We start from the raw sequence: 72,089 nt of genomic DNA on the forward strand, positions 1-72,089 counted from the left end.
TTGGAACTATTTTTTTTTTTTTTTTTTGTATTACTGAGACTGTTCCAGATGAAATACAACCACTATAATTCAATGGTAAAAAAAATCCTAAACCGTCCCAGTGACAGTTGCAAAATCTAAATTAATAGCTATCTTTTTAACAACTAAATATGTGTTCCAATAGCCATTTCAAAGACCATTTCAATGTTTCCTATATGTGTTCCTCCCTTTCCATTTAATCTCACTATCTTCTTCCATTCTTCTTATTTTCTCTCTATTTGACGAGGATTATAAGATTGAAGAAGACCATAATTATGATTGAGAGTTCAGCGTTTTCTAAAAAATATTGTGTATTTTAGGCCCAACCGCACGGATTGTAGGTCATCATTGTATTTTATCGATAAAAAATTACAAATATTAGAAAATTACCGATAGTAATTTGTAAAAATAGTTGACCAGCTAATTTTGTGGACAATTTGCAAAATAAAAAATTGTTTTTAAGAATAAAAAATAATATTTTTCTGGCAAAATTGCATTTTTGGTCCCGTTAGATAAGGCCATTATCACTTCTAGTCCCACGCTTTTCATGGTCGACAGTTATGGTCCCCTGGTTTCCAGATTTTAACACTGTTGATCCTATAATCACCTTTCTTTTGTAATTTGTATTTACCCCTCATGCTTAGGAATAGGCCCAACATGCTTCCGAAATAAATTAAAACCCCATAAATTCATACCTTGTTTTGACCGCTTTGTTTCCGGGTACTCCAAGTCCTCGATTTTATGGACTTCTTCCAACCACACTACCGCAGCAGATGGTTCGCAGGAAATTGGCTCCTTCAGTAACAAAACAGCACAGCCCTATTTCGTTTCCTACCTTAGGGCGTGAAAGGGATTCCAACTTAATAGAATTTTGGATAACAAGCTGAACAAAAGCCTATCTTTTATTGAAGAAATATAGGAAATATTACATAGATATTATTCCTCCGTTGGAGGAAACAAGTATTTAGCCTCTCATGGTGTAGAGGACTTGACTTGTTGGGGAAACCCCCATAAACTGAAAATTTGAAATATTACAGAAAAATGACTCAGAAATCTAATGCTTTGAAGAGTAGGAGAAGTTTTCTGATGATCGCCTTCTGCTTCCTTGCATCTTTATTTATAGGCGTCCGCGGACTTCAAATTCGGACTCCAAACTTGTTTTTATGATGACGTCATTGCGTTCGTCATCGCCTTGTGATTTCCAGCTGTCTGTCATAATGGTTTGTCGGTCACATGATCTCCAGTTGGCTGCTTGGCTGACTGTTGGCTTTTATTATTTTCTGCCGACAGTCTTATCTTCTTGATTTTTTACATCGTTTAACTTTTACTTCTCTTGGTAAAAATTTTTCTCTTTCTCTTATCTTGGTCCGGTTCGGGTTTATTTTTCGTAACCCGAATCTTTGTCCCGAACAGGGACTTTTCTTGTTTCTCGCAGCAAGGGCACAAATGGTTATGCCATTGCCCAACATGCAACATATTGCACGTCTTCATCCTTGTGGCTTCGGTTGCCGGCAGCTTATTTTCTCAGATTAACATCCTCTTCTTTTCGAATAGGCTTTCAGCAAACTCCGTGCTTTTTCCTGTCATGGAATTTAACAGGAATGATCCATTCACTTTGTTTGAGAAAATCTTGAATGGATACTTGACTTTGTCCATCTCTGTGAGACAGACCCATAGTCCCCAAACTCTCCTGGTAGAGATACTATCTTCGCTAATGGCTGATACCAAGGGAGCTTCTCCTAAGGCAGCTTTGATTTTGTTGAAAGCTACCATATCTGGCCTCTGCAGCTTCATGAAATGGAATGCTGGATGAGACCCCTTTCCTGCAGTTTCTGGAGCTACTGAAACAAATTTTATCTCCAGAACATCGCCTCTTTTCAAGTGGGGGTTGCTTTGCCATGAATCAAAGACCGCCCCACTAATCCACTCCGGAAGTTTCGAGAGTTCCGGAAAACTCGGTGACATAGTATGAACTGAAGCAAGGGCTGCAAAATCATACCATTCTCTGACATCTTCTGGTTTAGACCCTTCTAACATCCAGACTCTGTTATATTTTCCGGACGTTTCGATAATGGTCTTGCCTGGATTGACTCCTTTGCGGGAAATTAATTTTTCCCACATACGCTGATAATCCTGCCAAGCAGAAGAAGATATTACTTCATTAGTATTAGCCTTAGAGGTGCCTGTCATTGGCCTAAGGCTAATCTCTCCCTCTTTAACCCCTGAGGTGCTGGGTTGACTTGAACCTACAGGAGTTTGCACTTCCTGTGATTCAATTGTTGTCGTTTCACCAAAGTCTGGTAATGGCCTTGTGCAATCGGTACTTGAATCCGACGCTACAGGTGTAGAGCCCTGTACTCTAAAGGCATGTTTTTGGTCATGCTCCCTCAACTCGTGAGTCATCCCCGAAGGTGACGCCTTCCGAATTGGTTCTCGTAGGTCGTTCCATAGCGAAGTGGATGCTAGTAGGGAACTTCTTATTGCGACCTGAACTATGTCTAGATCAGCTCTTTGGATTTGTCCGGCAACTTGGGCATTGACTGCTAGTTGTCCGAACTTTCTGTCAAGCTCCTCGAGGTTTTCCCGGAGGTGCCTCAGTCTCAGCATGATGGAGTTTGCTTGAGATGCCTCCATCTCTTGTCAGGAAATCTGCAAGAACATTTTCATGAGATTTTATGACGACAATATTATAACAATAATATTGGCATTCAGCTTGCCATCTGATAATACGAGTTTTCTCTATTTTTTATTCTAATTTATTCTTTAAGAAAGCCTTAACATTAGTATTATCAACTTTTAAAGTGAATTCTTTAGCAAGTAAAAATAAAGGCCATTTTTTGAAAGCCTTCCAAACCGCAAAGAATTCTTTCTCGTTTATGTGCCAAACTTTGGCTTGTTGTTCTGAGAACAACCCTCCGGTATATCTACAGGGTTCCTCCCCTGTAGTTGTCTTCTTCATGAGTACTGCTGCCCATCTGTAATCATTGGCATCTGTGTAGACTACCAATTGATCCCCGTCTTGCGGTATAGCAAGCTTTGGAAGGTTACTGCAAACTTGTTTTAGCTCACGAACCCTTTTGGTGTGGATTTCTTTCCATTTCCACTTTGAACTCTCCGTTTCTTTCAAGAGTGGTCGGAAATCCTTTCTGTATCTTGCAAGATCCTTAATGAAGATTCCTGCAAAATTAACAACTCCCAAGAAGCTTTGTAATTGCTTCTTGTCTTTGAGTACATCTCGGAAATTGCAGATTTTTTCCACAATATGGTCCTGCAACTCAATCCCTGCTTCGTCAATAAGGATTCCTAAAAATTCAATCTTATTGACTGCAATAGTGGCTTTCTTTTCAGAAAGTACTAAACCTTCTTTATAGCATGCATCGGAAAATATTTCATGATGTTTAATATGCTCTTTCATATTTTTGGATGCAATTAGTATGTCGTCAATATAGACAAACATGAACTCAAAATAATCTTTGAAAAGATTATCCATTTTTCTTTGAAATATCTGGGGTGCATTAGCTAAACACATTGGAAGCACATTCCAGATATATTGTTCCTGTGGTGTGGAAAACGCAGTAAATTTCTTTGATTCATTCTCCATCTTAATCTGATAAAACCCAGATTTGCAATCGAATTTAGAAAACACTTTTGCTCCTTTAATGCAATCAATTAAATGTTCTCTACTAGGAATGTAATAACCATCAAATTCTAATATCTTATTAATACCTTGATAGTTAATAACCAACCTGGGTTTACCTCTCTTGATCTCGCCATGGTTTCTTACCAAAAATCCAGGGCTACTGTAGGTAGAGATTCCAGGTTCAATGAGTCCAAGACTGATATGCTCTTTGATTATCATCTGCATATCCTTCTTATCCTCCATGTTCATCTGGATAGGCTTGTATCGAACATACTCGTATTTGCATTCGTCTTTGACCTTAAGAGTAGTTTCGATCTTGTTCCTATCCCACCAAGCCAGAGGATTTTCACTGAAATTCCTCTGAATAAGCCTCTTGACATTCTCAAGAGAAAGCCTGCTTTCTTCGCTGATGTCGAGTGCTTTCATTCCTAGTAGTGCTTCTTTAAGATTTAGGATTTCCTCCTCGGATTCCTTATAGGAGCTATCGCTGTCTATGAGTCCATGTTGCCTGAAAGACAAAAGGATCTTACCAAATTTCCTCTTATCCTGCATTTTTGGATGAGTTAATTTGGCATCAAAATCACCACGTTTGCTGCGAAAATTTATTGGCATTATCCTGTTGAATGCCTTTTCTCTTTGCAATACCTGTATCTCACTACCACAGTTAGTAGTAAAGATTAACAGATTCCTTTGATTATCCTGCATATATCTTGCAAATGTTTGAATGAAATTGTTACCTAGCAAGATATCGGCTCCTGTATCATGAAAGTAAATAGGAGGTGTTTTTACCCTAAACCAGGGTGATCCAAATGCTCCTCCAATCATGATCTTGGCTTCTCGTATTCCCTTATTGAGTATCAGGATTTTTTGTGAAAAATCCCTTCCGGCAATGACGGGTAAAGTTTCCCTTGCTTCCTTAGGAAAAACTCTAGGTTTTGCCGTGCAAATACCTGATCCTGAATCAATATAAGCTGCAAAATACTCCGTCTTATATTGATCATATAACATACCAACATATATGTACATAGAAAAAGGACTTGTCATTCAATCCTTATGGTGACACCATCAAGACTGAATTCCATTCCGTTACCTTTTCTTCCCTATGGTTTATGATCTTCGAGGAAACTTAACCCCAAAATCATACTCCCATTTTCTCTTCCTGCAACACCTGCAACTAAAATTTCATGACCTACTATTTCTATCATGCCTTCATATCTTCTAACAACAGGTTGCTGCAAATAATATAAGTCATCACAAAGGAAAAAATTCTCTTTCTTAGTGATGTCAAATATAACTTGTATTTCTTTTCATCCTTCAGGGCATCTAAGTTTTACGTTATCTACCCTAATCTCTTGAGGAGTTAAAGCTTTTAATAATTCTTTCTCCTTTCCTTTATAGCCTGTAATCCTATCTTCCGAAAAGGACATTCGACTACTGAAATCAGTTCTAGAGCTAAGTGTTTTATCTAAAACTGGGTGATCTTTTATGATGATATCAACACCACCTATTCTAGGTATCCTAATAGGATCTGGTGTCATGACCTTAGCGAACTCCTTGAAAATTCTAGGAATCTCAATATACTCTTTCCTAAGAAACAAATCTGAATGATGCGTATTGGAAAGGGCATATGCAATTCTATAAGTTATAGAATACGGTCTATTTCCTTCTCTCATTAGATCTTTTCTTTTAAAATCTTGATGAATGGTTAAGACTCTACTAAAATCTTGGTCTGCTAGGTTGTATGCAATCCTAGGATGAATGTCAAACATTAGTTTTCCTGCATACAAGTTACCTATCATTGTTCCAAGACAACCATCTCTTAAGTTATTGATTCTTCTATCCATTATTGATAAATGTATTTCTGAATCAATACCTTCCTTAAAAGTTGCTTTTATTACTACTTCAATAGTTCCTATGTGAATCCATTTCATAGTAAGTTCTTCTCTAAGCTTACTCAATTCTTCAAGAATTTCTTCTTTAGGAATTAACTGCATTTCCATCACATTACCAGTAAGTTCCATAGGTATAACAAACTCACCTGAACTTACTTTGTAGATTATGTGATGCTTCCTTTGGTTTAGTCCTATCTGGTTCAGTACTTTCCCAATTCCTCCAATCCTAAATCCATCATATGGGCTGAGGTTGGAATCTTGCCGAATGATTTTTTCCATGGTTTTGTTTGACACCGTCATTCTGAAAAAGAATCCTGATAGGCTTTCGGAGGTTTGAAGCCTATCTCCTTCATTGTAGTTATTCTGACTCGGTTGAAAATCCATCCGAATCAGTCTCTATTTCCTCCTCATAGACGCTTTCGTCTGAAGGAAGATCTTCGAATTGGTAGATGGGTACCAAGTCACCATAGTAAACGGCATCTAGGATGTCATCCGTGGCTTCAAATTTTCTTAATTCACCACGTTTCTGCGGACAATCGGGAGATATATGTCCTTTTGCTCCGCAAGTCCAGCAATTGCAATCTTTAAAACTTTCATTGGCTCGGGTATGGGCCCGTCTGAAAGTTCTTCTTGTAGGGGCACTTCCGGTGGATCTTGCATCTGTTCGTCTAGATCCTTGGGATGAAGCCCTTGTTGGTCCTGTTCTTTGTCCAGCTTTATATGTTCTGGCTTTGGACTTGGACCACCATGATCTCCGTCGGGAAAAGGTTCTTCTGGAACTCCTAGTGTAGGAGTCACTATTCTGCTTCTTCCTTTTCTTTGGCTCACTTGATTCTCCTATAATAGTTGGAAAATCATTGTTATCACAACAGAGAGGGGTTCGTTTAATTTTACCTCTCAGTCTTTTCATGTTCTTCTGGACGGATGCTTGATAACACCAATCCTTCAACTTGTCTTTAAGGAAAGACATTCTTCGCGCCACTGAATCCAGCTGTCCTTCAGGTACTTTGTATGATTGGATCAACATTTCCCTCCATGGACTGCATATTTTTGCGAAGAACATTAGAGCTGCTACTTCTGTTGCTACTCCACTTTGGAAGAAATACTTGCGGAACCAATAGATATATTCATCTACTGCGCAAATACTTCTTAATTCGATGCTGAAAAGAGCTTGTGCATCTTCCCTAGCTTTTTCTGCCCTACTTCCTTCGAAATATCCATCTCCGATGAAGTGTATCTTGATAAGCCTTCCTAGCCGGTCAGCTATCGCGCCTTTCAAATCTCCGGATGCTGGCTTTGGTATCTTCTGGGGTATTATCCCATCCGATTTTTACAGATCCCTCCAAGCTCAATTCTACAAGCTTTATGAAATTTTCTTTGTCGAGCTCCAGGGTAGTTGCTGCTATCTTGATTGCTGCAACCCATTCGTCTATCAATTTCTCGGTATTTTGAAAATCGATAATATCCAGATTTAGTATAGCGCCGTATGGATGTAAGGGCTGGAGCATGGTCCTTGCCCAAGGTGTATTCTCCGGCACTCTTTTTGGATTTCTTCCTGAATTTCCCTTTAATCTGGTTCCCACAAATGTTGGTGTGGCATTAGTGTGGAAATCCGCACTCTCCCTCATCGGTTGATCTTGTGGAGGATCATTAGAACATGTACTTCCTTCCGGTGGTGGTAGTGCTGGAGTGATCTCATTTGTTTGGATATTGACTAAATCCACAATCCCAAGTTGGGAAAAGGATTCCGCTAGTTCTTGTAGATCTGAAAGATCTGCTCTTGTTATCTCCATTATTTTATAGATCTGATAGATGCAATGATCAGATCTTCTCTTGACCTTGGCTTTGGAATCTCCGTAGCCTTCCCCTTCTGGTGTAGAAGAGGTACTGTTCCGAGGGCGTCCCTGATTCTCTCCTGTCTGGATCTAGAGGTCTCAGGGTTCTCTCGTTGGTTTTTCTTCAGATGTGTGATTTCGGCCTTCAAATCTGTGAGACCCTTGTGTAGATCGGGAAGGATCTTAAGGACCTTGTCCACCTTTTGGCTCAAAGATTCCATTTTCATAGGTATATGTATTAACCTATGTCCATAGTCTTGAACCGTCTTTTGTATCTCCCTCAGATCTTGGGAAATCTTTGATGTGTCTGGCTCGAGTTCTTTCCAATCAGTCATAATTTTTTTGAACTGAAATTATGTAGGAATTTACCCGTTCCGTTTCTCCTGGCTGGGATTCTACCATGGACTTCAGTGGAATGTAGACGTCTCACTGCATTTCCTGGTAGTACTTGTCGAACTTCGAAATTTCTCAGCCATTCTTGTTTTTCCTCTGGCGTGAGAAGCTTCGGGTCAATCCTCTTGGGACCATTGTCACATTTGTCAAAAATTTCCATGAGAAATTCTCTTCTTTGTATTTCCAGAGTCTGGAAATATTCCCTGTTTTCACAGTAACTCGAACTTTCGTTCGGTTCCATATTATCTTGAAAAGTTTCCTCCATTAGTGGATAATATCAAAATGTAATATAATCATATATTTCTTCAATAAACCTAGGCTCTGATACCATTTTGCAAGCTGGGTGTTCTTTTACAATTTCGAGATGAAATGGGACTAAATGTGTTAATTTCATAAAGTTAATGGACTAAAACTGTTGGCCCCAAAAAGCAAGGGACCGAAAGTGAGATCTACCTTATCCTATGGGACTAAATCTGTCATTTCCCCTATTTTTCTATTTAGGAACGGTCCAATATTCAAAGTACCATTCCAAATATCGTTCCAACTTTGAACAGACTTTAATAAATATGTTCCTAAATACATTACAATATCCTAAATAAAAAAGGAGAAAAAATCAAAATATAGGAACGGTCAATTTATTTTAACCGTTCCAAAATCAGTTCCAAAAAATTTAATTTTGCACCAAATGAAAAGTGGAGGGAAAATCAAACTTAGGAACGATTTTTAAATAATTAACCGTTCCTAAGTTGAATTTAAATAAAATCTTGCCTAAATGTATGAAATGTCCATTCCTAAAATGATCTTAGAAAAATGGTTCCAATACCGTTCCTGAATATGTCCATAGATTCCTCATTCACTTTTCAATTATGATATCTCAAATTCCGGGACTCTGATTAATTTCAAACTTAAACGTATAACAATACTTTTCATGTGTGAATATATCTAGTGGTCTGATCTAAAATCACATGTTCTCATGGATAGTTGCATTGCTTTTGACCTTGATGGTTGTGTATAAAATACGATAACTCAGTAGCCGTATAACCAAAATGTCCAAAACTTCATCGAATGTAGTATTTTATCGATTTAATAATATCCAATGGTCTTATAAGAATTTTAATGATCTGATTAGGCGATTCAAGACAATAGTATAAGATGCTATTTACATCTATGTAAGACTAACAATCTTATATATACAAATGTACTTGATCTTCTGAATATGTATCAATTTAATTCAAAGCATTACATGTTTTTAATGGCCTTAATTAATTTATGGTCTACTTTTTATGATCATTAACTTGTTTGGAATGATTTTTCTTATATTTTTTATTTTTCTGACTTTTTAGGGAGAATAGTTTTGGCACAAAATTAAGAACGGTTTTTTAAAAAATAGGAACGATTTTGTTAAAAATGCTCTAAAACAACGTCATGTTTGGACTAAACGACATCGTTTTTGTTTCTAGGAACGATCGTAGGAACACATCGACCAGCCGTTCCTAAATGAACCAAGAAAACTTGATCAATGCTCGTCAACTGAAACGACGTTGTTTTGGTTATTTGGAATGGTTTTTCAAAAAATACTCGTTCAAGAGCCCGTTCCAAAAGTCAATACATATACAACACTTAGCAAAATTTTATTTTCCTTCTATAATTTTTAAAAAGAATTCAAAAAATTTTCTTAATTATTTGAGATTTTCAAAAAAATTCTGTATTTTCTATTAATATTTCTAATAATTTTATGTGATTTTTTAAAATTTTAATACATTTCTGAAATTTTAAAAAAATCACAACTTTTTGTAATTTTAATAATTTTCTATAATTATTAAAAATTGTAATAATTTTTGGTAATTTTAAAAATATTTAATTTTTTTTAAAATTTAACAATTTTCTGTAATTTTAACAATTTTCATGATTTTCTATTTTTTAAAAAAAATTTGGTGATTTTTGAAAAAGTTTTGTAAAAAAATTACTTTTATGTAATTTCTGCAATTATAGAAATACATATCACATTGAAATTAATTATAATCTATTTTTTCTGAAATTATAATATTTTTCTGTAAGTCTTGTGTAATTTGTGTAATCTTTCAAAATTAATTGTATAGTTGAGTAATTTATGAAATTATTATGTAAATTTATGCAATTCTTGTGTGTATTGTATCATATTGCGAAATTTTTTTGTGAAACTTGTTGTAGAGATGTGCAATTTATTGTATAATTAGGCTTATTGATGTAATATTATTTTTTACATGACATTAGCACAATATTCCCAATAACATAATTTTTACATCATAATATAAATAATCACAAAATTTGACCAATATATAATTTCAATAATAACATTGTCATGGTCGTGGTAGTGGCCGCGGTCATGGCCCGCCACTTCCAGTAGCACCATCAGATAATTAGGTAAGGGAAGCAGTCCTTCGACCACCCCCACCACCTGACACGACCACACCATCCTCAGCCTCTCAGACTTCAGATGATGTTGGACAATACAGCAATCTGCACCGGTAGCTGATGACACAATACAACAGTCTGCCATACCAGTGGCTGCTCCACCACCACCACCACCAGCAGGCCCCCCCCCCATCAGCGCGCTAATACATCAACCTCGATGGCGCGAGGTAAATTTATTTATCAAATTCTTTTAGTATTATTTTATCTTGAAAATATCTAATTAACATGTCCTTTCACGTCTGACCACCGCTTCCACGAGCACATCAATGCAGTCATTTGGGGACACTTTCTCCACCCATGGCCATATCGGAGGCAGGTGCTGCTAGAGCACTAAAATTTCTGGTTCGAGAGTATGAAGGTAATCAAATTTAAATTTGATTTGGTATTATCTAATAATCTAAATTGTTTAATAAATTTTACTAATGTTTTGTTTAATTTTATTATTGTAGATGACCTACTAGTGAGACTGTGATGACGAGTCCATATTCCAAGTCTTACACACATGGGCCGAAATGTACATTCGAAATACATTTTCCGTCGCCAGGTCCAGCCTGGTCAAGCCACTCTGGTTGGCCAACGAGGTCTGGCTCCAGCTCCAGGCGTACTAGGCCAACAAGGACTTCTAGCAGGAGTCCACAAAGAATCAGGTGAATCGGACGGCGAACCCTACGGCGTCCTCGATTGTGTACCGAGGAAGGGGACGTTGATAAGTAAATAGTATTATTTTATAAATAAGATGCTAACTATTTTTTCTTCTACAGAAGGCGGAGTTCGGTCGGCTGCCCAAGTAGATACAGTTATTTGAAAGGTGCTATAAGGAAAAAAAAAGGAGGATGACGGCTAGAGCAGGCCGAGGGAAGCGGAGGTGGCGGCAAGTAGATTATTAATATTATTTTTTAAAAAAAAATTAATTTTTGGTTAAAGAACTAATAATTTTGTTTGTTTTGCTGGAGACATTTCAGAAGTTGATGGAGGATCGTCAGCCTCAGATACAAAAACCGCTCGCAAATACAAAAGAAAAAAAAAATTGTTCCTAAACCCGCCCCAAATTCCGCCTTTTTTTTTCTAGTGTAATGAAGTTTTGTTTAAGGAATTTTTAGTCTTTTCTAAAAATTTATTAATTTTTTTGCCAGATAAATGAAGGGTGTCGTCGTATTGCAGATTTTTTTTTGCAAGCATTTTAATGTTTTACAAATCTCAAGGAGGATAATGTAATTTCCTACCTAACAAGGATGTATTTGTAATTATACTAAATATCAAAAGGTGTGGATTTACTTCACCCTAATATATAAGATAATCCCTGCAATGGACAAAAAATAGCTAGGTTAGCAAAGAAAAAATAAAATATTACATTTAAGTAAAAAATATGTGATATCATAACATTTAACTCGTTTAATATTTTAAAATATTATAATTTGGTCCAAATGGCATTTTTGTCTCAAAATTGGTCAAATAATAGTCAAACATTTTATTAGGGATATTTTGGGTATAATATGTAATAAATTCACCGAAAACCTATCGGTGGAGTTAAATCTTAGATGGGACAAACCTCAAGGAGGGTAAATATAATTTTTGATTTAATAGAAATGTATTTGTAATTATGTCAAACTTAAAGGACTGTTGATGTAATTTACCCTTATTTTTCTTATTTATCACAAGTGTGCAGCTTATTTTATTGCAGAGACATTTTTTTTTATCTTTCATAACTGGGCAACTTATCTTTTTGCAAAATTTAGAGGAGAAACTTGTCATTTTATCGTGAGATGCATTCAAATTGTGACATAATAGGATATAATTCCCTTCAAAAAGTCTAGTGAGTTTCAAACCATGAAAAACCACCTTTGACCTTTCAAACGTGGGTTTTCATCCCTCACATAACAGTTTAAACAGGGTTAGGACTAAAAGTGCAAAAGTTTTTCTTTCTGGGGGATCAAAATTGCTGAACCCGTAATGTGTGGGACCAAAATTACAACAGTATCTATCTAGTGGGACCAAAATTGCAATTTTTCCCCCATTTATTCTCTTTATCTCTGACAGAAAAAAAAAAGAAGCAAAAGAGTTGCAATTCAGTCAAAAGTGCCAACTTAATTGATATTTAGAATTATAATTTATACAAAAGTTGTTAACATTCACACGTTTCTTAATTTGTCATCTGTCCAAACAGAGCACATCATGTACAAAACATCCACAACATTTGTAATGTGGCAAAACAAATCATCAAACAAGTATCTTTCTCGCTTTACAAAACGGCAACATATTCATGTTGGCTAGTCATGATAAAAATTCACATCCTACACAAAAACAAGTGCCCTGTTTTGTCTACTTCTTTCTCTTCCCCTTATCCTTGAGTTGTTCAGATTGCATTGCAGTGTTCAAGTTTGACAATGTGACATTGTTTACCATCCTTCGTAATGGTTGGTCCACTTGAATAAGGCACAAAAAGAACATGTAAATGCTAAAAGGTTAGATACAAAATAGAAATTGCAAATGATACATAACCACTTGAAAAATGCTTACTTGTTATTAGATACAAAACTTGGAGGATGGTGCATGTCTAGGACCACTAGGTGATTTAGAATTGACATTATGAAAACACCAAATTGAAACATTAATTGAAACAACAAATTGATGTCAAATTCCCATAGATCCTTTTATGGAAGGATACGTTGCCATCTAACAGCTAAGAACTACTAAGACTACAGAGGAAATCTCTATTCGCTCAGCTATGGTTAAAGTTAGCGTTTTATAAGTCTTAAACTTACGGAGCTTATTTCTTCAATTTCTCGATCAAACATTAATTAAGTATTCCTTTTTCAATACAACATAGTAAAATATAGCTATTATAAGAAATCTCCATTATGTCAGAACCGGTTCATCCATTTTAAAGAGTGGATTATTTGGATAGCATAGGTCATTTATAAAAAGATTTAGCTGAGCTTTGGTATCACCAAATTTTCATTAATCCAAGCTGGATTTTGCATGCTTGTAAAGCAGTCATGCCCAAGTTCAGTTCTTAATTGGCTAATTAGACATTCAAAAGGAATCAAAAACTTGATGTAATAATAGACAACAATGTCTCGAAATATCTATTTGTCTACATATCAGAAAACAGAAAAAAATCGCAATTGTTTTTTTTTATCATCTAATACTGCCTTTTTCCTAAGTCAAATACGGCTTCTCCGAAGAACATATTCTCTGATTTCTACTCTGTCTTTCTTTTTCACTTTTTCATTAGAACAATTGGTTGGCTAATGCATCCGATTCTCTAAAAACATGTTTCTGGGATGTAACTGTTTCATTCTTTAACTTCTTGTTCCCCTGCCCTTCTCTTTATTTTTCTTATTTAGTTACACTATTTTTCTTCATTTTCTCTTTGGGCGAGCAGCAGCAGCAAGATGGGATTTATAGTAAGGATGTTGGGGCCATGAAATTACCGCAAGAGTAATCATTCAAGACTAGAGACTTCCAATGCCATATTTCATGATTAGAATGTGAGACAATGCATTGTATAAAAACATAATTAATGAAAGGAATATGAATGCAAACATCTTAATGTACTTCTCCTGTGTTCTGCTTGTAACCTGCTTGTTTAAACTTGGTATCCATAGATCTTATCTATTAGATTGCATTCGCATCCTAATAATATTGTCATGAAATCCATTCTCCAAATGCTTACTTCAAATCCAAATCTCTCTATCCAAATACACCCTTAATGATTTTAGCCAAGGGGAAAAAGAGAACCGGCCATATGTTTGTGGCTTATGCAACAACAAACTAAAATTTTTGTCTAACCATTTAACCTTTTCCTGTCTCTGAAATATTAGATTGGAATCTTATCTGAACTAATAAGCCAAAGGTAGTTTGGTAAACCTGGGATCATAATCTAGTATGACTGAAGCATTAGCCCTTTCTCCATCCTTGGGAACTCGTTAAGAATTCTTTATGACATTCTTAGCCATAGTATTTGTGCATTCTAAGTGCAGCTGTGCTGCCTATGAAGCAAATATTTTATCTGCTTCCTAACTTGTGACTTGATTCTCTTTTATTAGTTATGACATGAAGACTTCATTGTGCAAACAGGCAAGTGCACCTAATTTATGTAATAATCTGAAGACCTGCTTTAAAATTTCGAAGACAAGAACTCTGTCAAAGACATAAAAAGGACTCCATCAAATCTAATTTTCCACAAAAACAGACATCAACTCAACAAAACAGCATATATAACTGATATCAACATTCAGAAACAACTAAAAACTAACACTAAGATGGACAGCAACAGTATGTTATACCTGTTCAAAAGCCAAAAGTCTCTTAAATCCTTCATTTGCTTCAGAGTAGATTGTGCAAGTCCCTCCTAATCAAATCAATCCTTTTAAGCTCCAGGCTAAGCTCTGCAGCTTTCACATCCCTCCACTTCTCTTCCAGCTCCTGTAACTTCTCTCTGCCAATCAAAAGGAATTTCTCCTTGATGAAGTTGGGATATCCATTTTCATTCAAAGACAATGCCACGAGTGGGTACGCAGAAGCAAACTCCTCTTTGTCAATCTTCCCCGTTTTTTTTTGGTTCTTCATTATCTCTTTGTCTGCATCATGCTCTTTCCCAGCCCGTTTTCTCTTCTTTTGGAATCTGCTTCTGTCTCCCTTTTGTGGTGTCTCCTTTTCTTTTTCAGCATGTTTGTCCCCAGCTTCGCATTTATCTTCTCCCCACAGTGTCTTCGACACATCAAACACAGCGGATTCATGGGCGTCCAACAAATCAAGCCAGTCCCCATTGGCGCGAGCTTTTTTAAAATTGTTCTCAAACTTGCCCTTGAGCCTACGAATCTCCTCAGACACCTGAGTTCTGGTAAACTGATGCTGGAGATTGTCCTTGATGAAGTTGTAAAACTCGGTCCACTTGTTGTTCCTCCCGTCAGCCCAGAAAACGGCGAGGCCTTTAAGCAGAGCTATTTCATCCTCTTCGGAGAATATCTTAGAGAAAGGGGTGTTCTTCACGCTAGGTTTTGCGGCAGGCATGATGATGAAATTGGACGAAGACGAAGATGGGGAAGAGCACTCCGACTCCTCTTTTCCAGATACGGGTCCTTCTTCTTCACGCGGTGGATTCAACTTGGTCTTCTTCGGAGGCACTGCTGCTGTGCTTTCCTCTTCTTCGCTTTTGGAGTCTGAGTCAGAATCGGTTTCTTCGTCTGCCTCGTGAGTAGTTTGTTGCTTATCTTCTTCGTCTTCTCCTTCTCCATCTCCACTGAAACTCAGACGCTGGGGCCTCATTTTCAGAAGAGAAGTGGGAGGAGTGGAGTAGTGGGGAGAGCTTTGTACTTCGATTCGTGCGATTGAGCGACAGAAAAAGGAACGGGTGGAAGGCGAGGGGTTGAGGAGAAGCAGAAGAGGCCAGCAAGGCAGCAAGAAACTGCTCAGTTCCCAACAAACTTTTTCCCTCCCAACTCTTTCCCTCCACGCTGAGCGACGGCCGAGTCCTTTTTTATAGTTTTTTGAAAATTTGGTTTTTTGAATTTTTTTATTATTAATTATGCATTTTTTTAATTTTTTATAAAATTTGATTTTTCTAAAAAATTTTAAGTTGTATAATTAATTAGATTTATTATGTGCATTGGATGCACAAATTTTCTACCGTCCGTTAATTGTAAATTACGAACCTATATTTTCTTCGTATAATTTATTTTGTGAATTGGATATCATGAATTGTTGTATTACATGAGATGTATACTTTGAAATGTATGGATGGATGATCATGAAGCCCAACTTATATGACCCACTAAGCCCGCAGTGAGTTTATGGTCAGTAAGGTGGTCCTATGTTACTACAAAATATTTTACCCATCAACATATAGATGGGCCTTGTAATTTTTTCGTGGGCCTCATCCTCCATGGACCTTCTTCTCCCTAGGCTTGCTTAAAAATAAAAACCTCACAAAAATTTCCTATACTACTCTCATTATATTTAAAAAGAAACCCCGACCAGAAATCGGGGGAAGTACATTAGGAGGAAGATAGCAAGTCTTATTATTGCAAGCCTAAAAACGAGAGGGAGAGAGAAGATAGTATTCCAACCAATAAACATACAAAAGGTCGTGGGCTTCGTGATCATCCACTAATACATTTCAAAGTATACATCTTATGTAATACAATAATTCATGATATCCAATATTAGAAAATAAATTATACAAAGAAAGCACATATTCTTAATTTCCAATTAAAAGATAATAGAAAATATGTGCATCCAATGCATATAATAAATCTAATTAGTTATGCAATTTTAATATTTTTGGAAAAATTCAATTTTATCAAAAAATGAAAAAGAACAACATAATTAATAATAAAGAAAATTTCAAGAAAATCAAATTTTTGAAAAACGGCGAAAAATAACCCACCATCGGTTGTCTGCCCTGCAGTGCGTGCTGACGTTGATGCCTGCGCGCCCGCCCTGTCTACTACGTTCGTAGTGTGCGTGTCGGCCCAGGCTATGCGCAGGCTCCCTTGCCTGGGTGCGGGCCTGGCCGTGTGAGCACTATGCACCAACAACAACAGTTCATGCTGCAATTTTCTTTCTTTTTTGTGTTTAATTTAAAATAGCAAAATAAAGCATAAACCCTAAAAAATTTTAAATTTTTCACATGCTTTAAACATCCATAAATGCAAAAAATGAATGAGCCAATTTCATCATATAACCAATAAACGAAAAGCGATAGAAACATGCTTCTAAAGCCGTAAAAAGCATGTTAACACATAACCATCGGCCCCTACATCGAACAGGTCTCTGATACCACTTGAAGGGATCTGTGGTACGGCCTGGGAAAGCTCTTGCGGGATTGACAAATAAAACGCATAATAGCAAAATTTTAAATGCAAAATTTAACGAATCCAAGGGGTGTACCCTTGAAGTTTTTGGGCGTTCGATTAATTATTGTTCAATGAACTTTTATTAGGCTTAATTTAATTTGATTAAATCAAGCCCGGTCCATACTTGAAGTACAACCCCATTTGACGGTAGTTGGAGCAAGTTAAGAAGCAGTTGAAACTCCTCACCATGATCAAGATAATGGAGTGGTTATTTCATCATGGTTGAACGTTATATGCATGTATGTATAGATTGTCTTGGTGGCAAACTTGGTGGTTATTGAATTTTGAATTCAATTGTATGTAATATACAAAACTACATACATATCATGCATAACCAACACCTAAGTCATGAAAATTTGCTCTCTTTTCTCTTCAAAAATTTCTCCATTTTGTTCTATATTGAATTGGATTCAATTTAGAACATAAGACATTCCAAAACCACTAATCAATAGTGTTATTTTGGAGTTGTTTTTCTTCTTGTTCTTTGTGCTATCTAACAATAGAAAAAGAACTATATCTAATTCTTAGTGTGGTTTGGACAAATTAGAGGGATTCTAATTTGGATCCTAAAGTGAACGGGAGAACGTAAATGAAACAACGCGCATAGCTGATCAACTATAAAAACAAAAGGTAAAGTTCCATGTTTTGTTTCTACGCTTTTTGTTTCATCCTATAGCCACTTGCCTAGCATGTTCATTTGCTCATTATTATGCTTTTGACAAACACCAAACGCCCGGGAATTTCAAAGGGAAAATCATTTTGATTCATTTTTAATAATTTTTTCATTTCACGCTTCTGCCGCGTTTACGGGTCATACCGATTCTTTCAGTGGTATTAGAGCCCGATTCGGTGTTGTGATTTAAGGATTAACATGTTATTATGAATTGAGCATGAACAACTTGTTTAATATGCTTTTGGAAAGCATGTTTTATGATTTTGTAGCATGATTATATGTTTAGAAAATACGTATTAATTTTGCTTTTAAATTATGAATATCTATGCATTTTTTGAAAATTGGATTTATGAATGATTTTATTTCATTTTTTAATTGTATAAATTCAAAAAAAAAATTAAAAAATGGAGTTGTATGGCAATGGCATGCGCGCGCCCGCTAGCGTGCGTGCCGGCTGGGGAGCGCGGGCAGCAGCAGACGGCCGTTTGTTGTCCAAACTGCTAGGCCTTTTGGTGTCGTTTTTCCCAAAAATTGAATTTTCATATTTTCTGCAATTTTTCTGAAATTATTTGTTCTGACTAATTTTAATTTTGGTTAACTTAAATTTTTCTAAAATTAAATTGTGCCTTATATTAATTTGGAAATGATTTTCAAGCAAACAAAAAAAAATATAAATTGGATGTTGATTGATATTCATTGTTTAATTGCGTTATTAGTACCTTATTTTCTGCATTTAACTATATTTTTGGTGTTAGATATTGGATATCTATTGTCAAATACATGAATTGTATTCATTTGTATAACATGTTTATATTTGATATAAATGTGTTAATTATTGTTTATTGGATAAACAATGGCGATGATCACGGAACCCATTGGCTGAATGCATGGTTTAATATTATGTTGGGTGAGGCCTGCGTGCCTCTTTGTTTTAATTCCTTTTTTCGCTTTTTGTCCTTGAAATAATAAGGCTTGCTTTTTTCCTCCTTTTGTACTCCCCCGACTTTTGATTGGGTTTTCAATTTAAATTATAATGAGTTTAGTTAGGAATGTGGGGTTTATTTATTTTGAATAAATATAAGCTTCCAAAGAGATGAAGGCCTAGGCCTATTGGACGGTGCTCGGCGGAACTCACGATGGAAGAACAAAGAGGAAGGCCCATTAGAATGATAATGGGTTACTATTTTGTAATAGTCAGGGTCATACGCTGGATTGACTATAGACTCACTGCAGGCTCAATGGGTCAAAATGTGGCTTGTGATCATCCAACAGGGCCGTGCTAGGCTTGTTTCTGCATGTGGTGTGTATTTTAATATTTGGAGTATGATGTGTTTGGAATGTATCTGTTTATACTCAATGATTAAAATTGATGCGTGCAAGATCTTATAATGATGAGGTCTCTGTTATAGCAAAACTTAACTCTCACTTGGATGGTCCAAGTTAAATATTAGGGCCATAATAAATTGAAATTCAAATGATTTGATTAAATCCAAGCCTTCCATCCACAACAATATGGTGTGGATGCTACTTTCACCCATTCGTGGTCTCATGAGTCGTGGCTAAAATAATATTTAATTCTTAAATACATATATATAATATTATATGTTAAATGTGAGAGAAGGGCAAAAATGTCAAAAAAAAGTATATTTTTATAGAAAAATCGCAGTCAAAGCGCGTGTGGCCCAATTTTTGTACGGAGGGGGTTTTTTGAACTTTATTTTATATCATAGGGGGTGTATTTGATACTTTAATTTTCATAGGGGGGTTTTTGAACATTCCTATTATCACAAGGGGGGTCTCTGGATTTTTCACATGTTCTATGTATTAAATTGATTGTATATGTGTTGTATGTTTTATGAATAAATTGGTTATAAGACAAAATTTTAATTATAGGAAAAAATAACCTTAAAAAAAAACTTAAAAGAAACTGCTTGATAAAAGCAGAGAAATGGAGAAGGTTGTACTCGTGGCATGGATATTAGTACTTAGCGTATGGACTACTCCGAAAGCCGGCCGTATGAGTCAGTTCAGGAAAAGAGAACTCATCTTCGCTTCTACGTTCATGACATTCCAAGTGGAAACAAACCAAGTGCAGTGCAGATAGCTGGTCCAAACACCACTAAAAAAGAGGACGGACCGACACCTTTTGGCTCCACTTTCGCCATTGATGATCTACTCACGGAAGGGCCTGAGATAACCTCAAAAAAGTCCTTGGCAACGCACGAGGAATATACGTTTCATCGAGCCAGGACAAGGACTTGACTTTGGTCTTGTATATTGATCTTGGTTTTACAAGTGGGAAGTTTAAAGGGAGTTCACTCAGTGTGTTTTCCAGGAATCCGATAACGGAGAATCATCGGGAACTGGCTGTGGTTGGAGGCAGAGGGCGGTTCAGGCTGGCCAGGGGGTTTGTTTTGGTCAAGACATATTCCTTGAACACCACTAATGGTGATGCTGTTCTTGAGTACACTGTGGAGGTTGTTCATCCTTGAGGGATTCGGTTTTATTGTATAATGCTGGAAGTTCATGGAAACATTTGTCTTCTTTTCTAACTAATCATGAATCAGGTTTTAAAAAAAAAGAAATTGATTGACCGGTTTGTATATGTAACGTCCATAGAATTTTTCACGTAATTGGGAGACTAATTGGTAATTATTAGAAATTTAAATTTAATTAGTAAATAAATTATAGATTGAATTTGGAATATAATAACACTTGAACGGATTAAATTGGAGTTTATTATAATATTTGAAAGTAAATTATACTAATTAGGAAATTAGGAAGGACACAATGGTAATTAAAAGTATAATATATATATAAAAAAAAAAAAAGAAAAAAAGGTGGGCAGTGGCATGTGCTGGCACCGCCTCACCAATTATTAAACATATATATATAAGTATGTGAATTGAAAGAGAAATTACATATTAACACACACACCCACATTTACACACACCGACGCACACACATTCGGAAAACAGAGGTACGGATTTTAGAGTTTAATCTTTAATAATTTAAATAATTATATTATTTAATTAGTTCATTTATTAAATGTTGATTATATTGAGCGGTGAACTATTTAATCGGAGTATTTTATAATTTTGGCTATTTAAATTAGTGTCAAATTAAATATCACAATTGCTATAAAAATGATATAGTTGGGCAATTAAATTATTTGATTTGTTAGATTTAATTATCCTTATAGTTAATCTATACAATTCATCGGAATGATTAACCAAATATGTAATTCTATGTATTGTTGCTTAATTAAATTGTATAGCAACGGTAAATTGACAGAAAATTCGTAAAAATACTTCGGAAGTTATATTTTAGAAATATTATGTTATTAAAGAGGAAAATGAGGTTTCAATGGTAATATAATTTACGAATGTTATTAAAAATGATACTTATGGATATATAAGGGGTTTGATTAAATGAATTCTTATGAATTTATTGATAAATTAAATATATATTTGAGGAGCTTAGAAAAGGTAGTTATTTGAAAGAAATGGAACAGGGGGTTGGACTTTAATATAAATTGAATATTAAAAGATTGATAGAAATGTACGAACATTATATAATAGGTTATTTAGAGTTTATGATATTCTATATATATGTTGATTATACGTATAACATTTTGTTATAGGACGTGACGACAAAGTAGAGGGTTGAGCAGTCCCTCGTGAGTCGAAGTATTTTGGGATTTAAGGTAAGTATAGCTAATTGGATTTATATATATATATGTGTGTGTGTGTAGTATTGTATATATTATATATATTGGTTTCTTGGATGCGATCATGGACTTGGCTTTATATTATTATACGTGGCTTTCGTATATTGATTGTTTACATAATTAGTTGTGGATTATTTGAATATCGGGGAAATTGTTACTATGTGGTATGTGATGGTAATGTAGAGATATGCGGGATATGATTATGTGATAATCATATAATTGATTGTTGATGAAATCTAATTGGGAGTTGTTATTGAGAAAGTGATTATTATAAGGAATAGAATGACGATTGTGAATGGAAATAAAAGATGATGCTTACCTAGTTGGAAACACAGTCAATGGTTTATGAAAATGTGATTGATATTGAGATATGAAAAATATGTGAATTAAGCTAGGTACCATGGCGCGTAGGGTACCGGGGTATTCCGGGGCAGCAGGGAATATCCTGTGCTTGTTAGCTACACACTGGGGTGGTGTGGGGGTACCATGTTTGTTGTGATGTCCTGTGCTATATTGCTACACAGCTGAAGTAAAAGAGTGTGGGGATATCAAACAACGGGTATCCTGTGCTGTATATGATATGATGATGGCCGGCGAAACCATTAACTGATGTATACCAATTAGAGTAAGTGGGGCCCTTAACTAATAAACGATAATGTTGAATATTGTGTCATAGATTGATTTATAATTGTGAATAGGTATTACTGCTTATATTTGTTGTTGCTATTGATAATGACTGTTAGTCGATGTGACTGCATGTACGTGAATCTTTGTTTGTGTATATATATATAAACTGATCAGCTATACTTATTGAGTAGGCAGCTCATTCCTTGCCACGTACTTTTCAGGAGATAGGTCACACTGACTAGCCACATTGACTTTGAGCGGTGCCGTCGTCTTTATTAGGTGGGTCAGCCGTGACTTCTAAAGCCAAAGTTTTTAATTATTGGGTTGTAAATATTCTGGTCTTTTGTCGGGATTTGTGTTTAAAAGTTGTGGTATGATTTTTCTTGAGGTTATGTACACGAGAACGTGTAGTGAGGGTAAATATTACTTTTGGTGGTATATATTATCTTTTGTGACATATAATATTATATTGATAAATTAGAATTTATTTTACTGATTGAAATAGAATTACTTATAGAATGAATTTTGATTAAAGAAAGGATGAAATAGAAATGATTAGATGTAGCGAGTAGGGGGTGCTACAGTATATGTGCACAATGGGAACTATATATTTTTAAATAATGATAGCCTTCACAACAATAATAAACTTTTTTACCATATTTTTATGCAATTCACAAAATATAGCCTAATGTAATTTCAGGACAAATTTGGACATTAATGCAAATTTTATGACTTTTACGAAATAACATCATTTTATCAATAATCAAATACAATTATGTGCTTTGAATGTTAATATTTTTTAAAATTGTAGATAATGACTATCAGTGCACGATCTGGAATTGTGTTTTGACCAAAGTGAGGAAGTTTGCTAAGGTTTGATGAACATGGGATTTGTATTTAAGAAGAAAAGTTCGTGTAGCTTGACTGAAGTCGTCTACAATAGTAAGAAAGTAACTACATCTAGTTAGAGTGGGTAAGTGATAAGATCCCTGTAGATCAATGTGTATAAGGTCTAGGATATGCTCAGAATGAATGTTGTTGGTGAAGGGGAGTCTGTGTTGCTTGGCCATAGGACAGGCACTGCAATATGTTTGAAAAATTTTTGGTTTCAAACAATCGAAACGATGTTTTGAAATATTACAATCAAATTTAGAAATTAAAAGCAATTAAAGCCACGTTGGAACAAATACATAAAGCAATTACAAATGCTATTTATGACAAGAAATTCAAATCGAAAAATTACAACGAGAATTGTATCGTAAAAATTCTCAGTCAAATTAAAGTCGTTAATTTAACCGAATCGCAAAATTACTGCTTGCCTTGAAGAAAATATACGCCCCGTATCAGAAGTGTATCGGGTTCAACGTAATTTCTCCCAGGATAAGACGGTTACAGTTCTTTCGATTTTAGCACTATACTGAAGAACACCTCGATCAAACACTCAGAAGCTCGTAATCAAAACTTTATAGCTCAAATTTTTAACAAAATATAGAATCCGAAGAGAGAGAGGGAGAGAAAACTCAAAGTGTGAGTTTGTTGTTTGTGGTGTGGTTGAAGAGACAAGCCTTTATATAGGCTTAAAAAATTCAGTAATTAAAAACAACAATGAAGACAAAATTAATGGCCATGAATCCCCATCCAGAACCGAAAGCTGATTTTGAACAAAAATTGTTGTTTCATCTCATCCAATTGCAATTTGAGGCTGATTTTGAAAAACTGTTTCATTACATTCAATATTGAATTGAATGCTTTTCAAGGCAAATGAAAATGGATGTTGGCAATAGAAATGTATCTTCAATTCTATGGGTTTCCACAAAAAAAAAAAAAAAAAAAATCCCAACAATCCCCCACAAACTCATAGATTTGAACTCAAGTTTCCATGACTTGCTTTCAACAATGGTACCTTTCGATTTGAACCACTGTCTAAGTTATCTGACGCTAGTTATCACCAGGTCAAATGGAACTAAGCCTTGAATTTAAGCCTGTGAGTGTGATAACGTCTGTCAGTAACAACAAGCCACCAGCTTTGTGTTGATCTTTAGGGTTGACACTTAGGCATGTGTCCTGATCCTGTTCATGAATGCTTTCAGGAATAACCCAATTCCTTAGTTGCGGTCAAACAACGACATTCACTTAGTTGGGCGTCTCCAGGGATGCACTGCTAGCATCTCGTCTTATAAAACTTGACCCCATTTAGAGATAAACTCTTACTATACTTGCAGTAGCAGCACCTTCCAAAATTTCAGGGGACGGACTCCAGATACAAAGTATCAGTCTGTTTGGTGCTCTGACATACCCTTACGACTTGTTGATACCACATTGAACCTTCTTTGTCGGATCTCCACTCAAAAGGTTGGGTTTCCGCCGTAGATACATCACTCATGGGTTTTTAGTCCCATCCCCAATCTGGACTTATAAACATGTGACAGATTCAATCCTTTCGTCAAAGGATCAGCCAAATTGTCCTTTGTTCCCACAAAGTCAATGCCAATTACTCTGTCTGACACTATGCCCTTATAGACTTCAGTCTAACTTGGATGTGTCGTTTGGTCTTTTGATTGTATTTATGACTCCTCACATTGATATTGTGGTTTGGATCACAATGTACAGCAATCGGTGGAAGAGGCTGACTTGTAATGGAAAGTTGTGATAACAACCCAAATAGCCATTCTACCTCGGTACCAGTCGTATCTAACGCACATAACTCGGCTTCAAACGTAGACCGGGTTACCAAAGTCTATTTTGCAGACTTTCAGGAGACTGCGCCCCCACCTAAGGTAAACACATATCCTGAACACCCATTACTCCGAAAGTTTTTGGCTATCTAGCTAGCATCATTATATCCCTCAAGAACAGCAGGGAATTTTTCATAATGTATAGCCAGTGACACGGTGCCCTTTAGGTACCGTAGTACTCTATTCAAAGCACTCCAATGGGTTTTGTCAAGACAACTAGTGTATCTAGCCAGCTTAGAGGTAGAAAAGGATATATCCGGTCTCGTGTCATTTGCCAGATACTGTAAGCTCCCAATAATTTGGGAATACGTTAGCTGTGCAACTGAAACACCACTTTCATTTTTTAATAAAGCTACAGAAGGATCATATGGTGTTTTAGCAATTCTACTGTTTTGATAATCAAATTTCTCAATTATCTTCTCAACATAATGAGATTGAGAAATGACTATTCCATCAGTTGAACGAGTCAACTTGATGCTAAGAATCACATTAGCCTCACCCATATCCTTCATTTCAAACTTATTTTTCAAAAATAACTTGATTTCGGTAATATTATTTAGACATGATCCTATTAACAGAATAATCTACATACAGGTATAGAATTATCATTTTATCTCCTTTAACCATGCAGTATATACATTTATCATTCTCATTTACAGTGAAGCCAAACGCAAGAATAGTTTTATCAAACTTTTCATGCCACTGTTTAGGTGCTTGTTTAAATCCATATAGAGACTTAAGAAGTTTACAAACTTTATGCTCGTTACCATGAGCTACAAAACCCTCAGGCTGATCCATGTAAATTTGTTCCTCGAGTTCACCATACAAGAAGGTTGTTTTCACATCCATCTGATGAATCGGGAGATTATACACCGAAGCAAGTGCTATAAACACCTGGATTTGTAGTCAATCGAGCTACCGGAGAATAGGTATCGAAATATTTTATTCCCTCCTTTTTTTTAAACCCTTTAGCCACCAATCTAACTTTAAACTTATCTATGGTCCCATCAGGCTTCAGTTTCATTTTAAAGATCCACTTACCCAATAGTAGTACACCTCGGAGGGAGATCGACTAGCACCCACGTTCCATTGGAAACAATGGAGTCCATCTCACTTTTGGCAACTTCTTTCCACTGCTTGGCTTCTTCAGAAGCCATAGCATCTTTGAAAGTTATCGGATCATCCTCGACGTCATAAGTGACAAAGTCACTTTCAAAATTCTTGACAATCCTAGCTCTTTTACTCCGTCTAGGTTCATCTGACTTCTCATGAGTCTGATTAGAACTACTAGGGCTAACCCCTACATTTGACATCTTTTCTACATGTTCAGGAATAGATGTGGAGGCAAGTGAATCATCAGGCGAAATATTTGAAGTTACTGCATCACGAAGTTCAACTATTGTGTTGACCTCAATGCTTGGAATTTCTGATTTAATAACCAGAAATATTAGGGTATAACTTGTCTCCACATAGCCCAAGAACACAGCATCAACCATCTTAGGACCCAATTTCTTTCGTTTGTGTTATGGGACTAGCACTTTTTCTAGGCACCCCCACACTCGAAAGTATTTGAGGCTTGTTTCCTACCTTTCCACAATTCGAAAGGAGTACTTGTATTGTGTTTCAGAGGGACTCTATTCAGAATATGGCAAGCCATATTCAAAGCCTCTCCCAAAAAATACTTTGGTAACCTAGAGGTTAGTAGGAGACTGTTAATCATGTCTTTTATGTTCTATTCTTTCGTTCAGCTATTCCATTAGACGAAGGGGAATATGGAGGAGTCTCTTCATAAACAATGCCAAAAGTTTGACAATATTCGTTGAACTTACTCGACTCATACTCTCCTCCTCTATCAGACCTTAGTCTTTTAAGTTTCTTACCAGTTTGGATTTCTGCTTCATTTTTAAATAAAATAAATTTATCTAAAACTCACAAATATCAGTATGAACTAAATCAAGTTTTTCGAATTCCTTTCAATTGACTGATAGGGTTTCCTAACTTATTTAGCTTCTACACAAACTTGGCATTTATTGTTTCATTCAATATTTTGACTAGGAATTAAATTCAAATTCATCATTTGTTTGATCGAATTTTGATTTAAATGACCTAACCTACTATACCACAGAGTAGAAGATTCCACATTCAATATAATAGAATCAGAAATATCAATTTTATTAATATCAACTCGAACTTTGAACAAGCCATCGTCTAAATAGCCTTTACCGACAAAAATACCAAATTGCTGAATTACAACTTTATTAAATTTAAAAACCAATTCATATCTCTCCCTAACTATTACAGAACTACTAATGATATTTCTTCTGACAGTGGGTACATGATGAACTCTTTTTAGCGATAGAATGCGCCCTGAAGGAACTTTCAAGTCCACGCTTCCCATCCCAAATACTTCAGATGTACTGGAGTTCCCCATGCTTACTGTCCTTCCACTGATGGCCTGATAAGACACAAAGAGAGATTTATCAACACAAACATGCACATTCGCTCCAGTGTCAATCAACCAATCATATGGTTCGTAAATAGTCAGGAGTTCGGGTTGTATAGATACATACCAGCGAGTTGCTCTTGAGGTGCTAGCACCGCTAGAACATCCCACAACCATATTGACAGCTGTCTGCCCAGTTTTGGCTTTTTTATTAGGACAAAGTTTGGCCCAGTGTCCAACCACAGGTTCCAGCATGGTTTGTTTGTTTTTGGTTTCTTATTTATGGAGGTCTTGCTTTTATTGATGGCTTTTGAGTTCGTGTTAATCTTATTCACTTTCTATTTCCCCACTATAAGATTGGCCCTTGGTTGATGTTCAACAGGCATCTTGTGCGTTTGATTTCTATGTTCTTCCTCAATGCTGATAGCAATCATAAGATCATCCAGAGACAATCTCCCTTTCTGATGCTTGAGTGTCACGCCAAAATTTTCCCAAGATTCGGGAAATTTGTCCACTATGGACATGACCAGAAACTTCTCGGGAAGCTTAATCTCAGCATCAGCCAGAGTATGCTCAAGATTGATAATCTCATGAGTCTGTTCAGCTACAGATCAGTCTTCAACCATTTGATACCTCATGAACTTGGAAACAGAATACTTTTTGAGCCCTTGCTCTTTAGTATTATATTTTCGGACCAACTCAACCCACAGAGACTTAGTAGTGTAAGAATCGAAAGAATAGACATCGTAGAGCGTATTTGACAAGGCTGACAAAATAGCTCCTCTGCCTATTTGATCCCTTTCTGTCCACTGCGCTGTCTCAGCAGTTCTGGGATTGGTATCAGTAGGTTCAGGTCTGGTCACCTGAATCATTGACAAGAGTCCTTTCGTCCTCAACCAAATTTTCATTCTCTGTTGCCAGCGTTTGAAAAACTGGCCCAAAAACTTGTCCGGTAAACCAGTCAATTCGACCTTGGGTGTGATCGAAATTGCAACAGAAATTGGCTCGGCCATCTTTAGTATTTTAGGAAAATAAAAGTAACGTTTTAAAAAATGAGTTTGAAAATAGCGTTTTCCAAAATAGTTCCAACAACAAAATTCGATTTTTCAAAACCTGTATATTTTCTTCAAGATTATTGAAAAAATATTTGGTTTCAAGCAATCGAAACGATATTTTGAAATGTTACAATCGAATTTAGAAATCGAAAGCAATTAAAGCCACGTTGGAATAAATAACATAAAGCAATTTGAAACGCTATTTATGACAAGAAATTTAAACTGAAAACTTACAACGAGAATTGTATCGTAACGATTCTCAATACAATTGAAGTCGTTAATTTAATCGAATCACAGAATTACTGCTTGCCTTGAAGAAAATATACGCCCCGTATCAGAAGTGCACCGGGTTCAACGTAATTTCTCCCAGGATAAGACGGTTATAGTTCATTCGATTTCAGCAATATACCGAAGAACACCTCAATCAAACACTCAAAAGCTTGTAATCAAAACTTTATAGCTCAAATCTTTAACAAAATATAGAAGCCGAAAGAGAGAGAGGGAGAGAAAACTCAAAGTGTGAGTTTGTTGTTTGTGGTGTGTTCCAAATGGTGAAGAGACAAGCCTTTATGTAGGCTTCAAACATTCAGCAATTAAAAACATCAATGAAGACAAAATTAATGGCCATGAGTCCCCATCCAAAACCGAAAGATGATTTTGAACAAAAATTGTTGTTTCATCTCATCCAATTGCAATTTGAGGCTGATTTTGAAAAACTGTTTCATTACATTAAATATTGAATTGGATGCTTTTCAAGGCAAATGAAAATGGATGTTGGCAATAGAAATGTATCTTCAATTCTATGGGTTTCCACAAAAAAAAAAAAAAAATCCCAACACAATCAACATCGTGTACAGGACCAATTTCTTTTATTTCTGGAACATGCTTGAGTACAAGAATGAATGTGATGGGTATCTGCTGCAATATGCTAGGAAATGACAAAAACACCCTTCATTAAGGGTATTAATGTCCTTTCTCTAGAGGATCCGTGCCTCGTCTGTCGGGCGGGTCGTAGAGGACCCGACCCGATCCGAATAACAGCCTTGAAGACCCGGACAATCACAGTCGTCCGATCTGGATGCGAGCCAGTAGGATAAGGCAACGTGGCCCAGTGAACAGTATCCAGTTGTGCTCTATAAATGGACCCGAAATGCCGTAATTAAAGGTAACAGTTCTGCATTTATTGAGATCGAACTTTGTGATCGCTTACTTTTCTCTCGATCAACCTAACTTGAGCGTCGGAGGGTCATTGTCGGGGACGTGCCCAATGAGCTCATTGTTCTTGTCTTATTCTCAAGGAACCCAAAATCTGATCTTGGAGGAGTTAGCTATCTGTGACGAGTTCGTATATAGGGATCGGTGAATTGGTGTCGGATCAGTTGGCGTCGTCTGTGGGAACATCTAAGAAGTATCATCATGGAAGGTTCATCGAGGAGAAACGCCGGGGAAGAAGAGACGCCTAGGAAAGGAGGACCTATGATACAAATAACAAAAGATGAATTGCAAAGAATGATAGAAGAAGCGAGTCGGAATACTATTGTATAATATGAGAGAAGAACTGCGACCCTAGTAGTCAAAGAAACTGCTAGGAGGCAACTATTCAAAAATACTGAGCCCCGTAGAGAGTCGAGGGAGCATAGTGAGCAGGAACGCCGGAGTAAACGACCGGCTTCATCGGAAGCTGGACCCAGCAGTCATATTCGAACAAAGAGAAGAGAGCCTGTGATATCGCGGGCAGAGGTCGAGAGCATGGGAAGACAGATAGAGAGCTTGAACAAACAAATCGATGAGTTGAAGAAACGAGGAGAGATAGTCTCACACAACAAGAATTCCCCTTTCAGTAATGACATTTTGGTTCAAACGGTCGAACCGGGTTTTAGAGTACCTGATTTGCAGAGGTACGACGGAATGAAGGATTCGCAGGAGCATGTGGCTGCATTTGAAATGGTGATGAACTTATACAGACAACCGGGTCCTATCATGGCAAAATTGTTCGCAACTACGCTCACGGGAAAGGCACAAGAATGGTTCACAAATTTGCCCCGGGGAAGCATTGAATCTTATGAACAGCTGGTACAAAAGTTCAATTTTCATTTTGCGAGCAAAAAGAAACAGAAGAGGTCGGCAACCCATCTGTTCAACATCCGACAGAGGGAAGAGGAGTCCTTGAAGAACTTCATGGGGAGGTTCAATAATGAGACGTTGGAGGTGCAAGAATTGAGGATTGACATGATCGTAAGTATTTTCATTCACGGGTTGAGGAAAGGTCCCTTCACATCTGCGCTCGCACGCGACCCTTTGGGGGATGTTGAGCAGTTAATGGCTTTAGCTCAGAAGTACATAGACGAGGAAGAGGTGAACGCGATGATGGATTCTGAACGAAGAGAGCGCGAACACACGTACAGGTAACCGAGGTATGCCAGAGAAGGGGGAAGCAGGATAAAAAATGATAAACCCAAGGAACCAAAATACCAACCCAAATACAACAACTACACTCCGTTGGCTATGTCGCGAGAGAAAACCTTGATGATGGTCGAAAATGCAGACGTTCTGAAATGGCCAAGGCACACCAGGTATGCCCCCTCTAAAAAATTTTCTAACAAATATTGCAGATTTCATCGTGAGAGGGGGCACAACACGGAGGAATGTTTCCAACCTACGGACGAGATTGAGAGGTTGGTTAGACAGGGATACTTCCAGGATCGAATTCCCCAAAACTGCAAGATTAGTAAGGAGACGAGGAGGAGTAGGTCGAGAAGCCGGGATCGAAATCCTGGCCCTTCAAAAATGAAAAAAGTCCCACCTAGCGGGAACAATGCACCAACCAAAGGGGTGATCTACACCATTGTAGGGGGCTCGAGTTCGGGTGATTCGAGCAGGACCAGGAAGAGATGTTCTAGAACCATGAGCTCGGGCAGAGGAAGAGAGTTCGTGCTAAAAGTTGAAGAGGAAGAAGCCATTTCCTTTGACAGCTCAGACAAGCCAGAAGAAAGCGGAGATATGAATGATCCAATGGTCATCCGGTTGGACATAACAAATTTCACTATTCACAAGGTGTTGGTAGACAATGGCAGTTCCGCGGACATCATCTTCGAAAGCGTGGTTGACAAGATGGGTCTAGAGAATGCTCGGTTGGAACCGGTGAAGACTCCACTGGTCAGTTTTGGGGGGAGCGAAGTAACCTCTTTTGGAACGATCAAGCTGCCCGTGTGCATGGGAGATGAGCCTAAGAGAAAAACCTTGATGGTTAAATTTCTGGTAGTAGATACTCCGTTCTCTTACAACGTTATCCTGGGTAGACCGAGCCTGAATTCATTCCGAGCAGTCATTTCCACTTATCACATGAAGATGAAGTTCCCCATAGAGCACGGGATTGGAGAGGTGTCATGCGACCGAAAGGAGGCTAAAAAATGCTACAAGTTATCACTGAAAGGGGAGTCCGAACAGAAGAAAAGGAAGATCAAGGAAGATGCTGAACCTCGACCCTATGAGGCAGAACACTTGAAGCCCAGCGGTGAATATAAGGTTGTGCAGCTCGTGCCTGAAGAACCCGACAAAACTACCAGAATTGGGGCGAACATGGATAGAGAGATGGCCATGATAGATTTTTTGAGAAAGAACATAGACGTGTTCGCGTGGAATCCTTCGAATTTTACAGGGATCGACCCAGAGGTCATTGTGCATCGTTTGAACATCGACCTGGGGGCCCGACCTGTACAATAGAAGAAGAGGTCGTTTGGGAATGATAAGAAGGAAATCATCAGACAGGAGGTCGAGAAATTGCTTAAAGCCGGGTATGTGTCTGAAATTCAGTATACGAATTGACTTTCTAACGTGGTGCTTGTCCCCAAATCATCGGGGAAATGGCGCATGTGTGTTGATTTCACAGATCTGAATAAAGCCTGTCCAAAGGACCCATACCCCCTACCGAGGATCGATATGTGGTAGACTCAATAGCCAGGTTTGAAATGTTTTCCATGATGGACGCCTATCAGGGGTATCATCAAATCCACATGGCCGAGGATGACAGAGATAAGACCTCATTCATCACTGACAAGGGGATCTATTGCTACAACATTATGTCATTCGGTCTGAAAAATGCGGGCGCAACATATCAACGACTGGTTAACAAGATGTTTGGTGACCTGCTGGGAAAAACAATGGAAGTATACGTTGATGATATGCTGGTCAAAAGCAGGAGATCGCAGGATCACCTTGAGGACCTCGCACAAGCGTTCAGTATAATGAGGTCGTACGGAATGAAACTGAATGCAGACAAGTGCACCTTTGGAGTAGGAGGCGGAAAATTTCTAGGGTACATGGTTAGCGAACGAGCAATTGAGGCGAACCCGAAAAAGATCCAAGCCATAATGAACTTGTGATCACCAACTACGATCAAAGAGGTGCATAAGCTAACTGGAAAGATCGCATCATTGAGCAGGTTTATTTCTCGATCGGCAGATAGAAGCCTACCTTTCTTCAAGATTTTCAGGAAATCAAAAAACTTCGCATGGACTGAGGAATGCGAGAAAGCGCTACAAGAGTTAAAGGAGTATCTGACAAAACCCCACCTACTAGCAAATCCAAAGGAAGGAGAAACCCTGTTCTTGTACTTAGGCATATCGGAGAATGCAGTCAGTTCGGTTTTGGTGCGGGAAGAAGCCGGTAATCAGAATCCAATATATTATGTTAGCAAGATGCTCCAAGGCACTGAATCGAAGTATTCAGAGATAGAAAAGTTAGCGCTCGCCTTAGTAGTAACGGCTCGAAAGTTGCGAGCTTACTTTCAATCGCACAAAGTGGTGGTATTGACAAATTACCCCCTAAAACATGTGATGTCGCGACTCGAGGCCTCAGGCCGATTGATCAAATGGGCTGTCAAATTGGGACAGTATGACGTTGACTATCAGCCCAGGACTACACAGAAAGCACAGGTGCTGGCAGACTTTGTGACGGAGCTATCTAGCGACTTGAAATCACCTCTAGCTGCTGAAGAGCAGGGCTCGAAATGGATGTTGCATGTGGATGGTTCCTCAAATGCCAACAATGGAGGAGCGGGCATATTGATTCAAGGGCCCAAGGGAGTAGAGATCGAGGTGGCAGCTCGCTTGTCTTATCCTGTAACCAATAATGAGGCAAAATATGAAGCACTCATCTTGGGATTAGAACTTGCATATGAAGCCGAGGCCAGAGACCTGGAGGTTTTCACAGATTCTCAATTAATTGCATTGCAAATTGAAGGAACGTACGAAACTAGGGAAAGGATGATGACATCTTACAAGGAGATCGTACAAAAATTAATGAGCAAATTTAACAAATGTTCTATTTTACAGGTGCCTAGAATAGAAAACGACAAAGCGGATGCCTTATCCAAATTTGGGGCCGCAATGGATGGGATTAGAGATCGCGAAATAACAGCGTTGGTGCATGAGCGATCAGCCCTAGCGAGCAGAATGGAGGTGCAAGTAGTCTCCGAAGCCGAGTCGTGGAAGGATGAAATCATTAAATACTTGGAGAACAACATCTTGCCTACCGATCCCGTCGCGGCGAAAAGAGTGAAATTTCGAGCTACACGATTCACTATGTTGTCGGGGCAACTGTACAAGCGAACACTGGATGGGCCTCTCCTGAAATGCTTAGACGAGGAGAGAGCCTTGTACTTGATGCGCGAAATCCATGAAGGGAGCTGTGGGAACCATTCAGGTGTGAGATTGCTGGCTCAGAAGATCATACGACAGGGGTATTTCTGGCCCATATTGGTCATAGATTCCAAGGAGCTGGTGAAGAAGTGCGAAAGCTGACAGAAATATGCATCTCTGATACACCAACCAGCGACCTCAATAGAGCCGATCAAAATAGCTTGTCCGTTCGACCAGTGGGGAATAGACATCGTGGGACCTTTCCCCCTACACAAGCTCAAAAGAAATTCATCATTGTAGCGGTTGAATACTTCTCTAAGTGGGTCGAAGCGGAGGCCGTGGCCAAGATATCCGAGAGAGAAGTCATTAACTTCATTTGGAAGAACATCATCTGCAGGTTCGGAAAACCCAGAATTTTAATTTCTGATAATGGCACCCAATTTCAGGGAAGAAAGATTACAGAATAGTGCAAGGAGCTCAAGATCGAACAGCACTTCACGGCGGTCGCGAATCCGCAGGCCAATGGGCAGACGGAGATGACTAACAAAACGATCCTGCAACACTTGAAAACACGACTAGAAAATAAAGGATCATGGGTAGACGAACTGGCAGGAGTTCTATGGGCTTACCGCACAACTCCGCGAACTGCTACAGGCGAGACCCCATTTTTCCTAGTATACAGGACGGATGCTATAATTCCTGCGGAGGTAGGAGAGGAGTCCCAACGGATCGCATCTTACGACCCTAGTTCTAACCAAGGTGAGCAGAATTTCGACCTTACAGTGATCGAAGAGAAGAGAGATGCGGCATACGCCCGAATCTTGCACCACAAGGGGTTAATGATGAAAAATCATGATCGAAGGGTTTGACCAAGGCAACTACAAGTGGGAGATCTCGTGTTAAATAAAGTGGAGGCCTCCAAACAAGTTGGAAAATTGGAACCGCCATGGGAGGGGCCATACAAAGTGATCGAGATCAGGAAAAAAGGTACGTACAAGTTGCAAGATATGCAGAGACGAAACTTGCCGCGACCATGGAATATCCAGAACTTGAAAAAGTTCTATGCGTGAAGGGAGATTGCATTTATGGAGCCTGTGAAAGGCCGTCAACTAGCTGGAGAGCACTTATCATGGAGCCTGTGAAAGGCCATCAACTGCGGAGAGATAGCATTTAAGGAGCCTATGAAAGGCCATCAACTGCGGAGAGGTCGCATTTAAGGAGCTTGTGAAAGGTCATCAACTGCGGAGAGATCGCATTTCTGATGCCTGTGAAAGGCCAATCAACCGTCCAAAGACACCTAAAGAAGCCTGTGAAAGGCCATCAACTGCGGAGAGGTCGCATTTCTGGTGCCTATGAAAGGCCAATCAACCGTCCGAGGACACCTAAAGGAGCCTATGAAAGCCACCAAATACGAAGATCGCATTAATGGAGTCAGTTTGAAAGTTCACATCCAAGGTTAGGAAGGTCGCATTTTTTGTATTAGAATCAGTCATTAATACATATGATAATATCTGAAAGAACTTGTACATAGTGTAATCCCTTTTTGTAATCCCTTTTGAGAAATTCCAAGAAGCCAATTTGTCTTTTCGTGTTACATTGATTCAAAAATTATGCTTATCTTATGCTTGGTATTACCTATTGTCGAATTCTTCAAAACGCCACACGCCAACTAAAAAAGAGGCGTTCAACAAACTGCAATATGAAAAAGACGCAGCCTGCAGTGCGATCTGAAAAAGATGTACTTCACACGCCAACTGAAAAAGAGGCGTTCAACAAACTGCGATTTGAAAAAGATGCACTTCACACGCCAACTGAAAAAGAGGCGTTCAACAAACTGCGATTTGAAAAAGACGCAGCCTGCAGTGCGATCTGAAAAAGAGGCGTTCAACAAGAACACACACTATCTGAGAAAAAAGAGCACCCGAGGAAGAACGATGAGAAGTAAAAGGCATCAATACACGAGCTGTCAAAAGATCTATTCTTTGATTAATGAAGCATCATGTACAGGACAACATAAAAAAATCATGCCCTTCAAAACCAGCCGTAAAAAAATTACAAGTATGTCATTGACAAGTGTATCAATAAGAATTGTCTAAATGAACCAAACCCCTAATTACATCAGTCGTCGGCTTCTAGCTCCTCCCTCAAAGCTGCAAACTTATCCTCCTCAAGATCGGGTTCATCAGGATAGGGTTGAAGGTCGCCATCGAGCGTGATATCCATTTGACTGCGGTTAAAAGACTCTTGAAATCCACCAAGTTTCTCAATTTGAGCCTCACACGTCTTATAGCCTTTGGTGAAAGAGTCAACAGACTTGATCTCAACAGTAGTCTTGAAAGTGTCCGTCTTCAAGAAGTCGCGGACAACAGCCATACGGGAGCTCGCTAAAATCTGGTGATGCTCTTCCAGTGAAATGCGACCGGCCTGGCCTTCATCAAATCCCTTCTTATGGCCCTCGACCAGCCTGACCTCCTTGCCAGCCTCAAAACCTTCTTTCCGACCTTCTGATAGGGCGACCTCCTTGTCCTTGTTAGCAGCTGCAAGCTCACCCTTCCAAAACCCGGAGTTTCTCGAGCAAAGTCTGCATCTCCTCCACAAGAGCTCAATCCGTTCTATCCCTATCAGCCAGTTGTGCTTGGAGCTCCTTCACCTTCCTATCGGACAAAATGTGGTTTTTGCGATAGGTCGTGCATTTCATGGATAGGCTTCGGAAGAACGTCAATACCTGCAATATTGATCAAAATTGTTTAGAGTCGAATACCAAATCTGCAGTAAAAAATATGAGATTACTTGTAGCTGAGCATGAAACCCATATTCCCCGACCCTGACGGGATTGTTTGCTACTAAGGAGCTCTGATCATGGAGAGAGGTGAAAGAGTCGTACAGCTCGAAGGACTCCCCTTCTGTGTTTGAGAAAAGGACAGAACTAGAAGAGTTGTTCCCCCTCGGAGCCATCCAATCACCCTTCTGTTCAGACGGATGGGGTTGATCGCCTCTCAGTGCCTCCCTGGTCTCTTCCCAGCAAGAGGCAAGTTGTTCTAACCGCAGAAACCTTTCGTGCTCATCTGCCTGTTCGGCCTTAACTACAGCTTCCTTGGCCATCCTGCTCAATGATTTGGATCGATGGGACTTTGAGGGTTTTGAAGACCCAGAAGGTTCTGTTGGCTCTTTATCTCTCGCCTCATCCCCATGCCCGTGCTTGTGCGAAGCCCGCTTCTGTTTTTTCTTTTCTCCACTATCACGGTCGTGCTTCTCAGGTTCACCCCCCTGATCGCCACTCAGATCGTCGAGATTCAGTTCTTTGTCAGAAGAGTTGTATCCGTGCAGAGGAAGAGGGGGGGTCTTCTCGCTGTTGACCTGAATAGGATGATGGTCAGCAGGGCTCGCAGGCACATGGGCTCGCGAAGGGGCTTGTATAGGTGAGCTCAAAGGGGGATCTACAGGAGGTGCGACCTGCTTCCCCTTGGCCTTCATCTTATTTTCGGCCGCCTTCAACCGTAGAGCGTAACGAGAGCTCATGATTATACTATCTGCAAAACAGAGGTATGTAAGAGAACTCAAACAGAATGATAAGGTGATGCGTCGTACGAGAAAAAGAGATCACCTAAAGACTCTTCGACGTGGAGGGGCGTTGGAGATAGCCCAGACAGTCGCAAAACCTTCTCAGTGAGAAGCTTCTTGGGGTCGTACTTATAAGAGGTTAAACTATTTATTTGATCGCCCTCCAGCCCCCCTCCACTTGTCTTGGGAACAGGTTTATATTTACTCCATTCCATTTTAAAAGGCCAAATACGGGTTGGTGGTCGAACAATTGTAACCAGGCCCCTAAGTTCGATTGTAAAGTACTCAAATATCTACAGTCAGGCTTGGTAGAAAGGTAGAAGAAACCCCTATCACCTGATCGTTTGGAAGTGGTGAAAGAGTATAAACTCCAGAAGTTATCAAAACTGGGTTCAACACCCAAATATTGTATTATTACAACAAAAAGAACAATATGAGTAATATAGTTGGGAGAAATCTGCATAGGGCTTATCTCCAGTTTATTCAAAATTGCGGATAGAGGAGGAGCTAAAGGGAACCTCAACCCGGCGTCAAGATGTTTGATAGAAAAGGCACAGAAACCAGGGGGAGGACGGTGCATGCGATCGAAAGCCCTACGAATGATAATCTCGTACTCAGGGGGTATGTAATATTTTTCCCTAATCTTGCAAATAGGGGTTCTGACACTACTGACTACAGCTTCCCAAGGATTCCTAGCGAGCCTATCTTGGAATTTTTCAAGGGTAGAAGGCCCAGCTTGTTTATCAAGAGTTTTGAAAATCTAGAACTTTTTGTTCCTTTTTGGAGAGGTAGAAAAGGAACCATGAGCAGACCCAGAAGGGGTCGCAGACGACCCGGAGCCAGAGCTCGAACCAGAATTTGAACTAAAGCTGGAAGACATCGTACCTTAGAACAGGATGGCTCTGGAAGCTGCAGATCGAGCGCGAACTCGAAGTTATAAGCACTGGTCGCTAAAGCTTATGTGTGGGGCGGGGGAAAATGTTTGAATGAATCGTGTATTTATAGGTTCACTTTTCTGGGGAAGCGCGCCACAGACAAGGTCACCGGATGATGCCACGTGTCCGCCAGAAGTGCGAGATTGATGGATGCGACCATTCTACTTCTTCAAAAGCAATAAATTGCACTTTGAATAACTGAGGGACTAATGATGGGTATCTGCTGCAATATGCTAGGAAATGACAAAAGCACCCTTCATTAAGGGTATTAATGTCCTTTCGCTAGAGGATCCGCACCTCTTCTGTCGGGCGGGTCACAGAGGACCCGACCCGATCCGAATAACAGCCTTGAAGACCTGGACAATCACAGCCGTCCGATCTGGATGCGAGCCAATAGGATAAGGCCACGTGGCCCAGTCAACAGTATCCAGTTGTGCTCTATAAATAGACCCGAAACGCCGTAATTAAAGGTAACTGTTCTGCATCTATTGAGATCGAACTTTGTGATCGCTTACTCTTCTCTCGATCAACCTAACTTGAGCGTCGTAGGGTCATTGTCGGGGACGTGCCTAACGAGCTCATTGTTCTTGTCTTATTCTCATAGAACCCAAAATCTGATCTTGTAGGAGTTAGCTATCTGTGATGAGTTCGTATATAGGGATCGCTGAATTCGAGCTGGATCAGAATGGATGTCCCAACCTTCTGTGCCATAACATTCTATTACAAATTTGAGATGTAAAGCAAGTATTTTTTTAGCTTGATGTATGAATCAATGATAGTGGAATCGAATGAAGATTTGTCTAAGAAATACAAAATTGCCCAATTGTGTTCCTACGGCTAGAGCCCTTTTAGTCTTCTGATTCTAAAAAATGCAATGAGGTGAACAAAACAACACTTCAATAGATGAGGATAAACAAAGCTTAGGAACTGATAACAAATTAAACTTTAAAGGAAGGTACTAACAACACGACATTGAGTGCACAGTCTGTGTGACTGATTGAGTAGTACTGTCAAGCAAATGAACTAAGGTAGGGTGAAGCAAAGGTGAAAGATTATCAAGAATGCAAGTGGTAGCACACATGTGATTGGTTGCCCTCATATCTACAATCCAAGAGGATAAAATTTCAGCTCCATATCTAGCAACATTCGCCAGGTTTCCTTGTAGCTGATCAACCTGCATATTGCTCTTCATTAATCTGATTAACTCTTGTAACATATCCTCCTTATTATCATACTGGAGCACCCTTCTTAGGTCCAACTTCTGCTGCAAATCCTCTGACTGATCTTGCATATCGTTTTCTCTTGTCCATGTAGCTTAAAACATGTGTCCCTATTATGGCCTGTTTTATCACAATGCGTGCAACATTGTGTTCTTTCGTTAGCAACATATTTCTTCCTGTCAAATTTGGCTCCTCCTTGCACATACCGTTGTATTTTGAATGGTATCAGTTAGTTCCATGTCCACCTGTTTTTGTTTCTCAACACTCTATATCATTGCCGGCGTGGCTGCCGACTAGCTTGGGTCATCGTCTTCAAGCTTCAAGCTGTTGTTGCTGCTGCCACAATCGCGATAACTCACGACACAGTCGACCCCGAAATATTTCGCGATAGGCATATGGAATAGCAACACATAGGAAAATAACACTGGTGGATGGGCAAGGGAGGGAGTGGCCAGTTAAAATAACAGACAGGAATCTTGGCATCTTTGCTATGACTGCTGGATGGAGAAACTTTCTGATAGGCTACTAGGTGCTAATTGAAAGCACGATTTTGTTCGAGTTCATCCAGGGATCTGGCAATGCGATCAAAGTCCGAGTCCGAGAGAAGAGCAATCCTATCATGCAACTGAACTCATATATAGATGTTAGGAAGGTTTCGTAACTCAATGCAGTTAGTTCATTTTTTTTTTAATTATGCAGTGCTTTTATTTTTTTTATTTTTCAATCTCATAATTTAACAATTCATTCATAATAATAGTTTTTTGATAAATTACATCAACATCCTCTAAAATTTGACATAATTATAAATACATTTCTGTTAGATGAAAAACTACATTTACCCTCCTTGAGCTTTATTCTGTCTTCCATTTAACTCCACCTATAGGGTTCTGGTGAAATTATCACATGTTATTCTCAAAATACCCCTGATAAAAAAATTGACTATGATTTGACCAACTTTTTAGACGAAAATGCCCTTTGGACCTAATTATAATATTTTAAAATATTGAGGGGGTTAAATATTATGACGTCACATACTTTGTACTTAAATACAATATTTTAAGTTTTTTGCTAAAATAGCCATTTTTGTCCATTAAATATTGCGGGGATTATATTATATATTAGGTGAATTACATTCACACCCTTGAAGTTTAGTATAATTATAAATACATCCGTGTTAGATAGGTTATTACATTTACCCTCCTAGTACTATAAAAAAAAAAGACGAAATTTGGCACGGACAAGCAAATCGTTCCAATATGGAACGAGCTTTGGAACACATAAAGAACGGATATTAATAGATGACGTCATGATCCATATTTTTTAGGTTATAATTTTGGAACGGCCAAACCGTTCCAAAATGTGTTCCAAGAAAACAATTACAAGATCCGTTCTAAAGACCATTCCAACATAGTAACGGTTAATGGTTGGAACTGTGTTTAGAACACAATATTAGAATTAGGGACGGTCTCGCAACAGCCATTCCTATATGTGTGAAAATAGATATCCAAAAGATAACAGTTAGAAAATGTATTTCAAAATAAGATACAATTTAGAACAGTTTTAGTACACACTTAATTAATTATGCGAAAAAACCGTTTCAAGTTATGAGTTTTACTTAAGCAATAATGTGTTTCAAATACCATTCAAAAACCCCCTACAAATTGGAACTGTTTTTTTTTTTGTATTACTGAGACTGTTCCAAATGAAATACAACCACTATAATTCAATGGTAAAAAAAATCCTAAACCGTCCCAGTGACAGTTGCAAAATCTAAATTAATAGCTTTCTTTTTAAAAGCTAAATATGTGTTCCAGTAGCCATTTCAAAGACCATTTCAATGTTTCCTATATGTGTTCCTCTCTTTCCATTTAATCTCACTATCTTCTTCCATTCTTCTTATTTTCTCTCTATTTGACGAGGATTATAGGATTGAAGAAGACAATAATTATGATTGACAGTTCAGCATTTTTTAAAAAATATTGTGTATTTTAGATCCAACCGCATAGATTGTAGGTCATCATTGTATTTTACCGATAAAAAATTACAAATATTAGAAAATTACCGATAGTAATTTGTAAAAATAGTTGATCAGCTAATTTTGTGGACAATTTGCAAAATAAAAAATTATTTTTAAGAATAAAAAATAATATTTTTCTATTTAGGAACGGTCCAAAATTCAAATTCCAAATATCGTTCCAACTTTGAACAGACTTTAATAAATATGTTCCTAAATACATTACAATATCCTAAATAAAAAAGGAGGAAAAATCAAAATATAGGAACGGTCAATTTATTTTAACCGTTCCAAAATCAGTTCCAAAAAATTTAATTTTGCACCAAATGAAAAGTGGAGGAAAAATCAAATTTAGGGACGATTTTTAAATAATTGACCGTTCCTAAGTTGAATTTAAATAAAATCTTGCCTAAATGTATGAAATGTCCATTCCTAAAATGATCTTAGAAAAATGGTTCCAATACCGTTCCTGAATATGTCCATAGATTCCTCATTCACTTTTCAATTATGATATCTCAAATTCCGGGACTCTGATTAATTCCAAACTTAAACGTATAACAATACTTTTCATGTGTGAATATATCTAGTGATCTGATCTAAAATCACATGTTCTCATGGACAGTTGCATTGCTTTTGGCCTTGATGGTTGTGTATAAAATACGATAACTCAGTAGCCGTATAACCAAAATGTCCAAAACTTCATCGAATGTAGTATTTTGTCGATTTAATAATATCCAATGGTCTTATAAGAATTTTAATGATCTGATTAGGCGATTCAAGACAATAGTATAAGATGCTATTTACATCTATGTAAGACTAACAATCTTATATATACAAATGTACTTGATCTTCTGAATATGTATCAATTTAATTCAAAGCATTACATGTTTTTAATGGCCTTAATTAATTTATGGTCTACTTTTTATGATCATTAACTTGTTTGGGATGATTTTTCTTATATTTTTTATTCTTCTGACTTTTTAGGAAAAATAATTTTGGCACAAAATTAAGAATGGTTTTTTCAAAAATAGGAACGATTTTGTTAAAAATGCTCTAAAACAACGTCATGTTTGGACTAAACGACATCGTTTTTGTTTCTAGGAACGATTGTAGGAACACATCGACCAACCGTTCCTAAATGAACCAAGAACACTTGACCAATGCTCATCAACTGAAACGACGTTGTTTTGGTTATTTGGAATGGTTTTTCAAAAAATACTCGTTCAAGAGCCCGTTCCAAAAGTAAATACATATACAACACTTAGCAAAATTTTATTTTCCTTCTATATTTTTTAAAAAGAATTCAAAAATTTTTCTTAATTATTTGAGATTTTCAAAAATTTTCTGTAATTTCTATTAATATTTTAATAATTTTATGTAATTTTTTAAAATTTTAATACATTTCTGAAATTTTAAAAAAATCACAACTTTTTGTAATTTTAATAATTTTCTATAATTATTAAAAATTGTAATAATTTTAGGTAATTTTAAAAATATTTAATTTTTTTTAAAATTTAACAATTTTCTGTAATTTTAACAATTTTCATGATTTTCTATTTTTTAAAAAAAATTTTGTGATTTTTGAAAAAGTTTTGTAAAAAAATTACTTTGATGTAATTTCTGCAATTATAGAAATGCATATCACATTGAAATTAATTATAATCTATTTTTGCTGAAATTATAATATTTTTGCGTAACGTTCCAAAACTAATTGTAATTTATGAAATTATTATGTAAATTTATGCAATTCTTATGTGTATTGTATCATATTGCAAAATTTTTTTGTGAAACTTGTTGTAGAGATGTGCAATTTATTGTATAATTAGGTTAATTGATGTAATATTATTTTTTACATGACATTAGCCCAATATTCCCAATAACATAATTTTTACATCATAATATAAATAATCAAAAAATTTGACCAATATATAATTTCAATAATAACATTATTTAAATAATAATGTAAAAATAATAACAAAAATTAGACCATTATTCCCAATTATAACATTTTTATATCATAATGTAAATAATCACAAAAATAGACCAATATACAAATCCCAATAATAACATTATTTAAATAAGAATATAAATAATCACAAAAAATAGACCAATATTCTCAATAATAATATTTTTACATAATAATATTAATAATCCCAAAAATTAAACCAATATTTGCAATAATAATATTATTTACATAACAATGTCAATAGTCACAAAAATTAGGCTAATATTCCCAATATTAACATTATTTACCTAACAATGTCAATAATCACAAAATTAAAAAATATTCCCAATAATAAAAACTTTACATAATAATGTCAATAATCACAAAAATTAGACTAATATTCGCAATAATAATATTATTTACATAACAATGTCAATAATCACAAAAATTAAGCTAATATTTAATATTCCCAATATTAACATTATTTACTTAACAATGTCAATATCACAAAATTAGAAAATATTACCAATAATAATATTTTTATATAATTATGTCAATAATAACAAAATTAAGCAATAATCCCAATAATAATATTATTTATAAAATAATGTCAACAATAACAAAATTAAGGTAATATTTCAAATTAAAATACAATAATATAATCATTAGAACTAGAACAAATTGAGGACAATATTTTCAAGAATTAATAATTATTTAAAAATATTTAATTCCTTTGTAACACTCGTACAAACACATCATGCATGCCTTTAAGCTTGTTTAGCCCATCAAGTGAATTTTGTTTGTAGAACTAGTTAGGTTTATCCATCTTCATCTGTCAACTAAAGACAATGTTTATAGAGAAAAAAATAGATAAACTTAAGTTGTACTATAGTGAAAAGTCCATGTGATAGACTAAACAAGCTTAAAGTAATGCTTGGCCGTTTGTATATGTGCACAAGAGAATTATGTTTTTAAATAATTAATGAGTACAATAATCATAACTTCATGATAGTATTTTCGATGTGTAAGAATTAGTATATTATTTTTTATTTACATATTAATATCAATAATCACAAAAATTTAAACTAATAATTCTCAATAATTTGTTTAGATCATGTCTAGTGGTACGCCTCGGTGCCACGTGGTCGAGGACATGGTCGTGGTAGTGGCCGCGGTCGTGACCCGCCACTTCCAGTAGCACCATCAGATGCTTAGGTTAGGGAAGCAGTCCTTTGACTACCCCTACCACCTGACACGACCACACCGTCCTCAGCCTCTCAAATTTCAGATGATGTTGGACAATACAACAATCTGCACCGGTAGCTGACGACACGATACAACAGTCTGCCACACCAGTGGCTGCTCCACCACCACCACCACCAGCAGGCCCCCCCCTCATCAGCGCGCTAATACATCAGCCTCGATGACGCGAGGTAAATTTATTTATCAAATTCTTTTAGTATTATTTTATCATGAAAATATCTAATTAACATGTCCTTTCACGTCTGACCACCGCTTCCACGAGCACATCAATGCAGTCATTTGGGGACACTTTCTCCACCCATGGCCATATCTGAGGCAGGTGCTGCTAGAGCACTAAAATTTCTGGTTTGAGAGTATGAAGGTAATCAAATTTAAATTTGATTTGGTATTATCTAATAATCTAAATTGTTTAATAAATTTTACTAATGTTTTGTTTAATTTTATTATTGTAGATGACATACTAGTGAGACTGTGATGATGAGTCCATATTCCAAGTCTTACACACATGGGCCGAAATGTATATCCGAATACATTTTCCGTCGCCAGGTCCAGCCTGGTCAAGCCACTCTAGTTGGCCAACGAGGTCTGGATCCAGCTCCAGGCGTACTGGGCTTACAAGGACTTCCAGTAGGAGTCCACAAAGAATAAGGTGAATCGGACGATGAACCCTACGGCGTCCTTGATTGTGTACCGAGGGAGGGGACATTGATAAGTAAATAATATTATTTTATAAATAAGATGCTAACTATTTTTTCTTCTACAGAAGGCGGAGTTCGGTCGGCCGCCCAAGTAGATATAGTTATTTGAAAGGTGCTATAAGGAAAAAAAAAGGAGGATGACGGCTAGAGCAGGCTGAGGGAAGCGGAGGTGGCGGCAAGTAGATTATTAATATTATTTTTAAAAAAAAATTAATTTTTGGTTAAAGAACTAATAATTTTGTTTGTTGTGCTGGAGACATTTCAAAAGTTGATGGAGGATCGTCAGCCTCAGGCCACGGTTGAGACCATGATGCCCCGGCCGAATTGGAGGCTTTGGTGGCAGTGACAGAGCAGCAGATGTGGCTGGCTACAGTCGGGGCAAGAACAAGGGCCAAGTATTTTGGCCTTGGTTTTGAGGCCCACGTCTACAGCTGGACCTTCACATCACCATTGCCACCCCTGCCGACACTGCCATTGCCACCACCACCGCCAAACTCGGCTATGAAGGACCGCATCGGCCGTCTCGAGACGATGATGGCAATGATGAGGGAGATGCGGGCCTCCTCCTCGACCGCAGCACCACTTCCGACACAACCCCCGGCCTCAAACTAGGACGATATGGATGTCACTAACTACGTAATTAGGTAATTTTTCATATTAATAAAATAATTTTCCTTGATTGTTCATGTTTCATAATGTTTATTACATTCAATTATTTCATATTTATTAAATTAATTAAATTCATAAATATAATTACTTAAAATGTATTAAATTAATTTAATTGTATATTTAAATTTATTCAAATATAAATTTATTTATTTATTAAATTTTTTATTAAATATATGAATAAATTATAAAATATAAATAAATTAAAAAAATTGAAATGACTTTAGTAATAGTAAGAAAATATTACAAATCTAAGTAAATGATCGTCCCAAATACCATTACTAAAACAGTTCTAAACATGTGTTCCTACCTGCATTGACTATTCCAAATACCATTGCTATAACCATTTGAAACAAGTGTTCCTAAATAGTGGTTGACCATTCTTAATACCATTGCTACTTCAGTTTTAAGTATGTGTTCCAAACTAAAACAGACTGTTCCTAATACCAATATTACAATAATTTTATATACGTGCTCCTAAATAAGACTGACCGTTTCTAAAACCGTTACAGAAGACTGTTCCAAACAAAAATATACCCGTGCCTAAAACTATTGCAAAGATCGACAAAAAAATCATTCAAAGATCGTTCCTATATTTATCACCAATACAAAAAAAAAAAAAAAAACAGTTTTAAAATTCAAGCACGAGGATTCCAAAAATCATTGCAAAAGTAATCCAACAGAAATACAGTAACTGTTCCAAATTTCGTCAAAACCGTTCCAATTAAAAAAATAACTTTTTTGATAAATTTAATACTAGGAACGATTTTTCATATAATATATAAGATAATCCTTGCAATGGACAAAAAATAGCTAGGTTAGCAAAGAAAAAATAAAATATTACATTTAAGTAAAAAATATGTGAGATCATAACATTTAACTCCCTTAATATTTTAAAATATTACAATTTGGTCCAAAGGGCATTTTTGTCTCAAAATTGGTCAAATAATAGTCAAACATTTTATTAGGGATATTTTGGGTACAATATGTGATAAATTCACCGAAAACCTATCGGTGGAGTTAAATGTTAGATGGGACAAACCTCAAGGAGGGTAAATATAATTTTTTATTTAATAGAAATGTATTTGTAATTATGTCAAACTTAAGGGACTTTTGATGTAATTTACCCTTATTTTTTTTATTTATCACAAGTGTGCAGCTTATTTTATTGCAGAGACATTTTGTTTTATCTTTCATAACTGGGCAGCTTATCTTTTTGCAAAATTTAGTGGAAAAACTTGTCATTTTATCTTGAGATGCATTCAAATTGTGACATAATAGGATATAATTCCCTTAAAAAAGTCTAGTGAGTTTCAAACCATGAAAAACCACCTTTGACCTTTCAAAAGTGGGTTTTCATCCCTCACATAACAGTTTAAACAGGGTTAGGATTAAAAGTGCAAAAGGTTTTCTTTCTGGGGGATCAAAATTGTTGAGCCCGTAATGTGTGGGACCAAAATTACAACAGTGTCTATCTAGTGGGACCAAAATTGCAATTTTTCCCGCATTTATTCTCTTTATCTCTGACAGAAACAAAAAAAGAAGCAAAAAAGAGTTGCAATTCAATCAAAAGTGCCAACTTAATTGATATTTAGAATTATAATTTATACAAAAGTTGTTAACATTCACACGTTTCTTAATTTGTCATCTGTCCAGACAGAGCACATCATGTACAAAAAATCCACAACATTTGTAATGTGGCAAAACAAATCATCAAACAAGTATCTTTCTCGCTTTACAAAAAGGCAACATATTCATGTTGGCTAGTCATGATAAAAATTCACATCCTACACAAAAACAAGTGCCCTGTTTTGTCTACTTCTTTCTCTTCCCCTTATCCTTGAGTTGTTCAGATTGCATTGCAGTGTTCAAGTTTGACAATGTGACATAGTTTACCATCCTTCATAATGGTTGGTCCACTTGAATAAGGCACAAAAAGAACATGTAAATGCTAAAGGGTTAGATACAAAATAGAAATTGCATATGATACATAACCACTGGAAAAATGCATGTGTAGGACCACTAGGTGATTTAGAATTGACGTTATGAAAACACCAAATTGAAACATTAATTGAAACAACAAATTGATGTCAAATTCCCATAGATCCTTTTATGGAAGGATACGTTGCCATCTAACAGCTAAGAACTACTAAGACTACAGAGGAAATCTCTATTCGCTCAACTATGGTTAAAGTTCGCGTTTTTTAAGTCTTAAACTCATGGAGCTTATTTCTTCCATTTTAAAGAGTGGATTATTTGGATAGCATAGGTCATTTATAAAAAGATTTAGCTGAGCTTTGGGATCACCAAATTTTCATTAATCCAAGCTGGATTTTGCATGCTTGTAAAGCAGTCATGCTCAAGTTCAGTTCTTAATTGGCTAATTAGACATTCAAAAGGAATCAAAAACTTGATGTAATAATAGACAACAATGTCTCGAAATATCTATTTGTCTACATATCAGAAAACAGAAAAAAATCGCACTTGTTCTTTTTGTTCATCTAATACTGCCTTTTTCCTAAGTCAAATACGGCTTCTCCGAAGAACATATTCTCTGATTTGTACTCTGTCTTTCTTTTTCACTTTTTCGTTAGAACAGTTGGTTGGCTAATGCATCTGATTCTCTGAAAATATGTTTCTGGGATGTAACTGTTTCATTCTTTAACTTCTTGTTCCCCTGCCCTTCTCTTTATTTTTCTTATTTACTTACACTATTTTTCTTCATTTTCTCTTTGGGCCAGCAGCAGCAGCAAGATGGGATTTATAGTAAGGATGTCGGGGCCATGAAATTACCGCAAGAGTAATCATTCAAGACTAGAGACTTCCAATGCCATATTTCATGATTAGAATGTGAGACAATGCATTGTATAAAAACATAATTAATGAAAGGAATATGAATGCAAACATCTTAATGTACTTCTCCTGTGTTCTGCTTGTAACCTGCTTGTTTAAACTTGGTATCCATAGATCTTATCTATTAGATTGCATTCGCATCCTAATAATATTGTCATGAAATCCATTCTCCAAATCCTTACTTCAAATCCAAATCTCTCTGTCCAAATACACCCTTAATGATTTTAGCCAAGGGGAAAAAGAGAACCGGCCATATGTTTGTGGCTTATGCAACAACAAACTAAACTTTTTGTCTAACCATTTAACCTTTTACTGTCTCTGAAATATTAGATTGGAATCTTATCTGAACTAATAAGCCAAAGGTAGTTTGGTAAACCTGGGATCATAATCTAGTATGACTGAAGCATTAGCCCTTTCTCCATCCTTGGGAACTCGTTAAGAATTCTTTATGACATTCTGAGCCATAGTATTTGTGCATTCTAAGTGCAGTTGCTGCTGCCTATGAGGCAAATATTTTATCTGCTTCCTAACTTGTGACTTGATTCTCTTTTATTAGTTATGACATGAAGACTTCATTGTGCAAACAGGCAAGTGCACCTAATTTATGTAATAATCTGAAGACCTGCTTTAAAATTTCGAAGACAAGAACTCTGTCAAAGACATAAAAAGGACTCCATCAAATCTAATTTTCCACAAAAACAGACATCAACTCAACAAAACAGCATATATAACTGATATCAACATTCAGAAACAACAAAAAACTAACACTAAGATGGACAGCAACAGTGTGTTATACCTGTTCAAAAGCCAAAAAGTCTCTTAAATCCTTCATTTGCTTCAGAGTAGATTGTGCAAGTCCCTCCTAATCAAATCAATCCTTTTAAGCTCCAGGCTAAGCTCTGCAGCTTTCACATCCCTCCACTTCTCTTCCAGCTCCTGTAACTTCTCTCTGCCAATCAAAAGGAATTTCTCCTTGATGAAGTTGGGATATCCATTTTCATTCAAAGACAATGCCACGAGTGGGTACGCAGAAGCAAACTCCTCTTTGTCAATCTTCCCCGTTTTTTTTTGGTTCTTCATTATCTCTTTGTCTGCATCATGCTCTTTCCCAGCCCGTTTTCTCTTCTTTTGGAATCTGCTTCTGTCTCCCTTTTGTGGTGTCTCCTTTTCTTTTTCAGCATGTTTGTCCCCAGCTTCGCATTTATCTTCTCCCCACAGTGTCTTCGACACATCAAACACAGCGGATTCATGGGCGTCCAACAAATCAAGCCAGTCCCCATTGGCGCGAGCTTTTTTAAAATTGTTCTCAAACTTGCCCTTGAGCCTACGAATCTCCTCAGACACCTGAGTTCTGGTAAACTGATGCTGGAGATTGTCCTTGATGAAGTTGTAAAACTCGGTCCACTTGTTGTTCCTCCCGTCAGCCCAGAAAACGGCGAGGCCTTTAAGCAGAGCTATTTCATCCTCTTCGGAGAATATCTTAGAGAAAGGGGTGTTCTTCACGCTAGGTTTTGCGGCAGGCATGATGATGAAATTGGACGAAGACGAAGATGGGGAAGAGCACTCCGACTCCTCTTTTCCAGATACGGGTCCTTCTTCTTCACGCGGTGGATTCAACTTGGTCTTCTTCGGAGGCACTGCTGCTGTGCTTTCCTCTTCTTCGCTTTTGGAGTCTGAGTCAGAATCGGTTTCTTCGTCTGCCTCGTGAGTAGTTTGTTGCTTATCTTCTTCGTCTTCTCCTTCTCCATCTCCACTGAAACTCAGACGCTGGGGCCTCATTTTCAGAAGAGAAGTGGGAGGAGTGGAGTAGTGGGGAGAGCTTTGTACTTCGATTCGTGCGATTGAGCGACAGAAAAAGGAACGGGTGGAAGGCGAGGGGTTGAGGAGAAGCAGAAGAGGCCAGCAAGGCAGCAAGAAACTGCTCAGTTCCCAACAAACTTTTTCCCTCCCAACTCTTTCCCTCCAGGCTGAGCGACGGCCGAGTCCTTTTTTATAGTTTTTTGAAAATTTGGTTTTTTGAATTTTTTTATTATTAATTATGCATTTTTTTAATTTTTTATAAAATTTGATTTTTCTAAAAACTTTTAAGTTGTATAATTAATTAGATTTATTATGTGCATTGGATGCACATATTTTCTACCGTCCGTTAATTGTAAATTACGAACCTATATTTTCTTCGTATAATTTATTTTGTGAATTGGATATCATGAATTGTTGTATTACATGAGATGTATACTTTGAAATGTATGGATGGATGATCATGAAGCCCAACTTATATGACCCACTAAGCCCGCAGTGAGTTTATGGTCAGTAAGGTGGTCCTATGTTACTACAAAATATTTTACCCATCAACATATAGATGGGCCTTGTAATTTTTTCGTGGGCCTCATCCTCCATGGACCTTCTTCTCCCTAGGCTTGCTTAAAAATAAAAACCTCACAAAAATTTCCTATACTACTCTCATTATATTTAAAAAGAAACCCCGACCAGAAATCGGGGGAAGTACATTAGGAGGAAGATAGCAAGTCTTATTATTGCAAGCCTAAAAACGAGAGGGAGAGAGAAGATAGCATTCCAACCAATAAACATACAAAAGGTCGTGGGCTTCGTGATCATCCACTAATACATTTCAAAGTATACATCTTATGTAATACAATAATTCATGATATCCAATATTAGAAAATAAATTATACAAAGAAAGCACATATTCGTAATTTGCAATTAAAAGATAATAGAAAATATGTGCATCCAATGCATATAATAAATCTAATTAGTTATGCAATTTTAATATTTTTGGAAAAATTCAATTTTATCAAAAAATGAAAAAGAACAACATAATTAATAATAAAGAAAATTTCAAGAAAATCAAATTTTTGAAAAACTGCGAAAAATAACCCACCATCGGTTGTCTGCCCTGCAGTGCGTGCTGACGTTGATGCCTGCGCGCCCGCCCTATCTACTACGTTCGTAGTGTGCGTGTCGGCCCAGGCTATGCGCAGGCTCCCTTGCCTGGGCGCGGGCCTGGCCGTGTGAGCACTGTGCACCAACAACAACAGTTCATGCTGCAATTTTCTTTCTTTTTTGTGTTTAATTTAAAATAGCAAAATAAAGCATAAACCCTAAAAAATTTTAAATTTTTCACATGCTTTAAACATCCATAAATGCAAAAAATGAATGAGCCATTTTCATCATATAACCAATAAACGAAAAGCGATAGAAACATGCTTCTAAAGCCGTAAAAAGCACGTTAACACATAACCATCGGCCCCTACATCGAACAGGTCTCTGATACCACTTGAAGGGATCTGTGGTACGGCCCGGGAAAGCTCTTGCGGGATTGACAAATAAAACGCATAATAGCAAAATTTTAAATGCAAAATTTAACGAATCCAAGGGGTGTACCCTTGGAGTTTTTGGGCGTTCGATTAATTATTGTTCAATGGACTTTTATTAGGCTTAATTTAATTTGATTAAATCAAGCCCGGTCCATACTTGAAGTACAACCCCATTTGACGGTAGTTGGAGCAAGTTAAGAAGGAGTTGAAACTCCTCACCATGATCAAGATAATGGAGTGGTTATTTCATCATGGTTGAACGTTATATGCATGTATGTATAGATTGTCTTGGTGGCAAACTTGGTGGTTATTGAATTTTGAATTCAATTGTATGTAATATACAAAACTACATACATATCATGCATAACCAACACCTAAGTCATGAAAATTTGCTCTCTTTTCTCTTCAAAAATTTCTGTTCAACTAAAGTGAACGGGAGAACGTAAATGAAACAACGCACGTTGCTGTTCAACTATAAAAACAAAAGGTAAAGTTCCATGTCTTGTTTCTACGCTTTTTGTTTCATCCTATAGCCACTTGCCTAGCATGTTCATTTGTTCATTATTATGCTTTTGACAAACACCAAACGCCCGGGAATTTCAAAGGGAAAACCATTTTGATTCATTTTTAATAATTTTTTCATTTCACTCTTCTGCCGCGTTTACGGGTCATACCGATTCTTTCAGTGGTATTAGAGCCCGATTCGGTGTTGTGATTTTAGGATTAACATGTTACTAATAATTGAGCATGAACAACTTGTTTAATATGCTTTTGGAAAGCATGTTTTATGATTTTGTAGTATGATTATATGTTTAGAAAATACGTATTAATTTTGCTTTTAAATTATGAATATCTATGCATTTTTTGAAAATTGGATTTATGAATGATTTTATTTCAGTTTTTAATTGTATCAATTCAAAAAAAAAATTAAAAAATGGAGTTGTATGGCAGTGGCGTGCGCGCGCCCGCTAGCGTGCGAGCCGGCTGGGCAGTGCGCGGGCAGCAGCAGACGGCCGTTTGCTGTCGAAACCGCTAGGCCTTTTGGTGTCGTTTTTTCCAAAAATTGAATTTTCATGTTTTCTACAATTTTTCTGAAATTATTTGTTCTGACTAATTTTAATTTTGGTTAAATTAAATTGTGCCTTAAATTAATTTGAAATAATTTCCAAGAAAACAAAAAAAATATAAATTGGATGTTGATTGATATTCATTTTTTAATTGCGTTATTAGTACCTTATTTTCTGCATTTAACTATGTTTTTGGTGTTAGATATTGGATATCTATTGTCAAATACATGGATTGTATTCATTTGTATAACATGTTTATATTTGATATAAATGTGTTAATTATTGTTTGTTGGATAAACAATGGGGATGATCACGGAGCCCATTGGCCGAATGCATGATTTAATATTATGTTGGGTGAGGCCTGCGTGCCTCTTTGTTTTAATTCATTTTTTCGCTTTTTGTCCTTGAAATAATAAGGCTTGCTTTTTTCCTCCTTTTGTACTCCCCCGACTTTTGATTGGGTTTTCAATTTCAATTATAATGAGTTTAGTTAGGAATGTGGGGTTTATTTATTTTGAATAAATATAAGCTTCCAAAGAGATGGAACTCACGACGGAAGAAGAACAAAGAGGAAGGCCCATTAGATGATAATGTGTTACTATTTTGTAATAGTCAGGGTCATACGCTACATTGACTATAGACTCACTGCGCGCTCAGTGGGTTAAAATGTGGCTTGTGATCATCCAACAGGGCCGTGCTAGGCTTGTTTCTGCATGTGGTGTGTATTTTAATATTTGGAGTATGATGTGTTTGGAATGTATCTGTTTATACTCAATGATTAAAATTGATGCGTGCAAGATCTTATAATGATGAGGTCTCTGTTATAGCAAAACTTAACTCTCACTTGGATGGTCTAAGTTAAATATTAGGGCCACAATGGATTGAAATTCAAATGATTTGATTAAATCCTAGCCTTCCATCCACAACAATATGTTGTGGATGCTACTTCACCCATTCGTGGTCTCACGAGTCGTGACACATTTGGAATGAAAAGAAAGCTACACTATTGTTGTGAACTAATGGAATATACTCCTATTTTCCTGTCTCACTAGTCGTGGGGGCCGGCAGATGAGATATTCGTTTGGTTGATGGGTTGGGCCTAACGCTAAGTAGCGTGATTTGCTTGGAGTCCTTGAGATCACGTGAAGACGTGAGGCAAAATAACTTGGGTATCTCATTGGATGAGAATGATATAGGTTACCTCCTACAAAGCCTTTTCTTGTGTGAATCGTAAAAGAGGGACATGGAGAATTGCGTTTGTGGTTTTGACGGCACGATTAACCCATGCAGTTTAACACTATAAGATGACAGTTACATCAAAATAATACTAACATTTATGAATATATAAATTTATTCCGTACTGTGTATACATCAATGTCAAATAAATTTTTTTATTTTTTTAATGTATTTAAATTATATTGTTCCACTACAATGATATGTTTCCACAACATTAATTATTTAGAGTAATCTTTGTAACATCTACACAAAACTATGTCGTATCCATAGTTTGTATTACTCTTTGTAATGATTTTTTACACGGCTACCATACACTACATTATTTATATCAACATTTTTAACGGCTTTTTACATGGCTATATTATTGTAATTCCTTTTGTAATGATCTTTTAATTTTTGTATCTCTCTTAGTAACGATTTTTATAACGGCCTTGGCCGTTCCACTCCTCTTTCTTCTTATCGATTTTTTTCTCTCTCTCTTTGTCTGCAATTCGCCAGCCCCCTGGCCCACCTCCGCCCTCCGCCTGCCACCTCCAACCATCAGGTAAATTACAAGGGCCTCCCCTGAGATTTGACATAATTACAAACACCCTCTCATTGTTTGATAAATTACAGATACCCCCTAATGTTTGTGAATTGACGTAATTTCTGGATGGAGGTATGAAATTATTAATTCTGTCCTTATTGTATTTTTTAAAAAAAATAAAAATAAAAATTCATAAAAAGAATCAGACAAAGTGGATGAAAAATTTTGAAATATTATAAAAAAATATCATCCACTTAATCCATAAAATAATTCTTTTTTAAGAAAAAAATAAATAAAATTACAATTCTTAATCCACATGGACGTTTTGGTTGGTTCACTATAAAAATAGACAATATTTAATGAATTGGACTATTTGTTAGACGCTTCTTAAAATTATGGGCTCTTTATATTTTTTCAAATAATGAGAAGATATTCATAATTATGTTAAACTTTAAAAGATTGTTGTAACTTACTCTTAATATTGTATCAAATAGTAATTTTTTTTCCTTAGTAACAAAACAGGGAAGAATCATTATCATTAATTTGACCAAAAATCTCCTATGTTTTTTCTAAAATGAATTTTCGTAGATTTCGGCTGTCCGAATAATGATTCGTCAAAATCTAGTTAAGAAATGGAAATCAAAATGAATCATTATCCTTTTGGAACATTACACACATTCTGGCTTGGCATTTTTGTACAGCTTTATTTGCAAGTATTGTGCGATCCACGACGTGGTGGGATAACAAAAATCCTTTTTGACTCGCCATAATTTTTCTTCGACACCTGTTCGGGTATTTTGTTGTAAGGGAGTAGTACTCCATGTTTATTGTTGCTCTATTTGTAAGGGAGTAGTACTCCATGTTTATTGTTGCTCTATTTGTAAGGGAGTAGTACTCCTTGTTTATTGTTTTACTAGAAATTCTAGGGAGGTAGCTCTCCTCGCTGTAATTATTTTGTGAATTTTAATATAGAAGGACTGGGGACTCTGAAAAGCTCCCCCCACCTCTAGGTAGTTTTTGTTAAAAAAAAAAAAATGGAAATCAAAAGAGTACAATCTCCTAATTTTTTTAATTTATTTGAATATTTGTTTAATTTAGTTTAATGTTTGTTGTTATTTTTGTTGATAAATGTGTTAAATTTTACAAAAAATTTTAAAAAAATTACATTTCATTACATTTAAAAAAGTTTATGTAAATTTATTAAATTTCAGAAATTTTGGAAGCTTTTCTGAAATTTTTTCCGAATTTCTGAAAATTTAAATAATTTTTCCAAGTTTTTAAAATAACTAAAATTATTTTTAAATTCTATAAAATAAGATTTTTTTTAAATTTCTGCAATTTTTAAAAATTTTGGAAATTTTTTAAAATTACTGAAAATTTTTAAATTCTATAATTTAAAAATAAAATCCAGATTTTTTAAAATTTCTGAAATATTTTTGAATTTCTATAATTTTATTAAAATTTCAGAAATCTTTCAAGCTCTTCTAAAATTTTTCCGAATTTCTGAAAATTTAAATAACTTTTTCCAATTTTTTAAAATAACTGAATTTTTTTTATAATTCTATAATTTTATTAAAAAAAAAGAAATTTTTTTATATTTTAGAATCTTTTTTGAATTTCTGAAATTTTTTAAAATTACTGATTTTTTTTTAAAAAAAAGAAATCCAATTTTTTTAAGATTTCAGAAATATTTTTGAATTTTTGGAATTTTAAAAATATATATGGAATTTTTTAAAATTACAGAATTTCTTTTTAAAAATATATAGGAAAAAATAACCTTAAAAAAAACTTAAAAGAAACTGCTTGATAAAAGCAGAGAAATGGAGAAGGTTGTACTCGTGGCATGGATATTAGTACTTAGCGTATGGACTACAAAGAGAGAGAGGGAGAGAAAACTCAAAGTGTGAGTTTGTTGTTTGTGGTGTGGTTGAAGAGACAAGCCTTTATATAGGCATAAAATATTCAGTAATTAAAAACAACAATGAAGATAAAATTAATGGCCATGAATCCCCATCCGAAACCGAAAGCTGATTTTGAACAAAAATTATTGTTTCATCTCATCCAATTGCAATTTGATGCTGATTTTGAAAAACTGTTTCATTACATTCAATATTGAATTGAATGCTTTTCAAGGAAAATGAAAATGGATGTTGGCAATAGAAATGTATTTTCAATTCTATGGGTTTCCACAAAAAAAAAAAATCCCAACAATCCCCCACAAACTCATAGATTTGTACTCAAGTTTCCATAACTTGCTTTCAACAATGGTACCTTTCGATTTGAACCACTGTCTAAGTTATCTGACGCCAGTTATCACCAGGTCAAATGGAACTAAGCCTTGAATTTAAGCCTGTGAGTGTGATAACGTCGGTCAGTAACAACCAAGCCACCAGCTTTGTGTTGATCTTTAGGGTTGACACTTAGGCATGTGTCCTGGTCCTGTTCATAAATGCTTTCAGGAATAACCCAATTCCTTAGTTGCGGCCAAACAACGACATTCACTTAGTTGGACGTCTCCAGGGATGCACTGCTAGCATCTCGTCTTATAAAACTTGACCCCATTCAGAGATAAACTCTTACTATACTTGCAGTAGCAGCACCTTCCAGAATTTCAGGGGACGGACTCCAGATATATAGTATCAGTCTGTTTGGTGCTCTGACATACCCTTACGACTTGTTGATACCACATTGAACTTTCTTTGTAGGATCTCCACTCAAAAGGTTGGGTTTCCGTCGTAAACATGTGACAGATTCAATCCTTTCGTCAAAGGATCAGCCAAATTGTCCTTTGTTCCCACAAAGTCAATGCCAATTACTCTGTCTGACACTATGCCCTTATAGACTTCAGTCTAACTTGGATGTGTCGTTTGGTCTTTTGATTGTATTTACGACTCCTCACATTGATATTGTGGTTTGGCTATCACAATGTACAACAATCGGTGGAAGATGCTGACTTACAATGGAAAGTTGTGTTAACAACCCAAATAGCCATTCTGCCTCGGTACTAGTCGTATCTAACGCACATAACTCGGCTTCAAACGTAGACCGGGTTACCAAAGTCTATTTTGCAGACTTCCAGGAGACTGCGCCCCCACCTAAGGTAAACACATATCCTGAACACCTATTACTCCCAAAGTTTTTGGCTATCCAGCTAGCATCATTATATCACTCAAGAATAGCAGGGAATTTTTCATAATGTATAGCTAGTGATACCGTGCCCTTTAGGTACCGTAGTACTCTATCCAAAGCACTCCAATGGGTTTTGTCAAGACAACTAGTGTATCTAACCAGCTTAGAGATAGAAAATGATATATCCGGTCTCGTGCCATTTGCCAGATACTGTAAGCTCCCAATAATTTGGGAATACGTTAGCTATGCAAGTGAAACACCACTTTCATTTTTTAATAAAGCTACAGAAGGATCATATGGTGTTTTTACAATTCTACTGTTTTGATAACCAAATTTCTCAATTATCTTCTCAACATAATGAGATTGAGAAATGACTATTCCATCAGTTGAACGAGTCAACTTGATGCCAAGAATCACATTAGCCTCACCCATATCCTTCATTTCAAACTTATTTTTCAAAAATAACTTGGTTTCAGTAATAATATTTAGACATGATCCTATTAACAGAATATCATCTACATACAGGCATAGAATTATCATTTATTTCCTTTAACCATGCAGTATATACACTTATCATTCTCATTTACAGTGAAGCCAAACGCAAGAATAATTTTATCAAACTTTTCATGCCACTGTTTAGGTGCTTGTTTAAATCCATATAGAGACTTAACAAGTTTACAAACTTTATGCTCGTTACCATGAGCTACAAAACCCTCAGGCTGATCTATGTAAATTTGTTCCTCGAGTTCACCATACAAGAAGGTTGTTTTCACATCCATCTGATGAATCGGGAGATTATACACCGAAGCAAGTGCTATAAGCACCCGGATTTGTAGTGAATCGAGCTACCGGAGAATAGGTATCGAAATAGTCTATTCCCTCCTTTTTTTTAAACCCTTTAGCGACCAATCAGACTTTAAACTTATCTATGGTCCCATCAGGCTTCAGTTTCCTTTTAATGATCCACTTACCCAATAGTAGTACACCTCGGAGGGAGATCGACTAGCACCCACGTTCCATTGGAAACAATGGAGTCCATCTCACTTTTGGCAGCTTCTTTCCACTGCTTGGCTTCTTCAGAAGCCATAACATCTTTGAAAGTGATCGGATCATCCCCGATGTCGTAAGTGACAAAGTCACTTTCAAAATTCTTGACAATCCTAGCTCTCTTACTCCGTCTAAGTTCATCTGACTTCTCATGAGTCTGATTAGAACTACTAGGGCTAACCCCTACATTTGACATCTTTTCCACATGTTCAGGAATAGATGTGGAGGCAAGTGAATCATCAGGCGAAATATTTGAAGGTACTGCATAACGAAATTCAACTATTGTGTTGACCTCAATGCTTGGAATTTCTGATTTAATAACCAGAAATATTAGAGTATAACTTGTCTCCACATAGCCCAAGAACACAACATCAACCATCTTAGGACCCAATTTCTTTCGTTTGTGTTATGGGACTAGCACTTTTTCTAGGCACCCCCACACTCGAAAGTATTTGAGGCTTGTTTCCTACCTTTCCACAATTCGAAAGGAGTACTCGTATTGTGTTTCAGAGGGAATCTATTCAGAATATGGCAAGCCATATTCAAAGCCTCTCCCCACAAATACTTTGGTAACCTAGAGGTTAGTAGGAGACTGTTAATTATGTCTTTTATGTTCTATTCTTTCATTCAGCTATTCCATTAGACGAAAGGGAATATGGAGGAGTCTCTTCATAAACAATGCCAAAAGTTTGACAATATTCGTTGAACTTACTCGACTCATACTCTCCTCCTCTATCGGACCTTAGTCTTTTAAGTTTCTTACCAGTTTGGGTTTCTACTTCATTTTTAAATAAAATAAATTTATCTAAGACTTCATCCTTATTTTTTATGAGAAACACATTATAGTATCTACTGCAATCATCTATAAAGGTGATAAAATATCATTTGTGGTCCCTAGTCAAAACTCCATTGAACTCACGAATATCAGTATGAACTAAATCAAGTATTTTAGAATTCCTTTCAATTGACTGATAGGGTTTCCTAACTTATTTAGCTTCTACACAAACTTGGCATTTATTGTTTCGTTCAATATTTTGACTAGAAATTAAATTCAAATTCATCATTCGTTTGATCAAATTTAGATTTAAATGACCTAACCTACTATGCCACAGAGTAGAAGATTCCATATTCAATATAATAGAATCAGAAATATCAATTTTATTATTATCAACTCGAACTTTGAACAAGCCATCGTCTAAATAGTCTTTACCGACAAAAATACCAAATTGCTGAATTACAACTTTATTAAATTTGAAAACCAATTCATATCTCTCCCTAACTATTACGAACTACTAATGATATTTCTTCTGACAGTGGGTACATGATGAACTCTTTTTAGCGATAGAATGCGCTCTGAAGGAAGTTTCAAGTCCACGCTTCCCATCCCAAATACTTCAGATGTACTGGAGTTCCCCATGCTTACTGTTCTTCCACTGATGGCCTGATAAGACACAAAGAGAGATTTATCAGCACAAACCTGCACATTCGCTCCAGTGTCAATCAACCAATCATATGGTTCATAAATATTCAGGAGTTCGGGTTGTACAAATACATACCCGCGAGTTGCTCTTGAGGTGCTAGCACCGCTAGAACCTCCCACAACCATATTGACAGCTGTCTGCCCAGTTTTGGTTTTTTTATTAGGACAAAGCTTGGCCCAGTGTCCAACCACAGGTTCCAGCCTTGCTTTTATTGATGGCTTTTGAGTTCGTGTTAATCTTATCCACTTTCTATTTCCCCACTATAAGATTGGCCCTTGGTTGATGTTCAACAGGCATCTTGTGCGTTTGATTTCTATGTTCTTCCTCAATGCTGATAGCAATCATAAGATCATCCAGAGACAATCTCCCTTTCTGATGCTTGAGTGTCATGCAAAAATTTTCCCAAGATTTGGGAAATTTGTCCACTATGGACATGACCAGAAACTTGTCGGGAAGCTTCATCTCAGCTTCAGCCAGAGTATGCTCAAGATTGATAATCTCATGAGTCTGTTCAGCTACAGATCAGTCCTCAACCATTTGATACCTCATGAACTTGGAAACAGAATACTTTTCGAGCCCTTGCTCTTTAGTATTATATTTTCGGACCAACTCAACTCACAGAGACTTAGCAGTGTAAGAATCGAAACAATAGACATCGAAGAGCGTATTTGACAAGGCTGACAAAATAGCTCCTCTGTCTATTTGATCCCTTTCTGTACATAAAGTGTGAGTTTGTTGTTTGTGGTGTGTTCCAAATGGTGAAGAGACAAGCCTTTATGTAGGCTTCAAAAATTCAGCAATTAAAAACAGCAATGAAGACAAAATTAATGGCCATGAGTCCCCATCCAAAACCAAAAGATGATTGTGAACAAAAATTGTTGTTTCATCTCATCCAATTGCAATTTGAGGCTGATTTTGAAAAACTGTTTCATTGCATTAAATATTGAATTGGATGCTTTTCAAGGCAAATGAAAATGGATGTTGGCAATAGAAATGTATCTACAATTCTATGGGTTTCCACAAAAAAAAAAAATCCCAACACAATCAACATCGTGTACAGGACCAATTTCTTTTATTTCTGGAACATGCTTGAGTACAAGAATGAATGTGATGGGTATATGCTGCAATATGCTAGGAAATGACAAAAACACCCTTCATTAAGGGTATTAATTTCCTTTCTCTAGAGGATCCGCGCCTCTTCTGTCGGGCGGGTCGCAGAGCACCCGACCCGATCCGAATAACAGCCTTGAAGGCCCGGACAATCACAGTCGTCCGATCTGGACGCGAGCCAGTAGGATAAGGCCACGTGGCCCAGTCAATAGTATCCAGCTGTGCTCTATAAATAGACCCGAAATGCCGTAATTAAAGGTAACTGTTCTGCATTTATTGAGATCGAACTTTGTGATTGCTTACTTTTCTCTCAATCAACCTAACTTGAGCGTCGAAGGGTCATTGTCGGGGACGTGTCCGACGAGCTCATTGTTCTTGTCTTATTCTCAGGGAACCCAAAATCTGATCTCAGAGGAGTTAGCTATCTGTGACGAGTTCGTATATAGGGATCGATGAATTCGTGCCGGATCAGTTGGTGCCGTCTGTGGGAACATCTAAGAAGTATCATCATGGAAGGTTCATCGAGGAGAAACGTCGAGGAAGAAGAGATGCCTAGGAAAGGAGGACCTACAATACAAATAACAAAAGATGAATTGCTAAGAATGATAGAAGAAGCGAGTCGGAATGCTATTGTAGAATATGAGAGAAGAACTGCGACCCCAGTAGTCAAAGAAACTGCTAGGAGGCAACTATTCGAAAAAACTGAGCCCCGTAGAGAGTCGAGGGAGCATAGTGAGCAGGAACGCCGGAGTAAACGACCGGCTTCATCGGAAGTTGGATCCAGCAGTCATATTCGAACAAAGAGAAGAGAGCCTGTGATATCGCGGGCAGAGGTCGAGAGCATGGGAAGACAGATAGAGAGCTTGAACAAACAAATCGACGAGTTGAAGAAACGAGGAGAGATAGTCTCACACAACAAGAATTCCCCTTTCAGTAATGATATTTTGGTTCAAACAGTCGAACCGGGTTTTAGAGTACCTGATTTGCAAAGGTACGACCGAATGAAGGATTCGCAGGAGCATGTGGCTGCATTTGAAATGGTGATGAACTTATACGGACAACCGGGTCCTATCATGGCAAAATTGTTAGCAACTACGCTCACGGGAAAGGCACAAGAATGGTTCACAAATTTGCCCCGGGGAAGCATTGAATCTTACGAACAGCTGGTACAAAAGTTCAATTTTCATTTGCGGCAACCCATTTGTTCAACATCCGACAGAGGGAAGAGGAGACCTTGAAGAACTTCATGGAGAGGTTCAATAATGAGACGTTGGAGCTGCAAGAATTGAGGATTGACATGATCGTAAGTATTTTGATTCACAGGTTGAGGAAAGGTCCCTTCACATCTGCGCTCGCACGCGACCCTCCGGGGGATGTTGAGCAGTTAATGGCTTTAGCTCAGAAGTACATACACGAGGAAGAGATGAACGCGATGATGGATTCTGAACGAAGAGAGCCCGAACACACGTACAGGTAATCGAGGTATGCCAGAGAAGGGGGAAGCAGGATAAAAAATGATAAACCCAAGGAACCAAAATACCAACCCAAATACAACAACTACACTCCGTTGGCTATGTCACGAGAGAAAGCCTTGATGATGGTCGAAAATGCAGACATTCTGAAATGGCCAAGGCACACCAGGTATAGCCCCTCTAAAAAATTTTCTAACAAATATTGCAAATTTCATCGCGAGAGGGGGCACAACACGGAGGAATGTTTCCAACTTACGAACAAGATTGAGAGGTTGGTTAGACAGGGATACTTCCAGGATCGGGTTCTCCCAAACTGCAAGATTAATAAGGAGACGAGGAGGAGTAGGTCGAGAAGCCGGGATCGAAATCCTGGCCCTTCAAAAACGGAAAATGCCCCACCCAGCGGGAACAATGCGCCAACCAAAGGGGTGATCTACACCATTGCAGGGGGCTCGATTTCGGGTGATTCAAGCAGGACAAGGTAGAGATGTTCTAGAACCATGAGCTCGGGCAGAGGAAGAGAGTTCGTGCTAAAAGTTGAAGAGGAAGTAGCCATTTCCTTTGACAGCTCAGACAAGTTAGAAGAAAGCGGAGATATGAATGATCCAATGGTCATCCGGTAGGACATAGCAAATTTCACTGTTCACAAGGTGTTGGTAGACAGTGGGAGTTCCGCAGACATCATCTTCAAAAGCGTGGTTGACAAGATGGGTCTAGAGAATGCTTGGTTGGAACCGGTGAAGACTCCGCTGGTCAGTTTTGGGGAACCTCGACCCTATGAGGCAGAACACTTGAAGCCCAGCGGTGAATATAAGATTGTGCAGCTCGTGCCTGAAGAACCCGACAAAACTACCAGAATTGGGGCAAACATGGATAGAGAGATGGCCATGATAGATTTTTTGGAAAAGAACATGGACGTGTTCGCGTGGAATCCTTCGAATTTTACAGGGATCGACCTAGAGGTCAATCGTTGGAACGTCGACCCGGGAGCCCAACCTGTACAGAAGAAGAAGAGGTCGTTTGGGAATGATAAGAAGGAAATCATCAGACAGGAGTCCGACAAATTGCTTAAAGCCGGGTATGTGTCTAAAATTCAGTATACGAATTAGCTTTCTAATGTGGTGCTTGTCCCCAAATCCTCGGGAAAATGGTGCATGTGTGTTGATTTCACAAATTTGAATAAAGCCTGTCCAAAGGACCCATACCCCCTGCTGAGGATCGATATGATGGTAGACTCAATAGCCGGGTTTGAAATATTTTCAATGATGGACGCCTATCAGGGGTATCATCAAATCCACATGGCCGAGGATGACAGAGATAAGACCTCATTCATCACCGACAACGGGATCTATTGCTACAACATGATGCCATTCGGTCTGCAGAATGCGGGCGCAACATATCAACGACTGGTTAACAAGATGTTTGGTGACCTGCTGGGAAAAACAATAGAAGTATACGTTGATGATATGCTGGTCAAAAGCAGGAGATCGCAGGATCACCTTGAAGACCTCGCACAAGCGTTCAGTATAATGAGGTCGTACGGAATGAAACTGAATCCAGACAAGTGCACCTTTGGAGTAGGAGGCGGAAAATTTCTAGGATACATGGTTAGCGAACGAGGAATTGAGGCGAACCTAGAAAAGATCCAAGCCATAATGAACTTGCGATCACCAACTACGATCAAAGAGGTGCATAAGCTAACTGGAAAGATCGCATCATTGTGCAGGTTTATTTCTCGATCGGCAGATAGAAACCTACCTTTCTTCAAGGTTTTTAGGAAATCGAAAAACTTCACATGGACTGAGGAATGCGAGAAAGCGCTACAAGAATTAAAGGAGTATCTGACAAAACCCCACCTACTAGCAAATCCAAAGGAAGGAGAAACCCTGTTCTTGTACTTAGGCATATTGGAGAATGCAGTCAGTTCGGTTTTGGTGCGGGAAGAAGCCGGTAATCAGAATCCAATATATTATGTTAGCAAGATGCTCCAAGGCGCTGAATCGAAGTATTTAGAGATAGAAACGTTAGCGCTTGCCTTAGTAGTAACGGCTCGAAAGTTGCGACCTTACTTTCAATCGCACAAAGTGGTGGTATTGACAAATCACCCCCTAAAACACGTGATGTCGCGACTCAAGGCCTCAGGCCGATTGATCAAATGGGCTGTCGAATTGGGATAGTATGACGTTGACTATCAGCCCAGGACTGCACAGAAAGCACAGGCACTGGCAGACTTTGTGACGGAGCTATCTCGCGACCTGAAATCACCTCTAGCTACTGAAGAGCAGGGCTCGAAATGGATGTTGCATGTGCATGGTTTCTCAAATGCCAACAATGGAGGAGCGGGCATATTGATTCAAGGGCCCAACGGAGTAGAGATCGAGGTGGCAGCTCGCTTGTCTTTTCCTTTAACCAATAATGAGGCAAAATATGAAGCACTCATCTTGGAATTAGAACTTGCATATGAAGTAGGGGCCAGAGACCTGGAGGTTTTCACAGATTCCCAATTAATTGCATTGCAAATTGAAGGAACGTACGAAACTGGGGAAAGGATGATGACATCTTACAAGGAGATCGTACAAAAATTAATGAGCAAATTTGACAAATGTTCTATTTTACAGGTGCCTAGAACAGAAAACGACAAAGCGGATGCCTTATCCAAATTTGGGGCCACAATGGATGGGATTAGAGATTGCAGAATAACAGCGTTGGTGCGTGAGCGATCAGCCCTAGCGAGCAGAATGGAGGTGCAAGTAGTCTCCGAAGTCGGGTCGTGGAAGGATGAAATCATTAAATACTTGGTGAACAACATCTTGCCTACCGATCCCGTCGCGGCGAAAAGAGTGAAATTTCGAGCTACACGATTCACTATGTTTTCGGGGCAACTGTACAAGCGAACACTGGATGGGTCTCTCCTAAAATGCTTAGACGAGGAGAGAGCCTTGTACGTGATGCGCGAAATCCACGAAGGGAGCTGTGGGAACCATTCAGGTGCGAGATCGCTGGCTCAGGAGATCATACGACAGGGGTATTTCTGGCTCACATTGGTCAAAGATTCCAAGGAGCTGGTGAAGAAGTGCGAAAGCTGCCAGAAATATGCATCCCTGATACAGCAACCAACAACCTCAATGGAGCCGATCAAAATAGCTTGTCCGTTCGACCAGTGGGGAATAGACATCGTGGGACCTTTCCCCCCTGCACAAGCTCAAAAGAAATTCATCATTGTAGCGGTTGAATACTTCTCCAAGTGGGTCCAAGCGGAGGCCGTGGCCAAGATATCCGAGAGAGAAGTCATTAACTTTATTTGGAAGAACATCATCTGCAGGTTCGGAATACCCAGAATTCTAATTTCTGATAATGGCACCTAATTTCAAGGAAGAAAGATTACAGAATAGCAAGGAGCTCAAGATCGAACAACACTTCACGGCGGTCGCGAATCCGCAGGCCAATGGGCAGACGGAGGTGACTAACAGAACGATCCTACAACGGCCATCAACTGCGGAGAGATCGCATTTCTGGTGCCTGTGAAAGGCATCAACTGCGGAGAGGTCGCATTTCTGGTGCCTGTGAAAGGCCAATTGACCGTTCGAGGACACCTAAAGGAGCCTGTGAAAGGCCACCAAATACGAAGATCACATTAATGGAGTGAGTTGGAAAGTTCACATCCAAGGTTAGGAAGGTCGCATTTTTTGTATTAGAAACAGTCATTAATACATATGATAATATCTGAAAGGACTTGTACAAAGTGTAATCCCTTTTTGTAATCCCTTTTGAGAAATTCCAAGAAGCCAATTTGTCTTTTCGTGTTACATTGATTCAAAAATTATGCTTATCTTATGCTTGGTATTACCAATTGCCGAATTCTTCAAAACGCCACACGTCAACTGAAAAAGAGGCGTTCAACAAACTGCAATGTGAAAAGACGCAAACTGCAGTGTGATTTGAAAAAGATGCACTTCACACGCCAACTGAAAAAGAGGCGTTCAACAAACTACGATCTGAAAAAGACGCAGCCTGCAGTGCGATCTGAAAAAGAGGCGTTCAACAAGAACACACACTATCTGAGAAAAAAGAGTACCCGAGGAAGAACGATGAGAAGTTAAAGGCATCAATACACGAGCTGTCAAAAGATCTATTCTTTCATTAATGAAGCATCATATACAGGACAACATCAAAAAATCATGCCCTTCAAAACCAGCCGTAAAAAAATTACAAGTATGTCATTGACAAGTGTATCAATAAGAATTGTCTAAATGAACCAAGCCCCTAATCACATCAGTCGTCGGCTTCTAGCTCCTCCCTCAAAGCTGCAAACTTATCCTCCTCGAGATCGGGTTCATCAGGATAGGGTTAAAGGTCGCCATCGAGCGTGATATCCATTTGACTGCGATTAAAAGACTCTTGAAATCCACCAAGTTTCTCAATTTGAGCCTCACACGTCTTATAGCCCTTGGTGAAAGAGTCAGCAGACTTGATCTCAACAGCAGTCTTGAAAGTGTCCGTCTTCAAAAAGTCGCAGACAACAGCCATCCGGGAGCTCGCTAAAATCTGGTGATGCTCTTCCAGTGAAATGCGACCGGCCTGGCCTTCATCAAATCCCTTCTTATGGCCCTCGACCAGCCCGACCTCCTTGCCAGCCTCAAACCCTTCTTTCCGACCTTCTGATAGGGCGACCTCCTTGTCTTTGTTAGCAGCTGCAAGCTCGCCCTTCCAAAACCCAGAGTTTCTCGAGCAAAGTCTGCATCTCCTCCACATGAGCTCGATCCATTCTATCCCTATCAGCCAGTTGTGCTTGGAGCTCCTTCACCTTCCTATCGGATAAAATGTGGTTTTTGCGATAGGTCGTGCATTTCATGGATAGGCTCCGGAAGAACGTCAATGCCTGCAATATTGATCAAAATTGTTTAGAGTCGAATACCAAAACTGCAGTAAAAAATATGAGATTACCTGTTGCTGAGCATGAACCCCATATTCCTCGACCCTGACGGGATTGTTTGCTACTAAGGAGCTCTGATCGCGGAGAGAGGAGAAAGAGTCGTACAGCTCGAAGGAATCCCCTCCTGCTTTTGACAAAAGGATAGAACTAGAAGAGTTGTTCCCCTTGGAGCCATCCGATCTCCCTTCTGTTCAGACGGATGGGGCTGATCGCCTCTCAGTGCCTTCCTGGTCTCTTCCCAGCAACAGGCAAGTTGTTCTAACCGCAGAAACCTTTCGCGCTCATCTGCTTGTTCGGCCTTAACTGCAGCTTCCTTGGCCATCCTGCTCAATGATTTGGATTGATGGGACTTTGAGGGATTCGAAGACCAAGAAGGTTCTGTTGGCTCTTTATCTATCGCCTCATCCCCATGCCCGTGCTTGTGGGAAGCCCGCTTCTGTTTTTTCTTTTCTCCACTATCGCGGTCGTGCTTCTCAGGTTCACCCCCTGATCGCCGCTCAGATCGTCGAGATTCAGTTCTAAGTCAGAAGAGTTGTATCCGTGCAGAGGAAGAGGGGGGGTCTCCTCGCTGTTGACCTGAATAGGATGATGGTCAGCAAGGCTCGCAGGCACAGGGGCTCGCAAAGGGGCTTGTATAGGTGAGCTCAAAGGGGGATCTGCAGGAGGTGTGACCTGCTTCCCCTTGGCCTTCATCTTATTTTCGGCCGCCTTCAGCCTTAGAGCGTAACGAGAGCTCATGATTATACTATCTGCAAAACAGAGGTATGTAAGTGAACTCAAACATAATGATAAGGTAATGCGTCGTACGAGAAAAAGAGATCACCTAAAGACTCTTCGACGTGGAGGGGCACTGGAGATAGCCCAAACAGTCGCAAAACCTTCTCAGTGAGAAGCTTCTTGAGGTCGTACTTATAAGAGGTTAAACTATTTATTTGATCGCCCTCCAGCCCCCCTCCACTTGTCTTGGGAACATGTTTATATTTACTCCATTCGATTTTAAAAGGCCAAATACGGGATGGTGGTCGAACAATTCTAACCAGGCCCCTACGTTCGATTTTAAAGTACTCAAATATCTACAGTCAGGCTTGGCAGAACGGTAGAAGAAACCCCTATCACCTGATCGTTTGGAAGTGGTGAAAGAGTATAAACTCCAGAAGTTATCAAAACTGGGTTCAACACCCAAATATTGCATTATTACGACAAAAATAACAATATGAGTAATAGAGTTGGGAGAAATCTGCATAGGGCATATCTCCAGTTTATTCAAAATTGCGGATAGAGGAGGAGCTAAAGGGAACCTCAACCCGACGTCAAGATGTTTGATAAAAAAGGCACAGAAACCATGGGGAGGACGGTGCATGCGATCGAAAGCCCTACAAATGATAATCTCGTACTCAAGGGGTATGTAATATTTTTCCCTAATCTTGCGAATAGGAGTTCTGACACTACTGACTACAACTTCCCAAGGATTCCTAGCGAGCCTATCTTGGAATTTTTCAAGGGTAGAAGGCCCAGCTTGTTTATCAAGAGTTTTGGAAATCTAGAACTTTTTGTTCCTTTTTGGAGAAGTAGAAAAGGAACCATGAGCAGACCCAGAAGGGTCGCAGACGACCCGGAGCCAGAGCTCAAACCAGAATTTGAACTAAAGCTGGAAGACATCGTACCTTAGAACAGGATGGCTCTGGAAGCTGCAGATCGAACGCGAACTCGAAGTTATAAGCACTGGTCGCTAAAGCTTATGTGTGGGGCGGGGGAAAATGTTTGAATGAATGGTGTATTTATAGGTTCACTTTTCTGGGGAAGCGCGCCACAGACAAGGTCACCGGATGATGCCACGTGTCCGCCGGAAGTGCGAGATCGATGGATGCGACCGTTCTACTTCTTCAAAAGCAATAAATTGCACTTGAATAAGTGAGGGAGTGATGATGGGTATCTGCAGCAATATGCTAGGAAATGACAAAAACACCCTTCATTAAGGGTATTAATGTCCTTTCGCTAGAGGATCCACACCTCTTTTATCGAGCGGGTAGCAAAGGACCCGACCCGGTCCAAATAACAGCCTTGAAGACCCGGACAATCACAGCCGTCCGATCGGATGCGAGGCAATAGGATAAAGCTACGTGGCCCAGTCAACAGTATCCAGCTGTGCTCTATAAATAGACCCGAAACGCCGTAATTAAAGGTAACTGTTCTGCATTTATTGAGATCGAACTTTGTGATCGCTTACTCTTCTCTCGATCAACCTAAGTTGAGCGTCGGAGGGTCATTGTCGGGGACGTGCCCGACGAGCTCATTGTTCTTGTCTTATTCTCAGGAAACCCAAAATCTGATCTTGGAGGAGTTAGCTATCTGTGACGATTTCGTATATAGGGATCGCTGAATTCGAGCCGGATCAGAATGGATGTCCCAACCTTTTGTGCCATAACATTCTGTTACAAATTTGAGATGTAAAGCAAGTATTTTTTTAGCTTGATGTATGAATCAATGATAGTGGAACCGAATGAAGATTTGTCTAAGAAATACAAAATTGCCCAACTATGTTCCTACGGCTAGAGCCCTTTTAGTCTTCTGATTCTGAAAAATGCAATGAGATGAACAAAACCACACTTCAATAGATGAGGATGAACAAAGCTTAGGAACTGATAACAAATTAAACTTTAAAGGAAGGTACTAACAACACGACATTGAGTGCACAGTCTGTGTGACTGATTGAGTAGTACTGTCAAGCAAATGAACTAAGGTAGGGTGAAGCAAAGGTGAAAGATTATCAAGAATGCAAGTGGTAGCACACATGTGATTGGTTGCCCTCATATCTACAATCCAAGAGGATAAAATTTCAGCTCCATATCTAGCAAAAACAACATTCATACCTGCAAAATCATCCACATTCGCCAGGTTTCCTTGTGGCTGACCAACCTGCATATTGCTCTTCATTAATCTGATTAACTCCTGTAACATATCCTCCTTATTATCATACTGGAGCACCCTTCTTAGGTCCAACTTCTGCTGCAAATCCTCTGACTGATCTTGCATATCGTTTTCTCTTGTCCATGTAGCTTAAAACATGTGTCCCTATTATGGCCTGTTTTATCACAATGCGTGCAACATTGTGTTCTTTTGTTAGCAACATATTTCTTCCTGTCAAATTTCGCTCCTCCTTGCACATACCGTTGTATTTTCAATGGTATCAGTTAGTTCCATGTCCACCTGCTTTTGTTTCTCAACACTCTATATCATTGCATATGCTTTCTTAATTATGGGAACTAGATCCATTACCAGCAGCTGGTGTCTAACACTATCGAAAGCATTATTATGTCTCATCAAAAATTGCATTAGCTACGTGAGCGCAGCTAGATCTGCTACTGCCTTTTATGCACCTCAGTGCATCCATTACATATACACTGTGGAGTTGGTTTTAACTGAGACATTTCATCCCAAAGTTTCTTCATATTTATAAAATACCTTGATAGTGGTGCATTTTCTTATGTCATTGAGCAAATTTCCCTTTGCAGTTGATAGAACTGTGGACCATTACATTCGCCGTATTGTTGTTCAAGATCCAAGCAAAGGTTCCTAGAGGACTTCGTATACATAAAGGCCTCTA

The 72,089-nt window shown here is 37.8% G+C and overlaps 5 protein-coding genes, 1 long non-coding RNA gene and 1 pseudogene across 6 annotated transcripts; 4 read left to right on the forward strand and 3 right to left on the reverse strand.

Moving 5' to 3' along the window:
- Positions 1-14,383: 14,383 nt before the first annotated feature.
- Positions 14,384-15,683, reverse strand: LOC105160149 (STOREKEEPER protein-like). Its single transcript, XM_011077413.2, has one exon. It carries the CDS (start codon positions 15,501-15,503, stop codon positions 14,562-14,564), a length of 942 nt encoding a protein of 313 aa, XP_011075715.2. The 5' UTR covers positions 15,504-15,683; the 3' UTR covers positions 14,384-14,561.
- Positions 15,684-19,713: 4,030 nt separating this feature from the next.
- LOC105160150 (dirigent protein 4 pseudogene) lies at positions 19,714-20,257 on the forward strand (annotated as a pseudogene).
- Positions 20,258-20,685: 428 nt separating this feature from the next.
- Positions 20,686-22,572, forward strand: LOC148788419 (uncharacterized). Its single transcript, XR_016065324.1, has 3 exons — positions 20,686-20,745; positions 21,409-21,471; positions 22,344-22,572. It is a non-coding gene; the product is annotated as an uncharacterized LOC148788419 (long non-coding RNA).
- Positions 22,573-27,638: 5,066 nt separating this feature from the next.
- LOC148788420 (uncharacterized) lies at positions 27,639-28,313 on the reverse strand. The gene is made up of 2 exons (XM_088880065.1): positions 27,996-28,313; positions 27,639-27,896 (listed from the first exon to the last, which is right to left on the reverse strand). Exons 1-2 carry the CDS (start codon positions 28,311-28,313, stop codon positions 27,639-27,641), a joined length of 576 nt encoding a protein of 191 aa, XP_088736191.1.
- Positions 28,314-30,104: 1,791 nt separating this feature from the next.
- LOC105160151 (uncharacterized) lies at positions 30,105-32,078 on the forward strand. Its single transcript, XM_011077415.2, has 2 exons — positions 30,105-30,760; positions 30,968-32,078. The coding sequence occupies exons 1-2, from the start codon at positions 30,105-30,107 to the stop codon at positions 32,076-32,078; spliced, it is 1,767 nt and encodes a 588-aa protein (XP_011075717.1).
- Positions 32,079-34,530: 2,452 nt separating this feature from the next.
- LOC148788421 (uncharacterized) lies at positions 34,531-34,863 on the forward strand. The gene has a single exon (XM_088880066.1). The coding sequence runs from the start codon at positions 34,531-34,533 to the stop codon at positions 34,861-34,863; it is 333 nt and encodes a 110-aa protein (XP_088736192.1).
- A 13,104-nt stretch (positions 34,864-47,967) lies between these two features.
- Positions 47,968-51,113, reverse strand: LOC105180088 (STOREKEEPER protein-like). Its single transcript, XM_088879906.1, has 2 exons — positions 49,946-51,113; positions 47,968-48,215 (listed from the first exon to the last, which is right to left on the reverse strand). The coding sequence occupies exon 1, from the start codon at positions 50,926-50,928 to the stop codon at positions 49,987-49,989; it is 942 nt and encodes a 313-aa protein (XP_088736032.1). The 5' UTR covers positions 50,929-51,113; the 3' UTR covers positions 47,968-48,215; positions 49,946-49,986.
- Between the last annotated feature and the right edge of the window lie 20,976 nt (positions 51,114-72,089).

The sequence above is a fragment of the Sesamum indicum genome, linkage group LG4, assembly GCF_026168435.1.
Source record: "Sesamum indicum cultivar Baizhima isolate 11 linkage group LG4, ASM2616843v1, whole genome shotgun sequence".
NCBI lineage: Eukaryota > Viridiplantae > Streptophyta > Magnoliopsida > Lamiales > Pedaliaceae > Sesamum > Sesamum indicum.

Coding starts and splice junctions, on each gene's coding strand:
- LOC105180088 (XM_088879906.1), bottom strand. CDS start 50,928: ATGAGGCCCCAGCGTCTGAGTTTCAGTGGAGATGGAGAAGGAGAAGAC.
- LOC105160149 (XM_011077413.2), bottom strand. CDS start 15,503: ATGAGGCCCCAGCGTCTGAGTTTCAGTGGAGATGGAGAAGGAGAAGAC.
- LOC105160151 (XM_011077415.2), top strand. CDS start 30,105: ATGGGAAGACAGATAGAGAGCTTGAACAAACAAATCGATGAGTTGAAG. Junction 30,761..30,967: donor GAGCGCGAACACACGTACAG/GTAACCGAGGTA, acceptor CAAATATTGCAG/ATTTCATCGTGAGAGGGGGC.
- LOC148788420 (XM_088880065.1), bottom strand. CDS start 28,313: ATGGCCGAGCCAATTTCTGTTGCAATTTCGATCACACCCAAGGTCGAA. Junction 27,897..27,995: donor AGTCTCTGTGGGTTGAGTTG/GTCCGAAAATAT, acceptor GTAGCTGAACAG/ACTCATGAGATTATCAATCT.
- LOC148788421 (XM_088880066.1), top strand. CDS start 34,531: ATGACTAACAAAACGATCCTGCAACACTTGAAAACACGACTAGAAAAT.